Source organism: Phyllobates terribilis, unplaced genomic scaffold (assembly GCF_046119375.1).
Source record: "Phyllobates terribilis strain yellow unplaced genomic scaffold, ASM4611937v1 Scaffold_11__3_contigs__length_659146591, whole genome shotgun sequence".
Lineage (NCBI taxonomy): Eukaryota > Metazoa > Chordata > Amphibia > Anura > Dendrobatidae > Phyllobates > Phyllobates terribilis.
In genome coordinates this window covers 96,226,695-96,298,783 of record NW_027362771.1, presented here as the reverse complement: position 1 = coordinate 96,298,783, position 72,089 = coordinate 96,226,695, and the positions used below count along the sequence as shown (strand labels likewise).

Below are 72,089 nucleotides of genomic sequence, written 5' to 3'. Positions count from 1 at the left end.
GCACAGACCTATACTAGAATTTTTTTTTTCCCCTTTTCCTTTAAGCAACACAGGTGTGTATATCCCAAAAATGGGCTTTAAATTAGCAGATTAACACCACACAGGGTGATGAATCATAATAACACCAATGTTTCATGATAGGCATAACCAGGTCATTATAAAACTGTTATGAGTACATAGATAATATGTCTATCCAATATAATGACCATGGCTTACCAGAGAGCAGGATGAGGAAAAAGAACAGTGCAGCAGGCTGGCACACAGGAACCCCCTTGGACCCCAACGCACGTTTCACTTTTCAGTGTTACTGCTTCATCATGGGGGATATGGCACTAAGCCAGAACAGGACCTTAAATTCTCATGGTACCAAGTCACATGGTGTAAAAGTGACGAATGATACAGCCTTCCCAGCGCATGTGTACTGTAAATCTCGACCAACAAGGACCTGAAGTGTAGGTCACATGGAAACAACACACCATTCCCATATTGAAGACGCTCGTCGGCGCATGCGCGCCCGGGCACACGCAGCCCGGCGATCCATCAGAGGCGTCACCGTCAGCGCGCGCGCGCGGGAACCGGGACACGTCACCATGGCACCCGAGCACGCGCACATCAGCACAAGACGCCCCGTGTATCCCGGACATAGGGCGGCCGGCGCACGCACGCGCACTGCGTCACAGAACAATACAGCAACATAACCATGGATCCCAGAGCATAATTAATATAATACAACCTTTCAGTATATATATGAATAACCACATATGAGGGGGAAAAAAAAAATAATAATAATTTTTTCTAGTATAGGTCTGTGCAGGATTGAAATATATATACACTTATAACCATATGCATTGCTGTGCACACATTTTGGACTAATTTTTCTGTCTGTTCTGTCTGCATTTTATCTATTCATGTCTTTTAATATATATCCAATAAAAATTCATTTTATTTGCATCTATAATACTCCGTATTTCTCCTGATTTGTTAATGTCTTAACTTGGAGTTGGATGGGGTTGCAGGGCCGTGATTCCCCGGCTGTGCCCCCCGGTATTTATATAAATAATGCCTGATCTGGGATTTTTTGTGTTAATTTGTCTCTCTGTGTTATCCACAGTATCGCCCAGGGCCGTTATGGACTTTAGGACACGCGAGGAGGCGTGGGCCCTCCAATTACATGATGTTTTTAAAGATGGTGACGACATAGAGCTTGGCATTAATGGTATTCGTCTACAGGAAAAATTGACTAGATATAAGGAACTTACCATAAAACGGACACGCACATGGAGGAATCGGGCTTTTCTTGAAAAATACATCTCTAAGAGCCTTATACCTAGAGGTCTCAGAATACAGGTGTTCCCCTCATTTCCTATTGATAGCCCTGGGTTTAAGGAGAAATGGGAAGAACTATCAAATACTTGTTCCAACGGTTTTATGAGACTTTTGTCTGAATTAAACTCCTCGTCCCTTACTGAGATGGAGCTTGAAATGGAAGACCTACAAAACTCCATTAAAAGTGAACTTTCAGTGGAGGCTCTAAAGAAATTTAATGAGAGTCTGGATCAGGACTATCAGAAATGGGAAAAAGAGGTGAGGGAATTGAAAATGAAAAAATTCTAGAGGGACACTAATGATCTACAAATGGAGATAGTATACAAATGGCGAAATTTAAATAGTCGCTCTAGGGCCCCATCGAGGTCTGGTTCAAGTATTCGATCACGCTCTGCATCAATCAAATCGAGCTCGTCAGTGGAAGAATCCATTATGGGGGCTACGTCTAAAATTAGAAATGTGGAGACTGAGTTATCCATGGCAGCCACCAGGAATCGGGCGAAGCCAAATACACGCACTACGTCCAACACTAAAAATAATAAAAATGCATTACAGGTGATTAACCTTTCTAACCATCTATTGTCTGAAGCACAGATTGAAGTCCTTTCTAAAGGACTAACATTTGCACCTACTAATTCTTTCAACTTTTTTGCAGCATTGAAGGATCTACATATTTTTTCTCGTAAATTGATTTTGAGGAGGTTGTACTACAATAGACAAATGAACATATATGGTTTGGACACTCCAGCCAAAGTTGAAGCCCTTAGAACCCTTGAGGATCTCCTTAGGGAACAGATGCCTGACCAGGAAGGTATGTTTCCTACTAATATTTTGCCCCGATCAACCAGGTTCCACCCCCGTCCCTTTGTGCTCCTGTGGAGATTCTTACTAAATTGGTCTCTGAGGAATTCAGAAAGATATCCACAAGAAGACGGTATGACAATCTCACACACCGTCAGAGGGAGGCTCTAGCAGAACTGCAATCACTTGATGATGTGGTAATTAAGGCAGCAGACAAGGGAATGTGGTGATCTGGCCAAATATCCTATATGAAAAGGAAGCCTTCCGCCAATTACGGGATAAAACTACTTATATTAAATTGTCTTACAATCCCCTTCCATCCTTCTCCTGTATGCTGTTGGAAATTTTAACTAGAGCTTTGAACAATGGCATCATTACTAAAAAAGTTTTTGAAGGACTATTGATCCCTTATCCTAAGATCCCCACCTTTTACTTTTTGCCCAAGATCCACAAGGACCCCGTGGCCCCTCCGGGACGTCCGATCGTGTCAGGGATAGATGGTCTATGTAACCCTATCTGCAAGTTCATTGATTATTACTTAAAACCTTTGGTGGCAACTCTTCCTTCTTATGTAAAAGACACGACGGACATCCTGAATAGGGTAAATGGGGTCTTTGTGGATCCGGACTGGATCATTGTGACAGCAGATACGGAGTCACTTTATACCTGTATTAACCATAAAGATGGACTTGAGGCGGTCCATTTCTTCCTGGGGGGGACTGATCGTGATGGCTCTTTGTGTAACCTGGTGGTTGAGCTCCTTCAGTTCGTGCTCATGCATAATTTTTTTGTCTTTAAAGATTGTTTTTACCTTTAGCAGCGCGGCACTGCCATGGGCACGGCCTGTGCGCCCTCTTACGCCAACCTCTTCTTGGGATACTGGGAGAGGAATATTGTTGGCGATGAGGGCGTGCATGCCGCTGACCGTGTGCAGTGCTGGCTGAGGTAAATTGATGATGTTTTATTTTTTGGCGGGGCACGGCTGGGGAGCTCGATGCATTCATGGAGGAGTTGAATCAGAACACGATGAATATTAAACTCACATATAAGTACCATTCACGTTATATTGAGTTTTTGGACATCGGTCTGGAGGTTGATGTCGATGTGTCCCTCCAGACCAATGTCTTCAGAAAATCGACTTCTGTCAATTCTCTCCTCCATGCCTCTTCAGCCCACCATGCTTCCACCATTAGGGCTGTCCCGATTGGTCAATTCCTTCGGACGAAATGGATCTGCTCTATGGAAGAAAGATTTCAGATGCAGGCAGATGATCTCAGAAGTCGCTTTCCCCAGAGGGGCTATAGTAGGTGAAATATTAGAGCTGGATATAATAGGGCCAAAAAAGTCCCTCGTGGCCAGCTGCTTCAGTCCAGAAACAAGAAGAGTGGGTCTGACCAAACAGTCAGATTTATCTCTACATATAACCATGAATGGGAAACCATGAGGTTGGCTATGTTGAAACACTGGCAAATCCTCAGGACGGAACCATACTTTACAGAATGTCTAGGTGAGGGGCCATCAATGACCCCAAGACTCAGTAAAAATTTGAAGGATTTATTGACACGTAGTCATTATGCTCCCCCGGTTCCTGGATTATTTGGCTCCCGACGGCCTCTTCTGGGCTGTTTCCCTTGCGGCCATTGTGTCGCTTGTGCCAACATTATTCGCTCTACATCTTTTGCTTCCGTGGATGGCACACAAACTTTTAAAATTAAACAATATATAACGTGTAGTACGACACACGTTGTATATTATGCAACTTGCGATTGTCCAAAAGTATATGTAGGACTCACTTCAAGGGAACTACGAGTTAGGACAAGGGAACATGTTCGGGATATTGAGGCCGCCGGAACAATATCTGATTTTTCTACCTTAAAAACATTGCCACGTCATTTTAGGCAATTCCACAAATGCAACGCGAAATCATTACGTATAAGGGGCATTGATGTGGTCCATGCCGGCATTAGAGGTGGCAATTTAAAGGAAATGCTCGCACAAAAGGAAGCACGGTGGATCACCGTACCGGGATCTATCACCCCGCACGGCCTCAATGAGACCGTAAATTTTGCATATTTCCTGTAGACCATCCTTTAATTCTCAGCTCTTTTTATTTATCCCTTCCTTTTTCCCTTGTTTGTATTTCATGTCTATTGTATGTTAATTTTGTAGTTCTAATTTTATATTTTTTTCTTTTGTATATTAGTGACCAATTCTCATGGTCATTTGAATTGGATCAATACCTCACTCAATTTTTCCCGGGGCAATTGGACGCTATCATTGGTGTTTAGAACATATGGATCACCCCTCTTCTCATGCAAAACATCTACTCCAGGCAACATCATATAATAATAATATTACTGTTGATTTGTTATTTGTTATTTGCCTTTGTGCAGGGGGCACCATATGTGGTTATTCATATATATACAGAAAGGTTGTATTATATTAATTATGCTCCGGGATCCATGGTTATGTTGCTGTATTGTTCTGTGACGCAGTGCGCGTGCCTGCCACCGTATGTCGGGGATTCACGGGGCATCTTGTGCTGTTGTGCACGTGCGCAGGTGCCATGGTGACGTGTCTCGGCTCCCGCGCGCGCTGATGGTGATGCCTCTGATGGACCGCCGGACTGCGTGTGCCCGGGCGCGCACGTGCCGACGAATGTCATCAATATGGGAGTGGTGTGCTATTTCCGTGTGACCTACACATCAGGTCCTTGTTGGTCGCGATTGACAGTGCACATGCGCTGGGAAGGCTGTATCATTGGTCACTTTTACACCATGTGACCTGGTACCATGAGAATTTAAGGTCCTGTTCTGGCTTAGTGCCATATCCCCCATGATGAAGCAGTAACACTGAAAAGCGAAACGTGCGTTGAGGTCCAAGGGGGTTCCTGTGTGCCAGCCTGCTGTACTGTTCTTTTTCCTCATCCTGCTCTCTGGTAAGCCATGGTCATTATATTGGATAGACATATTATCTATGTACTCATAACAGTTTTATAATGACCTGGTTATGCCTATCTGACTCATGAAACATTGGAGTGTTATTATGATTCATCACCCTGTGTGGTGTTAATCTGCTAACTTAAAGCCCATTTTTGGGATATACACATCTGTGTTGCTTAATGGAAAAGGGGAAAAAAAAATTCTAGTATAGGTCTGTGCAGGATTGAAATATATATACATTTCTAACCATATGCATTGCTGTGCACACATTTTGGACTAATTTTTCTGTCTGTTCTGTCTGCATTTTATCTATTCATGTCTTTTAATATATATCCAATAAAAATTGTTTTTATTTGCATCTATAATACTCCGTATTTCTCCTGATTTGTTAATGTCTTAACTTGGAGTAGGATGGGGTTGCAGGGCCGTGATTCCCCGGCTGTGCCCCCCGGTATTTATATAAATAATGCCTGATCTGGGATTTTTTTTGTCAACTCCAAGGGTTGCAGGAATCAAGTCTGTACACATTGACTCCTCTTCATACTCCAGTTCCTCTGAATCATCCCTGCAGGAGCCGTCACGGTATACCTCCAAATCAACCCGTAAACGGTTACCTGTTACGACCGGTATGAGCACAGCCGTGGCCAAACGTCAACTGGCCGTATTAAAATTAATTTCTCGGGGGAATCGAAGCCACACAGCGCAGGAGCTCTGGAATGCCATCAAGCAGCAGAACGACGTGTGGTTTGTGCCAGCGAATCTCCAGCCTGGCAAGGTAGTGTGTGACAATGGCCGATATCTGGTGGCAGCTCTGGGCCTAGGCAACCTCACTCATATCCCATGTCTGGCACATGTGCTCAACTTGGTTGTGCAGAGTTTTTTGAGGGACGATCCGGATCTTGATGCACTGCTGCACAAGGTCTGCATAGAGTGTGCTCACTTGCAGCGTTCCAGCAACACAAGATCGCTCATTGCAGCTCTGCAGCGCCGATTATGTCTTCCGGAACATCGCATCATATGTGACCTACCCACCAGGTGGAATTCAACGTTACGTATGTTGGAGAGGTTGTGTGAGCAGCAGGCAGCAGTAATGGAGTACCAGCTGCAGCAGGCGCAAACAAGTCACAGTGCGCGCCGTTCACACTTCACTACCACTGAGTGGGCCTCTATGAAGGACATTTGCCACGTTTTGTGTACCTTCGATTATTCCACGCGTATGGCGAGTGCAGATGATGCACTAGTCAGCATGAATATCCCCCTTATCTGCCTGCTTGAAAAAACACTGCAATCACTAAGGGAGGAGGTTTTGGAAGAAGTGGAGGATGAGGAGTCACAAATGCCATCTGCTTCTGTACAGTCTGCACAACGTGGTTCCTCACAAAGGCCTAGGCAGGGGACACTTTGTGAGGAGGATGAGGAGGAGTCAATGGAGGAGGAAGACATCTGTCCAGAGGAGGGAGGTACACAATGCTGTAGTAGTCAGTATCTAGAGCGAGGGTGGGGTGATGCAGAGCAGGCAGAGATCACGCCTCTAGCAGGGGACAGCGTTTCTTGGCCAGTTGGCAGTCTGCAGCACATGGTTGATTTCATGCTGCTGTGCCTGAGAGACGACCGCCGCATCGTCCACATTCTCAACACGGCTGATTATTGGGTGTCCACCCTCCTAGATCCTCGAACCGGGACAACTTATAAAGCCTCATAACACCGTTGAACCGGGAGCGTAAAATGCGGGAGTACCAAGATGCACTGGTGAATTCCATCATGTTCCTCCCGAGAGAAGTGCTGCTAGTGCTTTACAAAGCATGTCAGTGCATCGAGGCAGTGGAGGAAGCTCTGCACAAAGAGGGAGCAGAAGCATGGCCTCAGCACAAGGCAAGACCAGTATGGCCCAAATGTGGCAAAGTTGTGTTTCCCCGCCACAAATGTCTACACCATCACAGACGGTTCCAGTCAGCAGGAGGCAACGTTTCCGTCAGATGGTGACACACTACATGTCTTGCCCTTTCAGTGTACTCCCAGATGGCTCTTCCCCTTTCAAGTTTTGGGTCTCTAAGCTGGATACATGGCCAGAGCTTAGCCAGTATGCATTGGAGGTGCTGGCTTGCCCTGCTGCTAGGTGGTGTACTAACAGACCGTCGCATCCGACTATCCTCCGATAACGTTGACGGGCTTACTTTTCTGAAATTGAACAAGGCCTGGATCTCGCATGAATTTGCCAGTCCTCTTCCAGATTAAATAATTGGTTGGCAACAGTATCCAGGTCTCCAGTTGTGTTCATGTTTCTACCACCTGAACTGTAATCCCTGGGCTCCAACACCGCCAGTTGCTGCTCAGAAGTGCCGTCTGCATAGTCAACACTTGCTCCAGTGTTATTGGGGTTCAGTAACGTCAGCTGATCCCCAGCTGTGTGCCCGACAATTTCTCCTGCTCTGTCCACATTCACACTACTACTGATTTTAAACTTGCTCCAATTAGGCCTCTGGCTTCTCTGTGTTTTCACTATTTACACTGGGCTCCAACAACGCCAGTTGCTGCTCAGAAGTGCCGTCTGCACAGTCAACACTTGCTCCAGTGTTATTGGGGTTCAGTAATGTCAGCTGATCCCCTGCTGTGTGCACGGCAATTTCTCCTGCTCTGTCCACATTCACACTACTACGGATTATAAAGTTACTCCAATTAGGCCTCTGGCTCCTCTCTGTTTTCACTATTTACCCTGGGCTCCAACACCGCCAGTTGCTGCTCAGATGTGCCGTCTGCACAGTCAACACTTGCTCCAGTGTTATTGGGGTTCAGTAACGTCAGCTGATCCCCTGCTGTGTGCCCGGCAATTTCTCCTGCTCTGTCCACATCCATTCTACTACAGATTTAAAACTTGCTCCAATTACACCTCTAGCTCCTCTCTGTTTTCAGTATTTACCCTGAGCTCCAACACCGCCAGTTGCTGCTCAGAAGTACTGTCTGCACAGTCAACACTTGCTGCCGTGTTATTGGGGTTCAGTAACGTCAGCTGATCCCCAGCTGTGTGTCCGGCAAATTCTCCTGCTCTGTCCACATCCACTCTACTACAGATTTAAAACTTGCTTCAATTACACCTCTGGCTCCTCTCTGTTTTCAGCATTATCCCTGAGCTCCAACACCGCCAGTTGCCACTCATAAGTGCCGTCTGCACAGTAAATGCTTGCTCCAGTGTTATTGGGGTTCAGTAACATCAGCTGATCCCCAGCTGTGTGTCCGGCAAATTGTCCTGCTCTGTCCACATCCACTCTACTACAGATTTAAAACTTGCTCCAATTACACCTCTGGTTCCTCTCTGTTTTCACTATTTACCCTGGGCTCCAACACCGCAGTTGCTGCTCAGAAGTGCCGTCTGCACAGTCAACACTTGCTCCAGTGTTATTGGGGTTCAGTAATGTCAGCTGTTCCCCTGCTGTGTGTCCGGCAATTTCTCCTGCTCTGTCCACATTCACACTACTACTGATTTTAAACTTGCTCCAATTAGGCCTCTGGCTCCTCTCTGTTTTCACTATTTACCCTGGGCTCCAACACCGCTAGTTGCTGCTCAGAATTGCTGTCTGCACAGTCAACACTTGCTGCCGTGTTATTGGGGTTCAGTAACGTCAGCTGATCCCCTGCTGTGTGTCCGGCAATATCTCCTGCTCTGTCCACATCCACTTTACTACAGATTTAAAACTTGCTCCAATTACACCTCTGGCTCCTCTCTGTTTTCAGTATTATCCCTGAGCTCCAACACCGCCAGTTGCCGCTCAGAAGTGCCGTCTGCACAGTCAACACTTGCTCCAGTGTTATTGGGGTTCAGTAACGTCAGCTGATCCCCAGCTGTGTGTCCGGCAAATTCTCCTGCTCTGTTCACATCCACTCTACTACAGATTTAAAACTTGCTCCAATTACACCTCTGGCTCCTCTTTGTTTTCAGTATTATCCCTGAGCTCCAACACTGCCAGTTGCCGCTCAGAAGTGCCGTCTGCACAGTCAACACTTGCTCCAGTGTTATTGGGGTTCAGTAACGTCAGCTGATCCCCTGCTGTGTGTCCGGCAAATTCTCCTGCTCTGTCCACATCTACTCTACTACAGATTTAAAACTTGCTCCAATTACACCTCTGGCTCCTCTCTGTTTTCAGTATCATCCCTGAGCTCCAACACCGCCAGTTTCCGCTCAGCAGTGCCGTCTGCACAATCAACTCTTGCTGCCATGTTATTGGGGTTCAGTAACGTCACCTGAGCCCCAGCTGTGTGTCCGGCAAATTCTCCTGCTCTGTCAATATTCTCACTACAACTACAGATTTAAAACTTGCTCCAATTACACCTCTGGCTCCACTCTTTTTTCAGTATTTACCCTGGGTTACAGCCCCGCCAGCTGTTTTCCGGCAGTGTCTTTGGCACGGGTACTCCCTCCTGCCCAGCCTGGTTCCAGCATGCCAGCTGTTTCCGGGTAGTTTCAACGTCACTTTGCCTCCAATACGTTGTCCTGTCGTGTTTCGATCGGGTTAGCCAAGTCTATGGTGCCTGCAGTTTAGGTGACTCCTATGTGGGCTGCGGGATCTGGCAATGAAGGCTGGTTCCATAGTGCCAATAGGACAAGCACCCCCTGTAGGACTATGGGTTTCGGTAACTCAGGCCGGCTCGCAGCCTTGCAACTTTTTTTTTCATGTGTACCTTCTGCTACCCATCAGGGTTCCAGTACCGTCAGCTGGTTCTCGACAGTTCCTCAGCCTTCTTATACCTTCTGCTACATTTCCAAGTTCAAGCTTTTTGAAATGGTTCTTGGTAATCACTCTGGATCTCCCTGACGACGACCCTGAAAACAATGACTCTGAAGACCACCCCGAAGAAGACAAGGACCCCGAAGATGACGACCCTGAAGATGAGAACCCTGAAGACCACCCCGAAGAAGACGAGGACCCCGAAGACGACGACCCCGAAGACGAGGACCCTGAAGACGAGGACCCTGAAGACCACCCTGAAGAAGATGAGGACCCCGAAGATGACGACCCTGAAGACGAGGACCCTGAAGACCACCCCGAAGAAGACGAGGACCCCGAAGAGGACGACCCTGAAGACGACGACCCTGAAGACCACTCCGAAGAAGACCAAGAAGATGACCCTGAAGAAGATGACCAAGAGGACAAAGAACAAGAAGACAACCACCAAGATACAGAAGAACAAGAGACAGAATACCAAGAAGCAGAAGAACAAGAAGCTAAGGAACAAAAAGAAGAAGAACATTAAGCATAAGACTAAAAATCAGAGCTAAAGATATTATCTAAATTATAAGCAGTAGAAGACTAAGCAGTGTATGGGGGTGAGTCCGTTCCTCCTCGTGGTGCTCCTGGAAAAGACCTGCTGCTGCAGGCCAAACTGAACGCGGACAAATCCTGTTGTAAACCTTTTGTGACAGGCAGAACGAAAGGTGTAATCTTCAAACTTTTATAGATAATAACTACAGGAATGCCTGTCACAAATAAGAATATGATGAAGAAGAATATGAAGAAGATGAAGAAGTAGAATATGAAGAAGAATAATAGTTGAATAAGAAGAATAATACGAAGAAGGTGAAGAAGAAGAAGATGAAGAAGGTGAAGAAGAAGTTGATGAAAAAGATGCTGATGCTGAGGATGATGAAGGAGAAAGTGTGGGAGAAGTAAAAAAGAAGGTGAAGAGCATGGAAGTAGTGAAACATAAATATCTGACAAAATATAAAAAAACTTAGCATAGTCAATATTTCCGTAACTCAGAACGTCTTAAAAAAAATATTAATTCCTGCTATTCCATTTGATTGGACTAAACCTCTATGCCTTTATTGTCTCCCCCACCTCCCCCAATACATTCTACATTATTCTTAGTTGTTTTCCTTCATGTAGAATTAACCTACAAGGAACGAAAGGGTTTAATTTCATTCCGATATTTGTGTCCCATTGACTTGCATTGGTTTCCGGTATCGGAACGGCGATATCCAATATTTTTTGGGTATTGGTCCAATCCAATCCGATCCGATATTTCCCGATATCGGAAGGTATCGCTCAACACTACTGCACACACAAAAAAAATAAACACAAATACTCACCTTCCTTCCTCACCTCTCCTCCAGCACTGCGTCCTGTCAGCTGTAGCTCACGTCGGCATCTGAGCAACACGCATTCTCAGATCCTGAGGTGAGCTGCTGCTGGCATATTCACTCCTCTCCACACCAGGATTATGGGCGTGGAGAAGCGTGAATATGCATTCTCTTTAATAGCAGGCACTGTCAGCAGGAGCTGAGACTCAGCGCTCCTCCGTGCCCACTACTAAAGAGAATGAATATTCATACTTCTCCACGCCCATGGGAGTGGAGAAAAGGGAATATTCATGTCCTTTTAGCAGCGGGCACACGTGATAGCTGCTTCAGCGGCTACTGTGTGTGCTCCGCCACAACCTCCCTTCCCCCCACCACTATCCACCAATACTCACCTATACAACTCGTCCCCACGCTGCTTGGGTCCCCCCGCTGCTTGGGGCCCCTCGGCTCACGGGCCTCCCGCGGTCACGAGCCCCATAGCAGTGGCGTGGTCTGCCGCCATTGGCAGTACGCCACTGCCTTGCAGCAATTTAGATCATATAAAGACATACAGTCATGGCCGAAAGTGTTGACACCCTTGGAAGTATTTCAGAAAATTAAGTATTTCTCCCAGAAAATTATTGCAATTACACATGTTTCATTATACACTTGTTTATTCCTTTTGTGTGCATTGGAATAACACAAAAAAACTGAGAAAAAAAGGCAAGTTGGACATCATTTCATACAAAACCCACAAATTGTTGGCCCCTTTCCTTAAGACTCTCACTTATGTATGGTTGTCCTGAGGAAGGAGTTGGTGTGACTCTGAAAAGCGTTACCAATTAACTATCAGACTATATCCAAGTGTGGATATCATTCTTCCATTCTTCAGATTACTTCCATTTTCTTGGCAATCAACAAAGAAGAACTTTACTACAGTATATCTTTCTCCTCATGCTCTGGACACATTATCTGCACATTCAAGTCACATTCAGATCTGTCCTTACTTTGGTCCCTTTTACACATACCATTTTATTGTACGTGTTCTATGCATGTTTTTTAATGGATAAAACACATACTAAGGGACTAATCGCAAGTTTTTTGTGGAACAATCATCTGCAAAAAAAAGGCCATGTCTGATTTTAATTCAATGAACAAACACAGCCATTTAAAGCAAGTGGGTCAGTGAAAAAAGAACATCACTCTCATAGCTTCCTTTTTGCATCTTAGTGCTGTATGTTTTTCACTGACTAATAGGATAAGCTTGAGATACTTCAATCAGTTTTTTTGTTTTTGCATGAGAAAAACAGCTGATTGTCTGATGAACTGACATAGTGCTCAAAAGATGAAAAAAAAATCTCATCCAGCAGACCAATGAAATCAGTCTGCTTTTTATATACGCAAAAAGGACACGTGAAACTGGTCTCATTTGTCCTCCCTGGGCATCAATGTTCAATCCATGTACTGTCCTGTTAACACTTCAAAATATAGGAGAAGCTTTGAAATTTATTTATCCATATTTGAAAAAAACGAAACACTGATTGTAAAAACACTGATAAAAATCGGCTCCAAAACACTGATGACCCTCATACCATTTTTTGATATGTGAATTAACATGGACGTCTGAAAGAGGCCTAAAGGTACTTTTTATCTGTGATTCCAATCAAAAATGGACGTCTTTGTGATCTTTTTGCCAACACACGTAGTGCAAAAAAATGGACATGTGAATAGCACCACAAACTTTAATGCATCGGAATGAGGACTAAGTAATAAGTAAGTCCCTGATTCAAAGCATTCACACTTCTATAAGTCTAAATGCACACACAGATTTATAGAGGACCTTTCACCAGCTAGAGCATGTTAAACTGGCCACATCAAGGAATGGTGGCCGCATAGCTGAGTAAAACGAAGTTCTTATTTTTTAATTTCTCCTCTCCGTTGAGGAGATATTGACTTGTAAAGTTTAGGTTATAATTTATCCTAAGTCCAAGGGGCATTACCACAGATTTTTTTTCTAGGGACATGTACTTCTTCCCCTGCATGAGGTTGATCATTCAGAAGCAAAAAAGAACATGCCCCATAATAGCTTAGAATAGGTTAATAGATTTCTCAAAGTGAGACATATAATGACAGACAATCTGACCTTCTCACTGCAGAGCTGTGTGAGATTACACAGTGCTGGGAGTAGAGCAGGGAGGAGTGAGATTACATACACCTTTCAGCTTTCATCTCATGGCTGTCAGTCAGCGGGGAGGAGGGACAGTAAAGCAGAGCTGAGCTTTGTCTCACTACAACAACCTCTGCAAAACTCCAGCTCTCCTCTCAAAGAGCTGTTTGCTCTGCCCCTTCCCCAACACTGAATGCCATGAGAGGAAAGCTGAAAAGTGTTAGTAATCTCTGGCCTACAGTTAGTAATCACAAATAACTCTGCGGTGAAACAAGTGAGAACAGGGCTGTCTGTCATTACATGTCCCATACTGAGAAACAAGAAGCTATTTTAAGGGCATGTTCTTTTTTGCTCAGTATGTTGCTGCCTGCTTACAATTGGTCAACCTCCTGCAGGGGAAAACACGCCTCCAGAAAAAAATTCTGTTAACAGCAGTTGGTATTTTCATAAATTATAATGTAAACTTTACAAGGTAATATGTCCGCAAAGAAGGGGAGACATTAAAAGATAGAAACTATGTTTTATTCAACCATGAAGCCACTATTCCATAATGTGGCCAGCTTAAGATACTAAAACTGATGAAAGGACCTCTTTAACAAGTTTTTGGTGTCTTTTTCATTGGCATTGTACATTAATTATCTTCTAAAATTCATCTACCAAATTATACTTTAAAGTGACAAATCAATGGATAGTCTACAAAGCCTTCTTTTCTTTTGGCTTTTTGTTGAATTTTTGTGGTCAGTTTTTCGTGGTAGACTTTTTTCAAAACATAGCATGGTATAGGTATGGAGATTTTTGTAGACAATAAAAGAAACAGCGCAAGTTACAAAATAAAAAATGGTATTAAAAACTTTTGAAATATATGCTATTTTTGCAAGTATTTTTTTTTTAATTTGAAAAGGAGTCTAGGAAAAAGCCTTAATGCAGCTTTTATTAGAAGGTATATACTTAGTGCTACAAACTGTTCATACTTTTCTCAATTATTAATCAATGTAGTTCTTTAAACTGGGAAAATTATTATCTTTTCATAACATTAGACATGAACGCTCTGTACTTCAATTTAAAACATAATATGGGAGTTGAAGCAGTATCACTCTATTAATCTGAGATTCCGAAGATGCCGCTGGCCCAGAGAGATTTCCTTCTATGATGCTTAAGGTTTATATTGGAGCATAATGTTTTTGAATTCCAGGGTGAGTTGTTCCTGCAGCAGTTTGGCACCGCGATGGGGACTCAGGTCGCGCCAAGTTTCGCAAATCTTTTTATGGGGCGATTCGAGTCCTCATTGCCCATCAGCCAAACACCACATAAGGAAAACATATTGCTATACAGGCGCTATATAGATGACTTAATCATCTTTTGGAAGGGCACAGAAAAACAAGCGATTTCTCTTATAGAGGAACTTAACAAAAATAGTTGGGGTATTTTATTCACATATAATATGGATAATATGGATAAAGAAAAAGTCCTTTATCTGGACCTAGAAATTAGCCACTCTAATAATAAAATTATAACTAAAACCTTTTTCAAAGAAACAGAATCTAATGGATTTTCGGACTTTCGGAGCGCACATTACCCAAAATGGAAGCAGAACATACCGTTCAGCCAATATCTGCGCATCCGAAAGAACAATATGAAAGATACAGATCATGTGGAACAATCCAAAATCCAGACTAAAAAATTCTTGAATAAAAAATACCCCAAAAAACTGATAGCAGAAGCCTATGAAACTAACCTGAAAAAAACTCAAAATAAATGTCTGTATGAAAAACGAACAGAAAAAAACAGTGCTCTGTTATAGACACTGAACAAACAAATATGTACAAAAACAGAACTAAAAAGGACAAAGAAAAGAATACAAGATGGCATTACAATTTTATTACTGCTTTTAACCAGGGAAGTGTGAAAATAAGACAGATTTTAAAAAAAGTATTGGCACATTCTGAGAAAGGATTCCTTTCCCAAAAAGTGGCTACCAGAGAATCCTGGTATCACATTCCGGAGGGGGGTTACAATTAGACATTAATTAACAATTACAATTAGACATTAAACATTATTGCGCCTAGTGTCTTAAGGAAACCCCTCTCTCCTTCAAGATCAAAAAAGACTCCTATACAAAACCCCTATGGAGTTTTTAGATGTGGATCAAAAAAATGTCATTGCTGTGATATCATTAGTCATGAACAAAAATGTATTATATCGAGCAGCACAGGAGAGACAATAAACATAAACCAGCACCTTACTTGTGAGAGTGACCACATTATCTACGTGATCAGTTGTGCCTGTGGTCTTCAATACGTGGGCCGCACTACACAGACAGTGCGGTCAAGTATGAATGGCCACAGACACAACACTAAAAAAGGTTTTTTAAAACACAGTTTGTCCAGACATCTTTTAGTTAAACATCACAAAAAAATTGACATAAGGGTATGTGCACACGATGCAGAAATGAAGCAGAAAATTTCTGCATCATTTCTGCATCTCCCTGGCAGAAAAAACGCATGCAGATTGTGCATGCGTTTTTCCTGCAGAATACATGCGGATCCACATGCAGATTCACATGCGTTTCCGCATGCAGATTGACAAGCGCTTTCCAGGCGATGTTAGCATCACCTGGAAAGTGCTTGATAACTAGGTCACACTGTATAAATCCATGCAAACAGCATGGATTTATACAGTGTGAACCGAGAGAGTGTATATACTTACCTCCGATGGCCCGCGCTGTCCTGCTCACTCCGTTCTCCCGGCTGCCGGCAACTTTGAATTGAAAGACCTGCCGACGTCAGCGTCACGTGACCCGTCACATGACTCTGACGTCACCGCAGGTCCTACAACTCACTGCAAGTGCCGGGAACCAAGCGGGAGCGCTGCGCGGGCCGACAGATGGTAAGAATACATTTATTTTTTATTTTATTCTTCTTTTTACAGCTTTTTTAATGGTACCTGGGTGTGGATGAGACTCTCCTCTCCTCCACACCCGGGTACCATCCGCACATTAGAACGCACCAATTACGCAAGTACAAATGCTGTCTTGCGGAATTGGCGCGTTCTAATGCAAGTCAATGGCGGCGAAATCGCCGCGTTTCCGCAAAATTAATTGACATGCTGCGGATTTTTGACCGCAGCGTTAACGCTGCGGAAAAATCCGCATCATGGGCACAGCACATGCGGATTTCCATTGGGGAACATTGCTGCCCTTCTACCATGCGTTTTTCATGCGTTTCCGCGGCGTTTACGCAACTGCAAAAACGCCGCGGAAACGCATGAAATACGCATCGTGTGAACACAGCCTAAAGGTAACTCCTGTTGAACAAATACCACAGAATGACATAAATAGGATCCAGAAATTAAACAAAAAAGAGTCTTACTAGATCTTTCGATTGAAAACCCTATATCCAGACGGTCTTAACGATATAGTTCAAAATGTGTGTTAAAAGTAAGATCTCATTTCTGTAAAATTAACGGTCATACTTCATGAATTTTATGAATTTTTACATACTAGATTAATAATCATTATGTATTTTTATGATCAATACCATGTAATTTTTATAACCATCACCAGGTATATTTTAATCACAACTATGTATTTTAAAATTACCATTATATTATATATTATATATATTGAAAGAGAAAGAGAAACAAAGAGAAAGAGAAACAAAGCTGGGGAAAGGGAAGGTAATGAAAAGTGAAAGGAATTTTTTATTTTACATATGTTCATTCTAATATTAAAAAATATACCATTCTAGTACTCAGAATGATGTTAGAGTGTAATGGTGAACAACTACCCACTCTCCTAACCTAATTAGGGTGTGATGTCAATCCTAATTAACCCCTTCCCGACCGCCTGGGCTCCGTGCAGCGCCAACGTTTATAAACGGTCGGTGGTCCTGCAGCGCTCAGGACCCCCAGGGTCCTGCAAGTGCTGCGGGTGCGGTGCAGATCAACAGCTCTGACAGGGGACATCATCGGGACCTGATTGGATCAGGTCCCAATGATGTTAACCCTTTGCTATAGCGATCGCAGAATTTAGAAGACAGTGAGAGGAAAGGGGGTTGTCCACTTACCTCTCCGACGGCCCCCTGATGTCTGAGAGGACCTGGCACTGTCATGGAAAGCCGGAGGTCACATGACCGCCTCCGGGTCTGCCATGTACGGTGTCCTGCTAGGCTCAGCCTGCAGCTGAGTCTAGCTGGAGATAATGACAGTTTTATACGGTCAGCAGAGCTCTCATGCAATGCAATACATGTCTATTGCATTGCACGAGAACAGTGATTAGAAAAATAAAAATTGATGTCCCATTCAGGGACTAAGTAAAAATGTAAAAAAAAAGTCTAAAAAATGTTTTCAAACTGTTAAAAAAAAATCAGAAAATAAATAAAAATAAATAAATAAAATATTAAACCAATAAATCCGTAAAATTATACAAAAACAAAAAAAGTGCACATATTTGGTATTGCCACGTCTGAAACAACCCGATCTATAAAACTGTCACACTAATTAACTCTTTCTGTGCACACCATAAAAAAAACGCAGCAAAAAACTATGCTTTTTCATCATATCACCAAATAAAAAGTGGAATAAAATGCGATCAAAAAGCCAAATGGAAATAAAACTGGTATCGCTGAAAATGTCATCTTGTTCCGCAAAAAAAAAGCTGCCATACAGCTCCATCAGCCGAAAAACAAAAAAGTTATAGGTCTCAGAATAAAGCGATGTACAAAAAATATTTTTTCTATAAAATTGTTTTATTGTGTAAAAGCACTAAAACATAAAAAAAATATACGGTAAGTGTAGTATCGCTGTAAACGTACTGACCCAAAGAATAATGCTGCCTTATCACTTTTACCACACGCAAAATAGCATAAAAAAAAACCTCAAAAAACAATTCCTGAATTGTTGGTTTTTGTTCATTTTACCTCCCAAAAAACGGAATACAAAAGCGATCAAAAAATGTCACGTACGCAAAAATGGTACCAATAAAAATGTCAACTCGTCCCACAAAAAACAAGCCCTCACATGACTCTGTCGGCCAAAATATGGAAAAATATGGAAAATTATAGCTCTCAAAATATGGCGTTGCAGAAAATAGATTTTGCAAAAAAAAGCATCGAGTGTGTGTGACATCTGTCAGTCATAAAAACCCGATATAAATCTGGTAGCGCTGTAATCGCACCGACCCGAACAATAAAGTAATCTAATCACTTATACCACACCTGCTACTGATTTGTTTATTATGTCTCCCAAAGATAGCAGTAAGGCTCTGCTCACATTTATCCTGTGTTCTGCGCTGAGCACTTACGCCAGAGTTTCCGTGTAAATCTCTGAAATACATGATTCAGACAGAACCCATGATGGAAGATTCTCTGTAATAAGGCAGATGGAGACACTATGGATGCTGTCTGGCCTGTGATCCACCGGTGTCAGTTTTTTTAGGCGTGCATATAAGTGCAGTTGGCCACGATTTTGTGCACTTCTAAAAAAAGGACACCGCAAAACAGAGGCCAGACAAAGTCCAGAGTAACTCTGCTGCCTCATTATAGTGAATGGATCCCTCAGGGGTTTCATCTGAATTACATCACTTGAAAATTTAGATGGAAACCTCGATGTAAGTGCTCAGCCTAGAATGCCGGATAAATGTTATGTAACATGTTCCCAATAAAAGGTTCAACTCAGTCCTCAAAAAAAGCTAGTCCCCACTCAGGTCCATTATCTGTTAAAAATATAAGGGACTTCCAAGTTACTGGTAGCAGAAAGGCTCTGGAAAAGTGAAATGGCCCTTGCCCTTCAAAAGAAATTCAGAAAATTTTGTGCTCCCAAATCCAAGTGCGTCCCTCCTGAGCCCCACAGTGCCTAAACTACATTTAGAGGCCACATGTTTGGCATTCCTGTAGTGATGAGAGCTTGCCTAATTTACAGGTGCATGTCTCCAGAAGCACGAGCTGGGCCCAATGTACTGGTCACTACAGCGTACTGGTCACTTCAACGGCAGTTTGAAATTTTCCCTCAGCAACATCCACTGCTGCTTGTTTCTCGAAAAGAAATCAAAATCTCAAAATCATCACTACACCTGTAGGTAAATTCCCAAAGGGGTATAATTTCCAAAATGGGGTCACTTGAGTGGGGATTCTGCTCTTCTAGCACTTAAGGGCTGTGTATATGGAGTCCGCAAACTATTCTACAATAATTTGTTCTCCAAGAGTCAAATAGCGCTCCGTCCCTCCCGGATCTCGCCATATGACTAAGTGGTACGGTAAAGCCACATATGGGGTATTACCACGTTTAGAAGAAATTGTGTGACACATTTCGACACCATTTTTACCCATTGCCCTGTGTGAAAATGTAAAATCTGAGAGTAAAACATTTTTTTGTGGTAAAAATATAATTATGTTTTCTTCACTGCCCAATGGTATAAATTTAAAAATTAAAAAATACTCACTACTTCCCTAGATGAATTCCTTGAGAAGTGTAGTTTACAAAATGGGGTCACTTGTGGGGGTTTCTGCTGTTTCGGCATGTCAGCGACTCAGGAGCTCCCCAAATGCGATATGGCGTCTGCTAATTATTCAAACAAATTTTACATTCATAAAGTCAAATGGCGCTCCTTCCCTTCCGAACCCTGCAGTGCACCCAAACAGTGGTTTTCCCCCACATATGGGGTATCGGCATACTCAGGAGAAATTGCACAACAAATTTCATGGTGCAATTTCCCGTTACCCTTATGATAATGCAAAATTAGAAGATGGAAAACATTTTTGTGGGAAAAATGAGAAAATTTTATTTTTATGGCTCAATATTATAAACTTCTGTGAAGCACCTGGGGGTGCAAGGTGCAAGGTGCTCATCACACATCTAGATAAGTTCCCTAAGGGGTCTAGTTTCCAAAATGGTGTCACTTGTGGGTGGTTTCCACTGTTTAGGCACTTCAGGTGCTCCCCAAATGCGACATGGTGTCTGCTAATTATTCAAACAAATTTTACATTCAAAAAGTCTAATGGCGCTCCTTCCCTTCCGAACCTTGCCGTACACCCAAACAGTGGTTTTCTCCCACATATGGGGTATCAGCGTACTCAGGAGAAATAGAACTACAAATTGTGTAGTCCATTTTTTCCTGTTACCCTTGTGAAAATAAAAAAATTGGTAAAGTAACATTTTTGTGAAAAAAAGTTAAATGTTCATTGGTTTCTTCCACATTCCAAAAATTCCCGTGAAGCACCTGACGGGTTAATAAACTTTGTGAATGTAGTTTTGAGCTCCTTGAGGGGTGCAGTTTTTAGAATGGTGCCACTTTTGGGTATTTTCTGTCATAAAGGCCCCTCAAAGTCACTTCAAATGTGATGTGGTCCCTAAATAAATGTTTTTGTAAATTTTGTTGGAAAAATGAGAAATCACTGGTCAACTTTTAACCCTTAGAACTTCCCAAAAAAAAATGTTGGTTCCAAAATTGTGCTGATATAAAGTAGACATGTGGGAAATGTTATTTATTATTTTGTGTGACATATCTCTCTGATTTAAGGGCATGTAAATTCAAAGGTTGAAAATTGCAAAATTTTCAAAATTTACGCCAAATTTCCGATTTTTTCACAAATAAACGCAAGTGATATCGAAGAAATTTTACCACTGTTATGAAGTACAAGATGTCACAAAAAGCAATCTCAGAATCAGGGGAATCAGTTGAAGCGTGCCAGAGTTTTTACCTCATAAAGTGACAGTGATCAGAATTGAAAAACTTGGTCTGGTCACGAAGGCGAAAACAGGCTCTGGCGTGAAAAGGTTAATCTAACTAAAGAAAGGGAAGGAGAAAGAAGGAAAAAAAAGGGGGGGGGAGGGAGGGGGGAATAAAAAGGAGAAAAAAACATGACATCTTAAGAGTAACCAGTCAATAAAGATTGTCTTCCTTTGAAGTCCTTACAAGTGCATATTATACCTGATGAAGGCTGTTGCTGGCAGAAAAGTGTTGTTTGTTCTTAGAAAAATGTTTGAATAAATCTGATATTGAGAAAAATAATTAATCTTTAACCATCCTTATCCTCCGGAAGCGCAGAAAAAGGGAAACCTTCTCTTCACTACAATTATTTTTTAAAGAAATTCTTTCAAGCTACCATATAATCTGATGATTTACATTTTTGAAACACTACAGAAATATTAAGGACATCTGATTCATAGCTTCAGTCTGATGACTGTATTTGCCATCCATAACTTATGGATCTCGAATACAATGTACATTAATACAATATCTAAAACTCAGCTTTCACTGTAAAAGGTTCATCAACGTTCATCTGCCTTATTCACGCAATGCAATTCTTTATTTTTATTCAGTATCCCCATAAAAATAACCTTTACAAAAATAAATAAGATAACAAGACTGCGTAGGTAGAAGATAAACTCTTGGAACAATGCCTTCTAATGCATTAATAAAATAATCTTTATCAAATATTTAATTAAGCAATATTTTACTATTAAGATTACAGATCCCATTGAATAAAAATCACAAAACGCTAAACTACATAACAAAAAGACTAGGATTAAAGGGATTTTTCAGGACATAAAAATAAAGTTGTAAAAAATATGGAAAAAAAAACACCAATCTTTTTGATCACTTACCATTCCTATTCCTATTTGTTTATCACTACAGGGTGGGCTATTTATAAGAATACACCTAAATTACATGGGAATGGTTGGTGATATCAACTTCCTGTTTGTGGCACATTAGTATATGGGAGGGGGAAAACTTTTCCAGATGGGTGATGACCATGGTGGCCATTTTGAAGTCAGCCATTTTGGATCCAACTTTATTTTATTAAATGGGAAGAGGGTCATGTGACACGTCAAACTTATTGTGAATTTCATAAGAAAAACATGGTGTGCTTAGTTTTAACGTAACTTTATTCTTTTATGAGGTTTTTAGAAGTTTATGACCACTTATAAAATGTGCTCAAAGTGCTGCCCATTGTGTTGGATTGTCAATGTAACCCTCTTCTCCCACTCTTGGCACACTGATAGCAACACTGCAGAAGAAATGCTAGCACAGGCTTCCAGTATCTATAGTTTTAGATGCTGCACATCTCGCATCTTTACAGCATAGACAATTGCCTTCAGATGACCCCAAAGATAAGAGTCTAAGGGGGTCAGATCAGGAGACCTTGAAGGCCATTCAACTGGCCCACGACGACCAATCCACTTTCCAGGAAACTGTTCATGTAGGAATGCTCGGACCTGACACCCATAATGTGGTGGTGCACCATCTTGTTGGAAAAACTCAGGGAACATGCCATCTTCAGTGCATAAAGAGGGCAACACATTATCATATAGCAATTTCAGATATCCAGTAGCATTGAGGTTTCCATTGATGAAGAATGCCCCCCCCATCTTTGTACCCCATATACCACACCTTACCATAAAGATACGAGATATGCAACATTTGAAACAACGGAAACTGGAAGCCTGTGCTAGCATTTCTTCTGCGATGTTGCTATCAATGTGTCAAGAGTGGGAGAAAAGGATTGCATTGACAATCCAACACAATGGGCAGCACTTTGAACACATTTTATAAGTGGTCATAAACTTGTAAAAAACTCATGAAAGAATAAAGGTATGTTAAAACAAAGCACACCGTTGTTTTTCTTATGAAATTCTCAATAAGTTTGATGTGTCACATGACCCTCTTCCCATTGAAAAAAATAAAGTTGGATCCAAAATGGCTGACTTCAAAATGGCCGCCATGGTCACCACCCATCTGGAAAAGTTTTCCCCTTCCCATATACTAATGGGCCACAAACAGGAAGTTGATATCACCAACCATTCCCATTTAATTTAGGTGTATCCATATAAATGGCCCACCCTGTATTGTAATATGACCACGACTCCCAATTGCTGCTGCATGATGTGGTGTTTCTATAGCTATTCTGATCTAGAAATAGTCTTTGGATGTGAGTTAAAAATAGCCTAACTGATCAAAATCTTAAAAATGTCCATTTTTCGACAATAAATCACATCAATTCATTCACATCTGAAGTCAAATTTGCAGATCAAAGAAACTGGAGCTAAGAGATATGAGGAGTTGCTTTACATGATATGTGAAAAGGAGAGTTATTTTAGCTGTCTCTTACTTTGAAACTATACCTTAATAGGGTAACATCAATAAAGACCCAAAATCTTAAAAATGCATGTATCCTAGAATTTTGTTAGCATTATAGAGTTTTGTTGCTATACACTATATTCTGCATTGTATTATCCACAAGTCAAAATGTTAATGGGAAAATAGAGGGCATATTCAAAATTCTTATTACTGCAGTCTCAAAAATAGCACTGCTCTATTTTAACACAACTAAAACATGGTAGTATATTTTTCATACATACAGCATAATATTGCAAGACAAATAAGCACTACACAGCTCCAATTTTCCAAACCAAATCATCCCTCAAAGCTTAAAATATTTTTCCCAATCTTCATTTACAGAATCTTTGTGGATTTTTCCATTAAAAATTTGCATGCACTTAGGTATCATCGCCTGCCATGTTACAGATACAGTGGAGCTGCAGACCTGTCAAGGTCACTGTTTTTGCAAGATTGCTACTTCACATTAGACTTGCAGCCCTGGCCACTTTCCCCTCTGCTAACTACAGAGTTTCAAAGTTCTTCTTTACTTAACATCAGTACAAAACTGTATGCTGAGGACTTCATGACATTGATTTCCATGGCTGAGCAGATGTATGCAAGCCTCACCTTACCAAGCACAAGGCCAAGCATTGGAAGGAGTGGTATAAAGTATGTCACCACTGGACTTTGGAGCCATTGATAAGTAATGTTTTGTAGAGTGATGGATCACAGTTTTCTCTCTAGCTGTCTGATAGATGAGTCTGTTACTAATCTGACTGCATAGTGGCAACTGTAAAATGTGGTGTAAAGGGATAATACATACAATGGGGTTGTTTTTCAGGGTTTGGCATAGACCCTTTAGTTCCAGTAAAAATAGATCTTAATGCTTAAGCATACTACGTCATTTTGGACAATTGTATTCTTCCAACTTTGTGAGAAAAATTTGGGAAGACTCTTTCTTGTTTCAGCAATACTGTACTCCAGTGCATAATGCATAGCTCCCAACCGTCCCATTTTCCACTGGACTTTCCTGCTTTGAGGGCTCAGTCCCGTGTCCGGTCATGGCTCAGCTATTCTCCCGGCTGTGGAGGGTGGTGGGGCGAGTTGAGGCGGTGGAGCAGAGGGCACAGGTAGTAACCGGCAGCTGCAGCTACCACGTGTGCCCACTGATAAAGAGAATGAATATTCACTCCTCTCCATGCCCATGGGAATGGAGAGGAGTGAATATTCATTTTCCTTAATAGTGCACACTGTCAATCGCAGCGGCTAGCTTCCTGCTGCGGCTCTGCAATTCTGTGTACCCGCTATAAGAGAGAATGAATATCCACTCTTCTCCACTCCCATGGGCGTGGAGAGGAGTGAATATTCATTCCCTCTAGTAGTGGGCACAGAGGATCACTGAGCTGCAGCCGTGCTAACAGGGCATGCTATTAAGGAGAATGACTATTCACTCCTCTACACTCCCATAGTCCCGGCGTGGAGAGGAGTGAATATCCCCGCAGTTCACCTCAGCACCTGAGGGCGCATGGCAGTAATGTCATGCACTGCTCAGATGCTGAGATCAGCCACGGACAGACAGGATGCAGCGCTGGAGCAGTGGTGAGGAAGGAAGGTGAGTAGAAGTGTTTATTTTTTTCATGTGTGCAGTGATGGGAGCCATGCATACCAGGATTGGGTCTGAGGGGCCCATGCATACCAAGCTTGGAGATTAGGGGGCCATGCATACCAGAATTAGGTCTGAGGGGGCTATGCATACCAGGATTGGGTCTGAGGGGGCCATGCATACCAGGATTGGGTCTGAGGGGGCCATGCACACCAGGATTGGGTCTGAGAGGGCCATGCATACCAGGATTGGGTGTGAGGGGGCCATGCATACCAGGATTAGGTCTGAGGGGACCATGAATACCAGGATTGGGGATCAGGGGGCCATGAATACCAGAAAGGGGATAAGGGCAGTCAGCTGAATGCCCCTCATTACCAGTACCCCTCTGACAACTCCTCTTGCCAGGGGAGAAATAAATGTTAAATGGGCATGGAGTGGGGTGTAGCCAGGGTCGTGGCCAAAATTTGCCACATGATCTGTCCCTCTTTCTCTTCTTCAAAAGTTGTGAGGTATGCATAATGCAAGGTTCATAAAGACATGGTTGCGGGAGTCCACTGGAAAAGAACTTTAATACCTTGCTTTTAGACTAGATTTCAACCCCATTGTACACCTTTGGGATGAATAAGACAGAGATTATGAGCCAGGCCTTTTAATCGAACATCAGTGTCAGAAATTATGAACTCTCTTCTAGATTACATGGGCAATAATGTCCACATACGGTACTCTCTCCAAAATCTTATAGGAAACCTTCCCAGATGAGTGGAAGTTTTTTTTTGTGGACAGGGGGGGCTAATTTCATATTAACTCTGATCGACTTAGTATGACCACTTCGCCACTGGCAGTGGTGTGAAACAGGACCCCCACTCCAGTGATAAATGTAAGTTCCACTGGTAAGACAAACGATACATTTATGCCATACAATGCTGTGTCCATTCAGTAACAGAGAAAAGGCAAGGAAGGCTTTGTTCAGACATAGCACATCAGTCTCAATGCCATCTCAACAGCTATTTTGGACATGAAGAAAAAGAGCATCAAGCTAGCACAGAATGCTTGGAGAATTCTGTTCAGAAGTCTGAAAAATTATAAAATGGATTATGAAGGCAAGATAACTTTGGGACATCTGTTACTCAACACAAAATTATTAGGGAAATTTATTTGTGAAGTTGTGTAAGGTTTTACTTAAATTATGTATAATGTAAATGTAGCACCCTGGGGGTTCAGTTGCTACAGAGGTATTGCATCCCATCCAGGTATGCGATATCTCACTCTCAGGTAAGGATGGAGTGTGGATCAGGACCCCGACACCTGCATGCATTACACCACATTTCCGGGGGCAGGGCGACCGATATGCTCCAAGTAGAGCGCGACAGTCCCTTTCCCTGGCTGGAGTGGGGGGAGGGAACACCTAGGAAAGGGGGAAACCCTGCAGTGCAGTGGCAGGGAGGAAGCAGTTCCTGGGTGCACCTAGAGGGAGGTACAAAAGGTGGGCACCATCTTAGTTCAGAGAGAAGTCGGGTCAGTTGAGTCAGAGAGAAGATGTGACAGAGCAGGACTCTGTGAAGCTCTGCTCCAGACGCGGGTCTAGCCTGTGAGGCCCAGTCAGCACTGAAAGGAGAGAGAAAGAGCTGGGGAGAAGGAATGAAGAAGAGCGGAGGAGGTTCCAGGAACACAGAGGAAAGAAGGGACACCAGGGGTGTGGACCGGCTGGTAGCCACCATACGCCCGCATCTACCTGAGTAGAGGGGTCAGGCCAAGGGGGAGACCGGTCCCCGAAACTAGTGGAGGCGGGGAACTACCCTCAACTAGAAACCGGAGGCTGTGACATTTTATATGGTGCAGCCCCTCACTACACCCGCTAGGAAGGCACCACATAGGGTCAGGGAAACTGGCGCCGAGGTTTACCCAGAGAAGGCCCGAGGCAGCCGGACAGAAGCGTGGTCACTGGTGGGGTATGACAGGCCAGAGGAAGGACACGAAAAGGGGGTAGTGCGAAGCGCTCCAAAATTATCTGAGAGTTGGCCGAGCCCCCTCACCTGGTGAACATGGTGCGACGCGGGAAGTTACAGCCGGCCGGAGTAACGTGGAGTAACGAACTGTGAGTAAAGATCCTGGACTGCATTACAGAGACTCTGAGTCATTATTCCCTCGCACCATCACCCCCATCATTCACCTACACTGCCCTGGGGCTACACTCTTCCCGTGGGGGGTTATACCATTCCTGTGCTGCTCACCAACACCAGCCCTAGCGGTCTTCCCTGCAGCGGCGGTTCATCCTGACCGCAATCCACGGGTGGGGTAGTCGGACATTTGAAAATAATGAAAACCATATCAATCGACTGCCACTGGTTTGACCACCCTGAGCCACGGGACCGGGTCATCGCCATGGTGAATACAACCCCCAGCATCCCACAAAAGGCCCGGTTCCGGGTTCCCCACATGGCTCAGGGGGCGCGTCATAAAGCCATACACTTTAGATAGCTTTCTGCCTAGCAATGTTTCAGCAGTTCGTATATCCGGCAGCTATCTTCTCTGACTCTTCCATACACAGAAGTGTTTAGCTGGCAAAGTGCTTTTGTGTTCTCTATGAGAAAGCTGTTGCCAGGCATCTCTAATGGCGGTTATCTCTTACGGAAAAAAAAAGGATTCCGAAATTAGACATGCGGGATTCATAAGACCCCCTATCATCTATCAGGGGACAGTCATAAACATTAGATTGTGGGCCAAACCAGTTGATAGTAGCAGTTAGGGACAACATTATTCTAATGTGTACAGGGGCCTTAGCATAATATTCTTATTTCTGCTTTAAATTATATGAAAGGACACAATTTATAACCTTTACACAACAAAAAATAAGTTTCTTATCAACAGCCTATGGGAAAAGAAAAATTACATGAAATATTTATTGTCACATTTTAAAACCCACACACGTTTCACTGATAAGAAAATGATAGAGATTTTGGCACCATCGACGTGTCCTTTTCACCTTGCGCCAGTATAAAGACAGGGCGCTGTCAAACTATGATTCGCACAGTTCTTGTTTGGTGCTGGTTTTCACGGCTTACTACCAAGAACAATACCACCATGAAGATCACTATTGCCTTTCTCCTGTTGTCTTTAAGCTGCTGCTTTACTCTACCAGTTGAGAAAAAAGGTTAGTAAAATAAATGCAGATAAGCATAAAATAATAAGAGATGTTTCATATTTTTGCTATGTCTTTTTGTAGATGAACCAGCTGCACCTGTGCCAAAACCTGTAGCAAAGCCTGAACCAAAAGTTCCACAAACTGAACCAAAACCTGTTCCAAAAGTACCCCAGTCTATTCCTAATCAACCCCAGCCTGTTCCTAATCAACCCCAGCCTGTTCCCAAGCAACCACAGCCTGCTCCAAAACCAGTCCCTAAACTGGACTGTCTCATACAGCTGTTGAAGGTATGCATTACATAATTATAAAAGCTTATCGAAATAATAAAAAAGACCATAATAACACAAACTACTGAAAAGGGACCTTTAATTCTGCTAATTATACCATCTGGGCTTTGGGATGATGGTCAATACTCCTGAAGCTCTTCCGGATTATTATGTTATTAATCGTGCAAGGAGAATTTTTATGCAAGGGAATCTGTCATTTTTCCTTAGACTGCAGTAATCAATGAACAGTTTAAAAGGAAACTGTCAACATTGTTTTACATATAGAAGTAGGGTACAGATGCTTGTCCAGTAATAAAAAATATACCTTTTGTATATAGATCCAATATGCCCATCATGGGAAATCCTTTGTAGAAGACATTTGCGAATCAGGCTGGAAGTGCACTGGTGGAGTGCTTCATCCCTTACCCACTCCCAGTGTACGTCCTGCATTATTTTCATATGGCTTCCACAAACTACAGACTAAAACCAGAGTATAGCTGGGGTCAGAACCAGGAGGACACAATCAGTGCAGGAGCAGGGTTAAATCAGTCCAGGATTAGCCACAGGTAGCTATCCAAAGGTCAGACATGGACAGCTAAAACACTCTGGGTCAGGAATCAGAAAACAGGTATTAACATGCAAGAGATAGTTGCATCTATAACTGGTAAAGACTGAGCGTCAAAAATTGTAGTAGACATATGCAAATGAGGCTGGAAGTGCACGGGGGCGTCTCACTGCATTTGCTATGCTTCTTCCAAGTGAATGACACTACTACCCACCCCAGTGTACTTCTGGCATGATTCGCATATTCCTTCCACAAACTACAGTCTAAAACCAAAATATAGCTTGGGGCAGAACCAGTAGGAGGGAATAAGTGCAGGAGCAGGGTTCAATTAGTCGGGGATCAGCCACAAGTAGCAATATAAAAGACAGAAAAGGGCAGCGAAAACACTCTGGGTCAGGTATCAGAATCAGGAATCAGGTAGGACCATGCTAGAGTCAGTATAAACCTATAACTGGCAGAGACTGAGTGTCAGGCTGTTGTGCTGACTGCTGACCCACCCCTCTTGATTAATAAAAAAAAAAAAAGTTGGAGTCTCAAATAGCATACATAGATCGTGCTTTATATGGGGAACATCTATGCCATTTGAATTGCTAATTGTAGAATTGCACAAGTGCGGAATGATCTTGTTTTATTTCTGCAAAATGTTATTGGATCATTTGAATTCATCCACCAAATCTAAATCTGAATTGTTGGGCAATATTAAAAAGGCTAATAGATAGCCATTATATATGGACTGTACTCTTAGTGTGTACCGTTCAATCCAGGTATGCTCCTAGCTTAATATAAATGTAATTTTATGGAATTTACAAAGTCATAGATGCTGCATTCAAAGCTCTGTGTGGAGATTGTCAATCATAGACATCCACACAGGTAAACTTTTGAAATTTCAATTAATACAGGTATTATTCTTAAGCAAAATGTACTTTGAAATACTTCATCACATATTAACCTTTCTTTTATAAAAAAAAACAATTACAGAAAGATGCTCCAGCACTTCTGAAGAATTTAGGAAACCTCCTATGTAACTACAAAGTAGCACAGGTAAGGATTTCCATTGGTTACAGTGTTTATGGATATAATTCTCATTTGGTTTGGGCAGGTCCTATCTATACATATACCAGTTGTTTCAATTTTTTTTTAAATAAATCAATAGTAGAAGTGAAGAAACTTTTTAACACTGTGGAGACTATAAGCCACTTTTGTTCTCTTGGACTGATATTTTACTCTCAACTCATCTGTAAAATCTGAATTCAGTTCACTGAGAAATGAGTTGACAGTTGCTGCCTGTAAGGGTCTATGGAGAGAAGAGGGGGAGGAGAATGGATCAGTTACAGGGAAACAAAGACAGAAGCACAAACAGGAAAGGTCACCAAAAAGAACAGTTAAACTTCAAATATTCAGACTAATCAAAAAGTAATTCTAACAAATGATGTATGTTATTAAAGTGTATAAAAGAAAATCAGATCAATCTATGATGCAATTATAGTTGCATTTTTATTAAATTCCACAAAAAACAATGAATCGGTTACTGTACCAGAGGTAAAATGATTGTGGCAAGTATCTATTCTCCTGCACCTTTGTTCATGCTGTTACAAAATGAGTAAAAAAGTAGTAATAGATGGCAGGGGCTTATAGCAACACATTTCATATTACTGTTGCGATATCCCTCCCTTAGGACATCCACTCCACCCCCCCACCCCACATTCCAGTGTGTAGCTCATTACTATGATCACTATTGGAATTACTGTATAGACATAATAAACCAAACCAATTCCAAAAAGTTGTGACACTATAGAATGTAAAGAAAAATAGTAGGCAATAGTTTGGAAATCTCTTAACACCATATTTTATTCAGAGAATAAAAAAACATAGGACACATATCTTAAGTTTAATAAAAATTCTGTTATATTTGAAAAAATAAACTCATGTAGAAATTGATGACAGCAACAAATCTTGAAAAAGTTGGGACAGGGACATGTCTATCATATTATATAATACCCCCTCTTGTTTTTACAACAGTCTGGGAAGTGAAGAGCCCAACTACTGGAATTTTGGGAGAGGAATATTGTTCCATTCTTGTCTGATATAGGATTCTAGCTGCTCAGCAGTCCTTGCTCCTCTTAACAAATTTGGAGCATCGTACACCTGCTTTGCGCTTTCACAACAAATTGTACTCCAGGCAAGGCTGATGTACTTTTCTTGTGTAATTTATGCTACTTTTGTGGTGTAAATTTTTATGAATTTGCAAGGTGGACTTTGCCATGCTCCACCCTATCTGGCTGGCAAGGACTTGTGCAAAAACTCCAAAAGTTGCATTTTTTTGCCCAACATCAACTTTTATAAAGATTTTGTGACATTTAAAGGTGTTTTATGACATAATTATGGTAAAACACCTTAATTAATTGGGTCCTCTATATCTAAGCCAAACATATAATTGGTTACAATGCTACTTACTAATGTATAACACTAGCTCTCCCTCAATGTGATAACTTATGCAGGACAAGCTGTATAAATGGTATATACACCCCTAATTACTTTTTAATATTACTTTTTTTGTGCATTGACTCATAAGAAATGTTTTAATGCTTTATTTTTTTTTTTTAGAGAGATCAAAATGTCAATTACTTTCTTTCCTTCCTGCAACAAGTAGACAATATACTGGTAAGAATTTTGTTATCTGCAAAATCAATAATAGGTGGACTAGAGGCAGACTTCATTCTGTATGCACGCCCTTGTGCCCGAGGGAACCCAAAACTTCCTCTGCAACATAAGAGTACCAAACAAGCATTTGTTACCTAACTAGAGGTGGATATAGACAGAAGAGGGTTCCTGTACAAGAACATTGTATGAGACCATGGCAGTCCAACAGTTCATCATAATGTGCAATCCACATGCTTTGGAGGTAGAAGTTGGCCCCCTTACCTCTTGGGCCCCTGTGCGACTGAATAGGTTGCAAAACTGGTGTGCCCATCCCTGACCTAAACACTGGTGGTAGAAAAATAAACCTTTAATTCCATCCTGGTTATACTTATATATCAACTGTTGCAAAAGCTAGATGAAGACCAAATAACTGTACAGTAATCTACAGTACCCACAATTATCATTCCTATAGTAGAAATATTTTCCGATTCTTACCATTGAGTTTACCACTGTAGGCAACATTATTATATCAGAATTTCATAATCACATGTATTATATTAAAAGAAAAGAATATTATAGTTGACTTAGTAATTGCAATATGAGAAATGCAACATAAATATACATTTTAATATTTTATATAGAAGAATAAAGAAGTAGTGGAACATAGGCCCTTTATTGTATTGTGACTCAGTCCTGTTCATTTGACTGGACTGGGGTGCGCACTGTCACTGTGTCGTGACTGCAGTGACAGTTCACTTTGCTGATCTATGGGGCCACAGGGGTTTGAACTCTACAATCAAAGCAAAGCAAAATGTTACTGCAGACCTGACACTGTAATGCTATGTGTTCAGCACTGTGTTTATTCCTACCACTCATATTGATGGGCTATCATGAGATTATACCATCAATATAAAATCCAAGAAAATCACATTAACATTGAATAACATTAACAAGTAAATTTTACATAATACACATGTTATCTTTATATAATTTAACACATATTGTTGTATTTTACAGTTTAGTAAAAAAAAATAAAAAAGACTAGAAGACAACACTTGAAGATTAATGTTATACAGAAGCCAATGTACCATACTGAAATGATATTTAATGACATTTATAAGAGGATTCTAATATTTTCCCATTGATATCACTTAGCAAGAAGTTGGCTGCACTATAAGCAACCTTCTGGGCACTTCAGTGGTAAGAGGACCTCATTTTTCTATCAGTTGTTAATATTTGCTCAGATAATAAGGTTGGAGAGATTGCCAAAATATGTCACTGATTGCTCACAACATATTACATTGCAATAATCCAAATAGTAAGGGTAAATAAAAGGTGTAGAAATAGAAAAACTTGATGAAAGAAGTGCTTACATGGTATTAACCCGAGAGCCCTGCCATGATGATAGAATAACACTAAGTCAAGTATTTGTGCTGGGAAATTGTAAACATATCTGATTGAATAACATCTAGACAGCTGTATTTTTACTGTAATAGTATTCTAAAAACAGCACAAAAAGATAAAATAATAACAAAAACACAAAATACCTACACAATTATGTGATTCCAACCAGCTGGTCTATGAAGTCTTGCACTTCATGAAAAAATATTACTGTTAAGATGAAATCTTTGAAACAGGGACGTATCTTATTGGGGTGTAACGATATAAGCTAAACCTAGGCTTTGGTGCCCGAGAGGGCATAACGCAGCAGATCCATTCCTTATGTTAATTTCTTTGTTTATTTGTGCCAGTTAATATAATAACTAGTTTGGTCTGCCATGAGAATATGCTGATTTGATGTAGCTCATTCTACACATTTTTCTTCTGCCTGTTACATCTGACCATACTAATTTTACACCCACTGAATGGCACAAAGTTATTCCAAGTTTGGGGCCATAGCAAAAAAAAGGATTCCAACTAGGGGTGGATATCATAATATTTGGATTAATTTAAGAAAGAAAAAAAAGAGAGAGAAAATTTAAATTCACAAAAACATTGAGGCCAGGATTAATAGTAGCATTGGTGTTTGAAAATATGAAGTTTTTATATTTTTGAATGTGGCATAAATTTACCCCTGTTGCATTTTTCCAAAAATAGCATCCCGTATATGTAAAATTTTTGTTGGGTTTTCCACCTACACACCTATTTTTTTTAGTTGGGGAAAATGCCTTATACTTTGAAACCTTCTTCATGAATAGGTTCACTAAGAAGACCTGTTTAATTCTGCCACTTGTGTATATTTGAATCAGATACATTTTATGTCTACATTAGGTAATGAGTCTGACTGCTTTTCCTACCAGAAAATCACCAGATTTGAAAAAAAAGATGATATTTAATAATCTCATGCAAACACAATTTTGACTACTTTTTACAGACAATCGATGCTCAAAATGCTGCACAACTAGCTAATGAAGTTTCCCTTGTCCTGTTCCAATTCCTGGTAAGAATTATCTTTGAGTCTTTTACATGTATATTTTTCTCTAAATGTTTATTTGCTTTACTTAACCCACTTTCTTTGACGAATACTTAAAATTCAGTATAGTAATTCTCTTGTTTTGCTATTTTTGTTGTAGAATGCACATAAAATAAAACTTATGCAATGCTTTTTGCTTCCCTATAGCAAGACATCATTGAAAAAGTCATGAAGATCTTGGTAAGATGCAGTCTTTATAACTGTTAAACATTTTTTTTATTCTTGTATAACTGGCATAAAAGATAAATGATAATTATATAAATTCATATTGTAACCACAAAAAAATCTTCCTTTTAAAGTCTCAATGTTGGCAAAAGTCTCAGTGCAGATCTCTAAAATATATCGGACGTTGACCTTAAAAAAGTTTACCAGGCTGTATACAATTATTATTTTGCAAAAAGTTATATTGAAAAGCCTAGTTACCTATGTTGATCCATACTGTAGATGCAAGGGTCTACAAACATTAAATTCCTTGGTGGCATACACTTTTCAATGCATTAGATATGGTGCTATTATCAAGTAGCAAAGTTTTTGTGTGAACAAGATAACCCATGGGTGTCATTGACAGCCACCACCTCACCGACGACCTGGATTGACAACTGCTTGTTTCTTTCGCATTCCTTACATGTATTACAGCTGTCAAACAGTCGCAAATCATGCACACGGGAGTGATTCAAACATATCACCGAGTAAGTTGAAGATACTTGGTATTCGCCCGAGTATACTATCTGAAAGGGTTAACTGAACATACTCGCTCATCACTACAGTATATAAAAAAGTGATAAGACAACTGCAAATTCAAGTTTTGTAAGGAAACTAAAAAGTAATTTAAAAATAAATAAAAATTAAAAAAAATTATAAAAAGTGAAAAGACAAATATGAAGAAAATGAAAATATTAATATTTGAATCTCTTATCTTTCTTCATTAATAATAAAAAACTAAGAAAAGCATTTTAGTATCGCTACTTTCATAAAAGTTTGATATAACAAAATACTAAATGAATTATTACAAATAGTAAAACACTGTAATAAAAGAAAAATCTAAACATCAGAATTGCATTTTTTGGGGGTCACCACACGTCCCTAAAAAAATGCAATAAAAAATTCTGCTCAAAATGACATCAATAAAAATGTCAGCTTACCATTAGTGTTGAGCGAATTTGTTCGACATTTCAAATTCATGTTCGGGGTTCCAGCTGGTTCATGCCAAAAATCGGCTCCGTCCATGAACATCCCTGACTTGCCACGCTGTCACGCACATAACGTCAACTCTGCGTGACAGCGTGACAAATCAGGGATGTTCATGGGCGGAGAGGATTTTTTGGCGCGAACAAGCCGGAACCCCGAACACGAACACGAATTTGAGATGCCGAACAAATTCGCTCAACACTGCTTACCACACAAAAATCAAGACCTTGCACAGCTCAATCGATGAAAAATAAAAAACTCAAGACTCAATTTTTTTTAAACAAAATTTCACATTTTTCTTTTTCTCATATTAATAAAAATTATATATATATATAATATATGTGTAGTATCACGGTAATCATACTGACCTGGAGAATCGTGTTGTCATGCTATTTTAACCACACAGTGAACATTATAAAAAGAAAACACAATAAAACAAAGGCTAAATTGAGATTTTTTGCCATTTCACTGTATCTAAAATATGTTCCCCATTTTCCAGTACATTGTGTGGTAAAGTAAATGGTGCTATTCAAAACTACAACTTGCCCTGCAAAAATCAAGCCCTCGTTTGGCTATGTATGTGGGAAAAAAGTTATGGCTCTTGGAAGAAAGGGAGGAAAAAATAGAATGCCTTGGTCAGGAAGTGGTTATAGAATTTTTTATTGTGCAAAGCGAGAACCAAAAGAATAAATAATTATCAGTGTTAGGATTGTTACATTACATTGCTGGAAAAATAAAATAGATGGCTCTTGGACAAAGCAAAAAAAAACAAACCCTGCATTTTCCAATAATTGCTATGGGTTAAGGACACTCTTATAGATCCTAAACATACCTACATCTACATTTATACAGTGATTAGTTTATTTCTATATACTGCACCTAGTATTTTTCTATAATATTTTATGATCAAGAATGCTTAGCAAAAAGCATTTGGTAAATCAGTATTTAACACTGGAGTTATTTTATATACTATTGTTTTTTAGGAAGACATTCCCCTTATTGGTGACCTAATCGTAAGTCAAAAGTCTTAATTTTTCAGAAAAATTTCACAAATTATTAAATGCAATCTGAGAACATACTCTGCATTTTTAATATCATTTTAGAATGATGTTCCTCTTACACAAGATGTCCAAGATCTTGCCTGCAGTGTGCTGGTAAGAATATTCACAAATGCTATAATTTCATAATTAGGTTTAATTATTTAAAATTATTATAATGGCATATAAATACTTTAAAATTATATATTTTAATCTGTGAAATCTTCTTATCAATATAGAACCATTACCTTACAAAGATTGCCAGCATTCTGGTAAGTTTTTCAAGTTGTATTAATCTTTTCAAAGAAATGGATGTCCACTACACTGTATTTTAACTTGCCAAACTAGTTTATGTAACCACAGCCATTCATCGGTCTCTAGATGTACACAAGAGCTTCATATACTATTCTAACCAGGGAAGTGTTCTGCAGGTTGTGCTATAAAGCTGCGTACAGTATGCTGTTTCGGGCAAGGATTAATTCTGCAGATTGTTCTGTAAACAGTCTGACAGTAAAAGGATTGGGCTGGTATTGTAGTAATCAAACAGGTATGTGGCACACTCAGTGAAATAGGGTTAGCTTGAGAAGGATGATAGTTCCTCTGGAGCCAACCACTGAGCTCTTGTAGACCAATAGTAAACAGAGTGAAGGAACTGCACACCTAAAAGCACTTGGAGATGCTTCAAATAGGACTTATTGTCCGTATTTCATATCCATTGGTTACACCGTGGTAAGTACAGTATTACGTTAACATATCGGAAGACGACCCTTCATCAGGTGTATAATCTATGTTCACTGCATATAGGTCAAACTGTGGTCAAACAGGTCAGACTGTGGGGTGGGATTCCCCTAAAAAGGGACAACCAGGATCCAGCTGTTTTAAGGCCTGCAGTGGATGACATACACTGTAGGCCTTGATACAGCTATATTGCTGTATCCTGTTTAGGGTAATCTCACCCCGCAGTCTGAATCTTTTTGACCTATATGCATTAAACATAGCCTATACGTCTGATGAAGGGTCCTCTTCCGAAACGTTAATGTAATACTGTACTTACCACGGTGTAACCAATGGATATAAAATCTTGGCAATAAATCCTATTTGAAGGTTCTCCAAGTGCAGTTAGGTGTGCAGTTCCTTCCCTCTATCTACCATTGGGCTGGTACTGTGTTTCACCATACCAAGTTGATAAGGAGCTAAAAGGATCAGGTTTCTGTAACAGAAAGTGTTACATACAGCAGTATCTGGAGTTTTTTGTTTGCTACTGGGGCTTGAGTATGGAAAGTTTCCATCCTGAATTTTGTCATTGCTGTAGAAACATGTAATGTCATGATGATGCCATACACACCGGTGACATCATTTTCTTTTTGTTACATATGGAGTTTTGGAAAACTGAATTGCCTATCAGTAAAAAAAAAACTATTTGGGTGCATACATCAACTATTTTACATGTTTTTGCTGTATAGTTGTGTTAGAGCTGCATACATGATCATTATACACTATAGCTCTGTAGTATACAGCCACAGAGAATCTTTTTGACATCATACAGGCTCCTTTATGTGCATTTATATGAAGATATTAATTCATTAAAAGACTAAACATTAATTCAATATTTAGACCCTGGTAAATTTTGAAAAAAATGTAAAACGCTGCTATATTTTAAGTAAGCTCCATCGGTAAACAAATCGTGGACCATGTTTTTCACGCGAGTCTTGATGAGCAGACAAATTAATCCGGCACATCTAAAAAGTGGCACATGCCTCAGTGTGCACCTCACCGCAAATTTTACACCAGTCAGGGACTGGAGTGAGATTTCTGGTAGAAGGAACGCCACCACTTGTCATGAATTTTATGAGTAGGGGTTAGCATGCCCTGTCCTGCCACAGCTCCACTTACTTTGACAGAGCTGAGTGAAAATGGAGTGAGACCACCAAAAGTCACAAAATTTTAGCGCAGACTTGAAATGCCACAGCATTGTGTGATTTTTTACAGCTTTTTAAACCAGAATTTTGGCTTGAAAGCTTTAATGAATTGGGTCCATCATGTATATGAAATAAAAATTTATTTTTGATCTTTCTATTCTAAAGACCATTGTTGGTGATGTTACCGGAGGACTCACAAAGATCATCGCTGGGCTGTAGAGAGGCACAAAGCGTTTTGAAACTAACCATGAATAGTAAGTATGATACCTTACAAAAACGTAATATCCACTGTATAAGCAAATTTTCATTTACAATGAGCTCATTAAAGTTTATTTAGGTGCAAATTTAAGACTACCTTGCAAATAAAAAAAAATCATAATCTATTAGCCTATCCAAAGCCTATTCAACAACAGAGACATTGATGTTAAGGTCCAAATGGCATCAATTGTAAGCAAAAAATGAAATCTTTGCCATGGATACAATTGACAAATTGTAAAAAAAAGCGAAAACAGTGGGGTAGCTACATAAAAATATGGACAAAAAAAAAATCACATTAGTGAAGTCCTTGCAGCACAGTTAAATTGAGCAGAACATTAAAAAGAAAAATTAATGCTAACACACCAGACGAGATGCACCAAAATATACATAATCATTTTACACAACTTTTTATATTCACCTAAGAGCTCGCACAGACTACCACGTAGCCAGTGTATAACTCGGAAGAGTGCCATCCTATGGTTCATCAGATAGCACTTGCTCGAATGTTATACTATGGAACAGTACCGACTAGAAATTATTTTCTCACGCCAAGTTGCCATGAGAAAAAAATTGTTGCATGCTGCGATTGGCAGCATACAGTACAGACCAAATGTTTGAACGCACCTTCTCATTTAAATATTTTTCTGTATTTTCATGACTATGAAAATTGTACATTCACACTGAAGGCATCAAAACTATGAATTAACACATGTGGAATTATATACTTAACAAAAAAGTGTGAAACAACTGAAAATATGTCTTATATTCTAGGCTCTTCAAAGTAGCCACCTTTTGCTTTGATGACTGCTTTGCACACTCTTGGCATTCTCTTGATGAACTTCAAGAGGTAGTCACTGGAAAAGGTTTTCACTTCACAGGTGTGCCCTGTCAGGTTTAATAAGTGGGATTTCTTGCCTTATAAATGGGGTTGGGACCATCAGTTGTGTTGTGCAGAAGTCACGAGGATACACAGCTGATAGTCCTACTGAATAGACTGTTAGAATTTGTTTTATGGCAAGAAAAAGCAACTAAATAAAGAAAAACGAGTGGCCATCATGACTTTAAGAAATGAAGGTCAGTCAGTGCGAAAAATTGGGCAAACTTTGAAAGTGTCCCCAAGTGCAGTTGCAAAAACCATCAAGCGCTACAAAGAAACTGGCTCACGTGAGGACCGCCCCAGGAAAGGAAGACCAAGAGTCACCTCTGCTTCTGAGGATAAGTTTATCCGAGTCACCAGCCTCAGAAATCGCAGGTTAACAGCTGCTCAGATTAGAGACCAGGTCAATGCCACACAGAGTTCTAGCAGCAGACACATCTCTTCAACAACTGTTAAGAGGAGACTTTGTGCAGCAGGCTTTCATGGTAAAATAGCTGCTAGAAAACCACTGCTAAGGACAGGCAACAAGCAGAAGAGACTTGTTTGGGCTAAAGAACACAAGGAATGGACATTAGACCAGTGGAAATCTGTGCTTTGGTCTGATGAGTCCAAATTTGAAATCTTTGGTTCCAACTACCGAGTCTTTGTGCGACGCAGAAAAGGTGAACGGGTGGACTCTACATGCTTGTTTCCCACCGTGAAGCATGGAGGAGGAGGTGTGATGGTGTGGGGGTGCTTTGCTGGTGACACTGTTGGGGATTTATTCAAAATTGAAGGAATATTGAACCAGCATGGCTACCACAGCGGCATGCTATTCCATCCGGTTTGCGTTTAGTTGGACCATCATTTATTTTTCAACAGGACAATTACCCCAAACACACCTCCAGGCTGTGTAAGGGCTATTTAACCAAGAAGGAGAGTGATGGGGTGCTATGCCCGATGACCTGGCCTTCACAGTCACCAGACCTGAACCCAATCGAGATGGTTTGGGGAGAGCTGGACCGCAGAGTGGAGGCAAAAGGGTCAACAAGTGCTAAGCATCTCTGGGAACTCCTTCAAGATTGTTGGAAGACCATTTCCGGTGACTACCTCTTGAAGCTCATCAAGAGAATGCCAAGAGTGTGCAAAGCAGTCATCAAAGCAAAAGGTGGCTACTTTGAAGAACCTAGAATATAAGACATATTTTCAGTTGTTTCACACTTTTTTGTTAAGTATATAATTCCACATGTGTTAATTCATAGTTTTGATGCCTTCAGTGTGAATGTACAATTTTCATAGTCATGAAAATACAGAAAAATCTTTAAATGAGAAGGTGTGTCCAAACTTTTGGTCTGTACTGTATATCAGACAGTGCGCACCCATACAAGTCAATGGGTATGTGCAAAGCATCGGACTGCACTGGGATATCATCTGAGTGCCATCTGATATACGCGGACTCACAGAATGGAGAAGATAGAGAAATTAAGTTCTCCATTTTCTCCGCACCTATGATCTGATACTTGTATGCGAAAGAAATGAATCACAGTAAAATGACACTCAACTCACGCTCGCAGAAGAGTTTAAGCCGAGCGTCATTTGCATATAGCATCCGATTCTCTCGCATGAGAGAATCATCGGATGCTATTCGCCAGTGTGAACAAGCCCTAAGACCATACATAGAAAAGAAAATCAATTAAAAAAATTCTGTGACTAATTAATAAAATACATAGTGCTGGATGAATAATAATGGCAGGACTGTAAACTAGAGACATTTTGAATTCACCAGCCTATTTTTTTTCCAATGCATCCCAGGTCAAAAAATGCAAGGAAACAGGAGTGTGAATGATAGCTTAGAAATCTCATTCATTTTGCTGTTACTGTATTATGCTGCATATTTTTCTGCACACAAAAAAACATGGAAATACATATAAAAAAATTTGGGGTGAAAAAAGTCTTAGACACACATCCTTTTTCAGGCACTTTCCAAAAGTTTCTACGAAGTTGCAAAAAGTGTCTAAAACCCTCAATAAACATGGCACATGGTTTGCCTACCAGAACTCTAGCTCAATTGTATTTTTGTTAATAAATCTCCCCCGATGTCTGTTGAGTCTTGCTTCCTTAATTTTGTTAATAATTGATATATTCACTAATGAATGCAAATTGTCTGAAACGTATACAATGTAAATTGCAACATTTCACATATTAAGATATTTATATGATTGTGTAAAAACATATTTGACTTCACATTGATAGGGATAACTTATGACATTGATAACATCTGCTAGCCTAAACAATTTGGCACATTTGTGATTAATAAACTACTTGTATTAATTCTAACAATTCTTTTTCAGGCAGCATCGTGGTGGCCGATGATACATTTTTCCAATCTCCATCCCATTCTATTTTCACAACTAACTGTCTCCTGTTTATGCATATCATATAATTTGTATATACATGTATGGCAGACCTATGTTCATCAATGTCTAAATAAATAAGCCTCTATGCAAACCTGTGTCCTTAATGTCTGAAACAAAACTTACTGTGTATTTCAGTTAATATTGATGAAATGTAAGTGTATGTTATTTACAAAGTTGCATTTCTATTATATCTTTTTTTTATAATGTTAGAATAGTAAGTTCCTGATGGATTTGAGGTTTACAAAAATGGTCAATACTCAACTAATCTCGAACTAATCATCATATGTTTTATGGTGAACTATTTAAATAGACAGTGAACCCTTAAATTAAGAAAATCATTTCAAAGAGCTTCATTAGCACTTTAGATTAATATATTTGTTAGCTAACCGAATTGAACCTACACATAAAAAAAAATGTGTCCTTCCTCGGGCTGGTGGCCACTGAAACAATTTCTTCTGACTCCCCTCTTACATGCACATAAGAGAATCAATCAGGTGTTTTTATTAAAAAGAGATGATTAGGCACTGATAATTAGGCAGTTGTAATCCAGTTGGGTGATCCATACCTCTCCTGATATCTTTGCTTGAGATAATAATGAACTAACTGTATTACATTTAGTTTCGGTTTTGTTTTTAAGGAGTTGGTCAGGTTTTCATGAAAGTTTGCAGTCATTCTATGTGACTGCAGACTTGTGAATCCTCACATCATGGGTAGTGCATGCTGTCAGGATTCTCTGGAGGAGTTGGTGATATGCATACTTCCAGCTACATTCTGAACACGGGCATGGCATCGTTCAGTACAAGTGAATTGAGCGAGGCTGTGGACATATAGTTGAAACATGTAGTTGGAACGTGGCATATGCATATCACATACTTATGGTCACATGACCTCTTGGTCTCGCCAACAGCACCGGAAAATCCTCACAGTGTACACTGTGCACAATGTGAGGATTTGCAAGTCTACAGTTACAACAGAATTTCATGATAAATCTGGACAACACATTGAAGACCCATGTTTTTTACACAAAGGTGATCCTAATTTAGAGATGTGTTTTTACTTGGACATTACTTCGAATTACAATTTGCTACTTGGATAGCCACAACATAAAGTCATTAACATACAGTATTTGAATATTTTAAGCTGCTACCCAGAGCTTTTGCTCACCACTTATTGGACCAAAATATATTTTCACCTCATTGGCTAGGGTTATGATCTAAAGTTCCTCTTCACTTTCCCAGTCAAGTATACTCAGATCCAGCACTAGAAATTAAAGGAAACTGTAACATTACGACTAATGTGAGTGGCTCCGTGTAGATGGAGTGCAATGCACAAGAAAGTGGAGACTAATGGTGGGTTTACATTAAACAATTGACATCATTAAATATTTACCAATTGGCCATCATTTAATAGCCTGTTTAGACAGACAAACCAAAGTAAGCTATGCTCAATGAAAGATATGTGTTAGATTATTCAGTACGCATAGGCTGCCATTGTTCTCGGGAGCATCATCCTTGTTAACACTGGATAATGTGCTGCTGAGAGCGATGATATTTTGTCCAGCACAAAAAAATAATTTTACCTGATGACCCGTGATTTTCAGCCTCTTTACGCTGCAAGATTGTCGTGAAATGAGCATTCGTATGAATGATCGATCACAATAATCTTTCAGTGCAAATGCATCTTTGCCCTTCAATGACTATGGGAATAGATAGGGAGGAGTGCAACCTGGAACAGATGTCAGCAATGGATGATGGAAACTGTACTCTGCCATCCAAATGGCTGCTGCTGAAGCCGAAGCCACTCTTGCAATGCTAAGGAGCACACAAGGAGCCAAAGTATGACAAATAAAAATAACTATACTTCTTAAGGATATAGTTTAAGTGTTGTATTGTAATTCTGTGTGCAGTAACCCTGCAGACCTCTGTTAAACTTCTCATCTTTATGGCAGAATATGCCGTCAAGAGCAATTTAGAACAGTTCCCAAGCTAAACTAAATTATGAAAGATAGAGTCTAAGTTCAACTTCATAGAAAACTAGAATTTCTATTACCCTTTTGATCACTCTTGCTATTTCAATCCAAATAACATTATGACATAATGCAGTTGATATATCAAAAGCAAAAAATAATTGCAAAAGATGGTGCAATTCAAAATAATAACTAGGGATTAGCAAAACCCTAGAAGTTCGGGTTCGTCGAGTGTGGATGACCTTAAGTCCAAAGTTCGATTCGGGTACCAGAACTTGATCACGAATCCGGACCCCATATAAGTGAATGGGGACCTGAACTTTGGTGCTGTAAAATGGCTGTAAAATGGTCATAGTAAGGTCAAGGGGGCTGCAAAAGGAAGCAAAATTTTGGTAAGAGCAGGACAATTGTCATGCAAACAAACATGGATAGGAAAATGACTAGCAATAATTTTTTATTTTATACTGTCAGGCAAGGTCACATGGTGTGCAGGCCAATCACAACCATGTCATTATTTGGCATGGCTGTGATTGGGCTGTAAGTGCCCACAGCCTTAAAGCTTGTTGATTTGCCTCCATTTTCTCCATTCTGTCATCCGAGTACAATCTGATGTTTTTATGGACTCATTGAATATCGGATGCAAATTGAGCATGCTGTGATTTCTTTCCTCTGTTAGAGGAAAACAATTGAACATGTACAAGGCCCCATGGAATAATATTGGTCCATGAGTGATCCAATGTCTTGTTGGATTGCATTCAGAATGAAAATACGGTCATCTGCACAAGCCCTTTGTTAGGCCGGTACGCAGGAGAAGGGCTTTCTCCAGTAATTGTCAGCATTTAGGTTTCGTTCTAGGGATTCTAAGTGTGGGTTCTGCGTTTTGGCTCATGTGCCGCTAAGCCACGCCTCCTTGTGGTCACGTGTCGAGAAGCCATGCCCCTTGCGGGCATGTACCACTAAGCCAAGCCCCCTGCTGTCTGGTACAGTGTGGTTGGTTGTCCTGGGGGGGCTGGGGCTGTCTCTAGTGTATTTAAGGGCTCCATGGGCTCCACCCCGGTGCCTAGTCTATCTCTTTCTAACCTGGGGTGAGGTCTCTGGCAGTGAATGCAGTGTGTGAGAGTCATTGTCAAGGGTCCCTGCTGAAAGCTCCCTAGTCATCCTAGCTATCAATTAGGGCTAGGGGAATGCTGTGAGCAGCATGCTCTACCGTGTCGGTTCACCGGCTGGTGTCCACGCCATGGAGGCGTCCTTGCTACCGATCCAGCATTTCAGGGTTCGCCATTGTATGTGTGGTCACACTGCCACTTTTACACCCACGTGTTGGGTGCTGCAGAGATCCTCCTCCTTTTTAGGAACTTAGGTTCCAGCCTTTTCCTGGCCTTCAGCTATCTGCAGCTCTATACGCCGCCATCTAGTGCTCAGGCGTTTCATGCTGCCAAATCCTTCCTGCTCTGCACAGCGGTGTCTTGCATTGCAGAAGGTTGTTAGTTTTGTTTCTGGAGTGTTGCTAACTCCCAGCATTGTACCTTGATAAGTTACTACTAGTGTGTGCACTTAACACACTAGTTTATTTCTTTCTCTGTGCTTAGCTGGACATTCCTTTGGACTCAGCTGCTGCAGCTCCTTTGCAGTATGGTGGACCCCGACGAGTCCTTTAAGTTTTATTTTATTTTATTAAAGGACATGCCAGCATAATATTAGACTAGGCCAGAGTCTGGCTAAGTATGTCGGCTACTGCACAGAGTCAGAACGGCTCATCCTCGATGCAACGCTATATCCAGCAGCTGGAGTCTCGGTTGTAACGAGTAGAACAATGTGCCCCGACTCTGGACATTCCAACTCTGACCTCTCAGGCTGTGGGCCAGACGGTAGCCGCCCTAATACCCTCCCCTGTCCAAACTCCTCTTCTAGCACTTCCAAGTAAGTTTTCTGTGAGTGCTCGGACCTGTCGGGGGTTTCTCATATCAATGTGCGGTGCACTTCGAGTTACAACCGCAGGTGTACCCCACTGATAGGTCTAGAGTGGGATTTATATTTTCCTTGCTCTCCGAGTGGGTGCTGGAGTGGGCTACTCCACTCTGGAAACGGTCGTATCCAGCTGTACAGACTGTAGTCGGTTTCACAACAGCCCTCAAACAGGTCTTTTGGGGTCCTGAGGTCACCAATGACACTGCCATGCGTCTTCTCGCTCTTAGTCAGGCTACGTCATCTGTAAGCGACTATGCGGTGCGTTTCCGCACCCTAGCAGCTGAGTTGGATTGGTCAGACAAAGCTCTAATTCCCATTTTCTGGAGAGGTCTGGCCTCCCATGTAAAAGATGCGTTGGCTACCCGAGAGGTGCCAGTAGCAATTGAGGCATTGATTAATCTTGCTACCAGAATTGACCTTCGGTTTGACGAGAGACGACTGGAGGTGACTGCTGAGAAGCTACGGGAGCATTCTGCTCCTACCTTCTCAGAGCCTCTGAGTGAGGGTTCGGACAATTTTGACCCCTCTGTGCCCATGGAGGTGTCATACACAGAGGGTCTTTGTCCTCCCAAACAGTCTATAAAATCCGGTCTATCGTCCCACACCCCTCGGGGGCCAGGGCGATGTGCCAGTTGCTCTCCGCATGTTAAACAGGGAGTTCTAGTGTCTGTTGGAAGCGAGCCACTAGAAAATGAATTTCTTTCCTCCAAAATTCTGTTGCCTTCCTCAGTCATTCTTGATGAGAAGACTGTGGAGATAGGAGCTTGTGTGGACTCGGGAGCAGAGGCAAACTTTATGTGCACGTCTTTCGCTCAGAGCCACTCAGTTACATTAAATTTACTTCCTAATCCAGTTAAAATCCGAGTAGTTAACGGGTTTGTTCTGCCTAAGGAGCTTACCCATCGTACTGAGGCTATACAGCTCCAGATAGGAGCTAGCCATTACAAATCTATTTCTTTCCTGGTGATGGAGGAGAGGGTGGATTCGGTACTTTTGGGCCTGCCCTGGCTCCGGAGGCATTCCCCCCATCTGGACTGGTCGACTGGTCAGGTTATCCAGTTGAGCTCTTCCTGCCAGGGGCATTGTATTCGCCCAGCGCTTCCAGTTTCTCATTCTGATTTACCTCCGGAGCGGTCAGCGTTACCCGTTCAATACGCGGAGGATGCAGATGTTTTCTCCAAAAAAGCTGCAGAGACTCTACCTCCTCACCGGGCGTATGATTGCGCCATTAGTTTATTGCCGGGTTCGGAACCCCCAAGAGGCAGGGTATATCCTTTGCCGGTCACTGAGACAAAAGCAATGTCAGAATACATTGTAGATAATCTGGCAAGGGGGTTTATCTGTAAATCTAATCCACGGGCAAATGCTCTGTCTCGCTCTCTTGACCCCCTGGGTGAAGAGCCGGAACCGCGGCTTATTGTCCCATCCGAGAGTTTACTCTCTGTGAACCCTGTCACCTTGCAGGGACTTCCGCCTGGGAGGACCTTTGTGCCAGAGTCCCATAGGCAAGAGGTTCTCCATTGGGGTCACTCCTTAAAGATTGTAGGGCACTTTGGGGACAAACGGACCAAAGAGCTAATTTCTCGGTCCTATTGGTAGCCCAAGATGTTTACTGATATCTCCAATTTTGTCGCCGCCTGCGTCTCTTGTGAATGAATTAAGCTGTCTAGGGAACGGTCGGCGGGGCTTCTTATGCCTCTTCCCGCTGTGGAGGATTGGGCAACGAATGCCAGGGATATCGGGGATCAGACTCAGGAGTCTTTGCATGCTTCTAAGGAGCGCATGAGGGTCACGGCCAATAGGCATCGACATCCTGCTCCAAGTTATGCTCCTGGGGACTTGGTGTGGCTTATTTGGGGCCATTTAGAATCTTGGCCAAAGTGAATGATGCAGCCTATCGGCTGAAATTGCCCGCCGCTTGGCGAATTTCTAACACCTTCCATGATTCTTTAATCAAGCCGGTTACTCTTAATGAATTCTCTGGTTCCTTTCCGGCTGAATCGGAATCTGCACAGGAGCCGGTAGCCAATATCAATGCTCCGGATCTTATTGCTGCTTTTGAGGGTATCCATAATTCAGGGGGGGGGGAGCCCTAGAGAGGGGGGTAATGTTAGGCCGGTACGCAGGAAAAGGGCTTTCTCACGGCGTATGGCCAGGCCCTTTCCTGCTGGTCAGTAATTGTCAGCATTTAGGTTTCGTTCTAGGGATTCTAAGTGTGGTTTCTGCGTTTTTGCTCATGTGCCACTAAGTCACGCCTCCTTGCGGTCACGTGTCGATAAGTCACGCCACCTTGCAGGCATGTGCCGCTAAGCCACACCCCCTGCTGTCTGGTACAGCGTGGTTGGTTGTCTTTGAGGTGGGGCTGTCTATAGTGTATTTAAGGGCTCCGTGGGCTCCGTCCCGGTGACTAGTCTATCTCTCTTTAACCGGGGGTCAAAACACGTTGGCGAATTGAGTCCTCATCTCTAAGAGCGTTGAATGTCAATAATTGCATTGCAGTCTAGCTATGTATAACATCACATAAACATATTGTAAGGCAGCGCTATTCATCATGCTGAGGGGCACTCGCTTCACCGGGTCAATTAAAGCACACATGCAACGTCTTTCCGGTATTTCACAATCCACCAGTTAATTACTTATCATAAACCGCTCATAACATAGTCCATCTCAGTGGCTCGCCGACATATTACACATGTAATGTCCAAGAGCCTTTCCAGTGACAGATATGTCCACTTGGCTTAGAGGTATAGCCTTCAGCAAGGTAACAATTTCAATGTCCACATCAAGCAGCGTTTTTACCTTTGCCGGGTTTTAGCTGCGTCTCTCAGCTCGGTTCTGCCACCGCTGTGGCTTTACGGCTTCCCAGACATGGTCGCCAGGCCTCGTACCTTCCAAGGCTACTGGTATGTTTACACACATAACATCCAGCCTCTGCCTTCCAGGACTCTTGCCTTCCAAGCCTCTTGCCTTCCAAGGCTACTGGGATCCCCCACACACCCAGGGATCCAGCCTCTGCCTTTCAAGATTCACCAGGCTTCACCAGGCCTCACTCTCTCTCTAGCCTCTCCAGGCTAACGGTGTCCCACACACCGGGAACAGGCCTCACGCCTTTTTCACACTGTTACAAAAAGCACCAGGATTGATATATCCTTCAGCACACACAGGACCTGTGATGATGCCACAGTCATGTGATCAGTCCTTCTGTGTGCACAGGACCTGTGATGATGTCACAGTCATGTGATCAGTCACCTGAGGGAGAGGTACATGGTCAGCCAGAACACACCCTGGACCATTACAGTAATGCCGCAAGCCGCTGCATTACAATATATACAGTGGTGGCCAAAAGTATTGGCACCCCTGCAATTCTGTCAGATAATACTCAGTTTCTTCCTGAAAATGATTGCAATCACAAATTCTTTGGTATTATTATCTTCATTTAATTTGCTTGCAAGGAAAAAACACAAAAGAGAATGAAGCAAAAATCAAATCATTGATCATTTCACACAAAACTCCAAAAATGGGCCAGATAAAAGTATTGGAACCCTCAGCCTAATACTTGGTTGCACAACCTTTAGCCTAAATAACTGCGAACAACCGCTTCCGGTAACCATAAATGAGTTTCTTGCAATGCTCTGCTGGAATTGTAGACCATTCTTCTTTGACAAACTGCTCCAGGTCCCTGATATTTGAAGGGTGCCTTCTCCAAACTGCCATTTTGAGATCTCTCCACAGGTGTTCTATGGGATTCAGGTCTGGACTCATTGCTGGCCACCTTAGAAGTCTCCAGTGCTTTCTCTCAAATAGAGATGAGCGGTGTTCGACTAGAACTGTTCGCCAATCTCAAATTCGAGCTGTTTTGGGCGGTGTTCGAGTTGTTCGACGAACCCGAACGATTTGCAAAAAATTCGGCTGTTCGAGGTTATGTTCGATAACTGTTCGTGCACCAAAAGCGTGTCCTGCATGTCTGGCGCTATTTAGAGCACCAATCATGCAGGGATTGTCTGCCACTCACTGTAATGCCACAGCCATGGTGGTTGTGGCATTACAGTGATTGCCCAAATCGATGGGAACAGTGCCAACAGTGAAACATGAAAAGCCGGCAATTCAGCAGCGGCATACACCTGTACCCGACAATTTAGAACCGAAAGAATAGAGCTTCACACATAGATTAGATAGATATAAACATGTCAGCCACATATATACGAAGTACAGTGAAAGTGCTGCTTACTGTACTTGTCATTTAGCGTAAAGGATTTATCAAAAAAAATAATAGTGTTTTCATGCACCGTCTCTTTAAAAAAGCCGGCCGGCAATTCAGCAGCGGTACACAACAATTTAGAATAGAAAGAATAGAGAATCACACATAGATTAGATAGATATAAACATGTCAGTCACATATATATGAAGTACAGTGACAGTGCTGCTTACTGTACTTGTCATTTAGCGTAAAGGATTTATCAAAAAAAATAATAGTGTTTTCATGCACCGTCTCTTTAAAAAAGCCGGCCGGCAATTCAGCATCTGTACCCGACAATTTATAACAGACAGAATAGAGCTTCACACATAGATTAGATAGCTAGAAACATGTCAGTCACATATATATGAAGTACAGTGATAGTGTTGGTTACTGTACTTGTCATTTAGTATTAAAATAAAGGATTTATTATTAAAAAAATTGGCGTGGGGTTCCCCTTAATTTTAGGCTCTAGCGGAGGTTAAGCAGACGGCTGGGGCAGATGTTTGAAGCCTGGGAAGGGGGTAATACCCACGGAGCTTCCCAGGCTACTAATATCAGCCCCCAGCTGAATACATAGCCTTTACTAGCTATTAAAATGGGGACCCCCCAAAAAAAATGACGTGGGGTCCCCCCTAATTTAATAGCTAGCAAAGGCTAGGCAGACAGCTGGGGGCTGATATTAATAGCCCAGGAAGGGAGCCATGAATATTGGCCCCCTCCCAGGCTAGAAACACCAGCCGTCAGCCGCCCCAGAAATGGCGCATTCATAGGATGCGCCAATTCTGGCACTTAGCCTCGCTCTTCCACGCTGCCCTGGTGCGGTGGCAGGGGGTAATAGGGTTGGGGTTGATGTCAGCTTATAATGCCAGCTGACATCAAGCCCAGGTTAGTAATGGAGAGGCGTCTATAAGACACCCCCATTACTAACCCCATAGTCAAAGTTAAAAAAAACACAAACACCCAGAATAAAGTCCTTTAATTGAAATAAAGACACAATCCTTTATTGTTCTAAATTAAACCATACTTACCGTCACGCCCATTCCAGCTGAAGCCAACGATCTCCTGCAATAAAAGAAAAATAATAAACCAACCTCATCCTTACCTTTCCATGGTTCCCACGACAGCTTCAGCTCTGCTACATCGAGATGACAGGCTGGACCGCAGCAGAACGCTGCCATCCAGCCTCTCATCCCGCAGACACTGAGAAGCGCAGGCTTGCTTGCGCTGCTCAGCGTCTCTCTGTGACGACATCCAGATGAGCCGAGTTCATGTCCAATGAACTCGGCTCACCTCATGCACGTCACTGACAGCGTGGGAAAATTCTCACGCTGAAGCGGTGAGTGCAGGAGAATTCTCCCACGCTGTCAGTGACGTGCATAAGGTGAGCTCATGTCCAATGAACTCAGCTCACCTCCTGCACGTCACTGACAGCGTGGGAGAATTCTCCTGCACTCAGCGCTTCAGCGTGAGAATTCTCCCACGCTGAAGCGCTGAGTGCAGGAGAATTTTCCCACGCTGTCAGTGACGTGCATAAGGTGAGCTCATGTCCAATGAACTCAGCTCACCTCCTGCACGTCATTGACAGCGTGGGAGAATTCTCCTGCACTCAGCGCTTCAGTGTGAGAATTCTCCCACGCTGAAGCGCTGAGTGCAGGAGAATTTTCCCACGCTGTCAGTGACGTGCATGAGGTGAGCCGAGTTCATTGGACATTAACTCGGCTCATCTGGATGCCCTCACAGAGAGACACTGTGGAGCGCAAGCAAGCCTGCGCTTCTCAGTGTCTGCGGGATGACAGGCTGGATGGCAGCGTTCTGCTGCGGTTCAGCCTGTCATCTCGATGTAGCAGAGCTGAAGCTGTCGTGGGAACCATGGAAAGGTAAGGATGATGTTGCTTTATTATTTTTCTTTTATTTCAGGAGATCGTTGGCTTCAGCTGGAATGGGCGTGATGGTAAGTATGGTTTAATTTAGAACAATAAAGAATTGTGTGTTTATTTCAATTAAAGGACTTTTTTCTGGGTGTTGTGTTTTTTTTAAATACTTTACTAGAAATTCATGGTGGTCATGTCTAATATTGGCGTGACCCCATGAATTTCGGGCTTAGGGCCAGCTGATAATGCCAAGCTGGCCCTAACCCCTTTATTACCCAGTGAGCCACCGCATCAGGGCCATGGATGAGTTGGGTACAGCGCCAGAAGATGGCGCTTCTATGAATGCGCCATTTTCCGGGGTGGCTGCGGACTGCAATTTGCAGCGGGGGTGGCCCAGAAAGCTTGGGCCTCCCTGCGCTGCGGATTCCAGCCCCCAGCTGCCTAGTTGTACCTGGCTGGACACAAAAACAGGGCGAAGCCCCACGTCAATTTTCTTTAAATTATTTCATGAAATAATTAAGAAAAAAAGGGCTTCCCTATATTGTTGTGTCCGGCCAGGTACAAATAGGCAGCTGGTGGTTGGGGGCAGCCCGTTCCTGCCTGCTGTACCTGGCTGGACACAAATATAGTGCGAAGCCCCACGTCAATTTTTTTTAAATTATTTCATGAATTTCCTGAAATAATTTAAAAAAATTGAAGTGGGGCTTCGCACTATATTTGTGTCCAGCCAGGTACAGCAGGCAGGAACGGGCTGCCCCCATCCACCAGCTGCCTATTTGTACCTGGCCGGACACAACAATATAGGGAAGCCCTTTTTTTCTTAATTATTTCATGAATTTCATGAAATAATTAAAAAAAATTGAAGTGGGGCTTCGCACTATATTTGTGTCCAGCCAGGTACAGCAGGCAGGAACGGGCTGCCCCCAACCACCAGCTGCCTATTTGTACCTGGCCGGACACAACAATATAGGGAAGGCCTTTTTTTCTTAATTATTTCATGAATTTCATGAAATAATTAAAAAAAAAGTACGTGGGGCTTCGCCCTATTTTTGTGTCCAGCCAGGTACAACTAGGCAGCTGGGGGCTGGAATCTGCAGCGCAGGGAGGCCCAAGCTTTCTGGGCCCCCCCCCGCTACAAATTGCAGTCCGCAGCCACCCCGGAAAATGGCGCGTTCATAGAAGCGCCATCTTCTGGCGCTGTACCCAACTCATCCAGGGCCCTGGTGCGGTGGCTCACTGGGTAATAAAGGGGTTAGGGCCAGCTTGGTATTATCAGCTGGCCCCAAGCCCAAAATTCATGGGGTCACGCCAGTATTAGACATGACCGCCATGAATTTCTAGTAAATTATTTAAAAAAAACACAACACCCAGAATAAAGTCCTTTAATTGAAATAAAGACATAATTCTTTATTGTTCTAAATTAAACCATACTTACCATCACACCCATTCCAGCTGAAGCCAACGATCTCCTGCAATAAAAGAAAAATAATAAACCAACCTCATCCTTACCTTTCCATGGTTCCCACGACAGCTTCAGCTCTGCTACATCGAGATGACTGGCTGGACCGCAGCAGAACGCTGCCATCCAGTCTGTCATCCCGCAGACACTGAGAAGCGCAGGCATGCTTGCGCTCCTCACTGTCTCGCTGTGACGGCATCCAGATGAGCCGAGGTCATGTCCAATGAACTCGGCTCACCTCATGCACGTCACTGACAGCGTGGGAAAATTCTCACGCTGAAGTGCTGAGTGCAGGAGAATTCTCCCACGCTGTCAGTGATGTGCATGAGGTGAGCTCATGTCCAATGAACTCAGCTCACCTCCTGCACGTCACTGACAGCGTGGGAAAATTCTCCTGCAATCAGCGCTTCAGCGTGAGAATTTTCCCACGCTGTCAGTGACGTGCATGAGGTGAGCCGAGTTCATTGGACATGAACTCGGCTCCTCTGGATGTCGTCACAGAGAGACGCTGAGCAGCGCAAGCAAGCCTGCGCTTCTCAGTGTCTGCGGGATGACAGGCTGGATGGCAGCGTTCTGCTGCGGTCCAGCCTGTCATCTCGATGTAGCAGAGCTGAAGCTGTCGTGGGAACCATGGAAAGGTAAGGATGAGGTTTCTTTATTATTTTTCTTTTATTGCAGGAGATCGTTGGCTTCAGCTGGAATGGGCGTGATGGTAAGTATGGTTTAATTTAGAACAATAAAGGATTGTGTCTTTATTTCAATTAAAGGACTTTATTCTGGGTGTTTGTGTTTTTTTTAACTTTGACTATGGGGTTAGTAATGGGGGTGTCTTATAGACGCCTCTCCATTACTAACCTGGGCTTGATGTCAGCTGGCATTATAAGCTGACATCAACCCCAACCCTATTACCCCCTGCCACCGCACCAGGGCAGCGTGGAAGAGCGAGGCTAAGTGCCAGAATTGGCGCATCCTATGAATGCGCCATTTCTGGGGCGGCTGACGGCTGGTGTTTCTAGCCTGGGAGGGGGCCAATATTCATGGCTCCCTTCCTGGGCTATTAATATCAGCCCCCAGCTGTCTGCCTAGCCTTTGCTAGCTATTAAATTAGGGGGGACCCCACGTCATTTTTTTTGGGGGGTCCCCCATTTTAATAGCTAGTAAAGGCTATGTATTCAGCTGGGGGCTGATATTAGTAGCCTGGGAAGCTCCGTGGGTATTACCCCCTTCCCAGGCTTCAAACATCTGCCCCAGCCGTCTGCTTAACCTCCGCTAGAGCCTAAAATTAAGGGGAACCCCACGCCAATTTTTTTAATAATAAATCCTTTATTTTAATACTAAATGACAAGTACAGTAACCAACACTATCACTGTACTTCATATATATGTGACTGACATGTTTCTATCTATCTAATCTATGTGTGATGCTCTATCTTTCTGTTCTAAATTGTCGGGTACCGCTGCTGAATTGCCGGCCGGCTTTTTTAAAGAGACAGTGCATGAAAACACTATTATTTTTTTAAATAAATCCTTTACACTAAATGACAAGTACAGTAATCAACACTGTCACTGTACTTCATATATATGTGACTGACATGTTTCTATCTATCTAATCTATGTGTGAAGCTCTATTCTTTCTGTTCTAAATTGTCGGGTACAGATGCTGAATTGCCGGCCGGCTTTTTTAAAGAGACGGTGCATGAAAACACTAATATTTTTTTTAATAAATCCTTTACACTAAATGACAAGTGCAGTAACCAACACTGTCACTGTGCTTCTTATATGTGTGACTGACATGTTTCTATCTATCTAATCTATGTGTGAGGCTCTATTCCTTCTTGTCTAAATTGTCGGGTACCGGTGTATGCCGCTGCTGAATTTGCCGGCCGGCTTTTTTAAAGAGAGTGTCTTCTGAGCAGTTTGTCAGCTTTTGGACACCTTTGCAGGTGTTTTCTATGTGTTTCTATGTGTTTTTGTTTGCCTGCCATTGGTTTTAACGGTGTTCGACGGTGTTCTAAGGTGTTCGACGAACAGTTCCTCGAACATCCCGGTGTTCGACGAACCGAACCGAACCCGAACACTACGGGGGTGGCTCAACACTACTCTCAAACCATTTTATAGTGCTTTTGGAAGTGTGTTTTGGGTCATTGTACTGCTGGAAGACCCATGACCTCTGAGGGTGACCCAGCTTTCTCACACTGGGCCCTACATTATGCTGCAAAATTTGTTGGTAGTCTTCAGACTTCTTAATGCCATGCACACGGTCAAGCAGTCCAGTGCCAGAGGCAGCAAAGCAACCCCAAAACATCAGGGAACCTCCGCCATGTTTGACTGTAGGGACCGTGTTCTTTTCTTTGAATGCCTCTTTTTTTTTCCTGTACATTCTATGTTGATGCTTTTTCCCAAAAAGCTCTACTTTTGTCTCATCTGACCAGAGAACATTCTTCCAAAATGTTTTAGGCTTTCTCAGGTAAGTTTTGGCAAACTCCAGCCTGGCTTTTTTATGTCTCGGGGTAAGAAGTCGGGTCTTCCTGGGTATCCTACCATACAGTCCCTTTTCATTCAGAAGCCAACGGATAGTACGGGTTGACACTGTCGTACCCTCCGACTGCAGGGCAGCTTGAACTTGTTTGGATGTTAGTCGAGGTTCTTTATCCACCATCCGCACAATCTTGCGTTGAAATCTCTCATCAATTTTTCTTTTCGTCCACATCTAGGGAGGTTAGCCACAGTGCCATGTGCTTTAAACTACTTGATGACACTGCGCACGGAAGACACAGGAACATTCAGGTCTTTGGAGATGGACTTGTAGCCTTGAGATTGCTCATGCTTCCTCACAATTTGATTTCTCAAGTCCTCAGACAGTTCTTTGGTCTTCTTTCTTTTCTCCATGCTCAATGTGGTACACACAAGGACACAGGACAGAGGTTGAGTCAACTTTAATCCATGTTAACTGGCTGCAAGTGTGATTTAGTTATTGCCAACACCTGTTAGGTGCCATAGGTAAGTTACAGGTGCTGTTAATTACACGAATAAGAGAAGCATCACATGATTTTTCAAACAGTGCCAATACTTTTGTCCACCCCCTTTTTTAGGTTTGGTGTGGAATTGTATCCAATTTGGCTTTAGGACAGTTCTTTTTGTGTTTTTTCATTGAAGACAAATAAAATGAAGATAATAATACCAAAGAATTTGTGATTGCAATCATTTTCAGGAAGAAACTGAGTATTATCTGACAGAATTTCAGGGGTGCCAATACTTTTGGCCACAACTGTACATGAAACAATTGTTAAAACCACCTAGCAAATACCAGGGAAAAGCTTTACATTGTTGTCACTGTTACCTTGCTGACCACAACTGTATTCAGATATGCACAACCTATTTGCATTAACAATAGCTTTAATCTAACAGAGTCTCATCTTTCTCATGCTAAAGTCTGACGGGGAGTGGAGATTTTGCAACGACTACCACAGGCTGAATGAAGTATCTAAGTGTGAGGCATATACAATGCTCCATGTCGATGAACCCATTGAGAGGCTTGGACCTGCAAGGTGCAGTACCACCCTTGACCTGATGAAGAGCTACTGGCAGATCCCCATGTCCCAGAGGGCCAAGGAAAAGATGGCTTTCTCGACACCTGATGAGTGTTTTCAATACACTAGAATGCCTTTCGGACTGCAGGGGGCCCCAGCCACCTTCCAGAGGGCCATGGATCAGATCCTAGCTCCACATATGTATGCCACTGCCTACCTTGATGACATTGTGGTCTTTAGCCCTGGACTGGGGTTGTCATCAACCAAAGGTACAGGCAATTTTTCATGCTCTGAGAAAGGTGGGGTTTACTATAAATCCAAAAAAAGTGACATTGGGAAGGAAGAGGCCAAGTACTTAGGATATATCATTGACAGAGGCAAAATCAAGCACCAAGTAAACAAGGTCGAGGCAATCCAGAAGTGGCTGCAACCGCTCTCCAAGAAGCAGGTGAGGGCGTTTCTTGGAATTGTGGGATATTACCGGCGGTTTATCCCAAATTTCACAGTGATGGCTGCACTACTGATGGATCTTCCTAAAGGCACCAAGTCAATGATGGCCAAATGGACAGCTGAAACGGAGACGGCATTCCAAGAGCTGAACTGGCACTATGTAAGCAGTCGGACCTGGTCGCACCGGACATTAGTAAAAAATTAGTGGTCCAGACTAGTGTTGAGCCACCCCCGTAGTGTTCGGGATCGGTTCGGTTCGTCGAACACCGGGATGTTCGAGGAACTGTTCGTCGAACTGTTCGTCGAACACCTTAGAACACCGTCGAACACCGTTAAAACCAATGGAAGGCAAACAAAAACACATAGGAACACATAGAAAACACCTTCAAAGGTGTCAAAAAGCTCACAAACTGCTCAGAAGACGCTTTCTTTAAAAAAGCCGGCCGGCAATTCAGCAGCGGCATACACCGGTACCCGACAATTTAGACATGAAGGAATAGAGCATCACACATAGATTAGATAGATAGAAACATGTCAGTCACATATATATGAAGTACAGTGACAGTGTTGCTTACTGTACTTGTCATTTAGTGTAAAGGATTTATTAAAAAATATAATAGTGTTTTCGTGCACCGTCTCTTTAAAAAAGCCGGCCGGCAATTCAGCAGCGGTACCCGACAATTTATAACAGACAGAATAGAGCTTCACACATAGATTAGATAAATAGAAACATGTCAGTCACATATATATGAAGTACTGTGACAGTGTTACTTACTGTACTTGTCATTTACTGCAAAGGATTTATTAAAAAAAATAATAGTGTTTTCATGCACCGTCTCTTTAAAAAAGCCGGCTGGCAATTCAGCATCTGTACCCGACAATTTAGAATAGAAGGAATAGAGAATCACACATAGATTAGATAGATAGAAACATGTCAGCCACATATATATGAAGTACAGTGACAGTGTTGCTTACTGTAATTGTCATTTAGTGTAAAGGATTTATCAAAAAAAATAATAGTGTTTTCATGCACCGTCTCTTTAAAAAAGCCGGCCGGCAATTCAGCATCGGTACCCGACAATTTATAACAGACAGAATAGAGCTTCACACATAGATTAGATAGATAGAAACATGTCAGTCACATATATAATAAGTACAGTGATAGTGTTGGTTACTGTACTTGTCATTTAGTATTAAAATAAAGGATTTATTATTAAAAAAAATTGGCGTGGGGTTCCCTGTAATTTTAGTCTCTAGCGGAGGTTAAGCAGACAGCTGGGGCAGATGTTTGAAGCCTGGGAAGGGGGTAATACCCACGGAGCTTTCCAGGCTACTAATATCAGCCCCCAGCTGAATACCTAGCCTTTAAAAGCTATTAAAATGGAGGACCCCCCCCAAAAAAATGACGTTGGGTCCCCCCTAATTTAATAGCTAGCAAAGGCTAGGCAGACAGCTGGGGGCTGATATTAATAGCCCAGGAAGGGAGCCATGAATATTGGCCCCCTCCCAGGTTAGAAACACCAGCCGTCAGCCGCCCCAGAAATGGCGCATCCATAGGATGCGCCAATTCTGGCACTTAGCCTCGCTCTTCCACGCTGCCCTGGTGCGGTGGCAGGGGGTAATAGGGTTGGGGTTGATGTCAGCTTATAATGCCAGCTGACATCAAGCCCAGGTTAGTAATGGAGAGGCGTCTATAAGACACCCCCATTACTAACCCCATAGTCAAAGTTAAAAAAAAAACACAAACACCCAGAATAAAGTCCTTTAATTGAAATAAAGACACAATTCTTTATTGTTCTAAATTAAACCATACTTACCATCACGCCCATTCCAGCTGAAGCCAACGATCTCCTGCAATAAAAGAAAAATAATAAAGCAACATCATCCTTACCTTTCCATGGTTCCCAGGACAGCTTCAGCTCTGCTACATCGAGATGACAGGCTGGACCTGCAGAACGCTGCCATCCAGCCTGTCATCCCGCAGACACTGAGAAGCGCAGGCATGCTTGCGCTACTCAGTGTCTGACTGTGACGGCATCCAGATGAGCCGACAATGAACTCGGCTCACCTCATGTACGTCACTGACAGCGTGGGAAAATTCTCCTGCACTCAGCGCTTCAGCGTGAGAATTTTCCCACGCTGTCAGTGACGTGCATGAGGTGCGCAGAGTTCATTGGACATGACCTCGGCTCATCTGGATGCCGTCACAGCCAGACACTGAGTACCGCAAGCATGCCTGCGCTTCTCAGTGTCTGTGGGATGACAGGCTGGATGGCAGCGTTCTGCTGCGGTCCAGCCTGTCATCTCGATGTAGCAGAGCTGAAGCTGTCGTGGGAGCCATGGAAAGGTAAGGATGATGTTGCTTTATTATTTTACTTTTATTGCAGGAGATCATTGGCTTCAGCTGGAATGGGCGTGATGGTAAGTATGGTTTAATTTAGAACAATAAAGAATTGTGTGTTTATTTCAATTAAAGGACTTTTTTCTGGGTGTTGTGTTTTTTTTAAATACTTTACTAGAAATTCATGGTGGTCATGTCTAATATTGGCGTGACCCCATGAATTTCGGGCTTAGGGCCAGCTGATAATGCCAAGCTGGCCTTAACCCCTTTATTACCCAGTGAGCCACCGCACCAGGGCCTTGGATGAGTTGGGTACAGCGCCAGTAGATGGCGTTTCTATGAACGCGCCATTTTCCGGGGCGGCTGCGGACTGCAATTTGCAGCGGGTGGGGCCCAGAAAGCTCGGGCCTCCCTGCGCTGCAGATTCCAGCCCCCAGCTGCCTAGTTGTACCTGGCTGGACACAAAAATAGGGCGAAGCTCCACGTATTTTTTTTTTAAATTCATGAAATTCATGGAATAATTAAGAAAAAAAGGGCTTCCCTATATTGTTGTGTCCGGCTAGGTACAAATAGGCAGCTGGTGGTTGGGAGCAGCCCGTTCCTGCCTGCTGTACCTGACTGGACACAAATATAGGGTGAAGCCCCACATCAATTTTTTTTTCGTTATTTCATGAATTTCCTGAAATAATTTAAAAAAAATTGACGTGGGGCTTCGCCCTATATTTGTGTCCAGTCAGGTACAGCAGGCAGGAATGGGCTGCCCGCAACCACCAGCTGCCTATTTGTACCTGGCCAGACACAACAATATAGGGAAGCCCTTTTTTAAAAAAATTATTTCATGAAATAATTAAAAAAAAATTGACGTGGGGCTTCGCACTATATTTGTGTCCAGCCAGGTACAGCAGGCAGGGACGGGCTGCCCCCAACCACCAGCTGCCTATTTGTCCCTGGTTGGACACAACAATATAGGGAGGCCCTTTTTTTCTTAATTATTCCATGAATTTCATGAAATAATTTAAAAAAAAAATGTGTGGGGCTTCGCCCTATTTTTGTGCCCAGCCAGGTACAACTAGGCAGCTGGGAGCTGGAATCCGCAGCGCAGGGAGGCCAAAGCTTTCTGGGCCCTACCCGCTGCAAATTGCAGTCCGCAGCCGCCCCAGAAAATGGCGCGTTCATAGAAGCGCCATCTTCTGGCGCTGTACCCAACTCATCCAGGGCCCTGGTGCGGTGGCTCACTGGGTAATAAAGGGGTTAAGGCCAGCTTGGCATTATCAGCTGGCCCTAAGCCCGAAATTCATGGGGTCACGCCAATATTAGACATGACCACCATGAATTTCTAGTAAAGTATTTAAAAAAACACAACACCCAGAATAAAGTCCTTTAATTGAAATAAACACACAATTCATTATTGTTCTAAATTAAACCATACTTACCGTCACGCCCATTCCAGCTGAAGCCAATGTCTTCTGCAATAAAAGTAAAATAATTAAGCAACCTCATCCTTACCTTTCCATGGTTCCCACGACAGCTTCAGCTCTGCTACATCGAGATGACAGGCTGGACCGCAGCAGAAAGCTGCCATCCAGCCTGTCATCCCGCGGACACTGCGAAGCGCAGGCATGCTTGCGCTCCTCAGTGTCTCGCTGTGACGGCATAAAGATGAGACAAGTTCATGTTCAATGAACTCGGCGCACCTCATGCACGTCACTGACAGCGTGGGAGAATTCTCCTGCACTCAGCACTTCAGCGTGAAAATTCTCCCACGCTGTCAGTGACGTACATGAGGTCAGCTGAGTTCATTGGACATGAATGAGCTCACCTCATGCACGTCACTGACAGCGTGGGAAAATTCTCACGCTGAAGCGCTGAGTGCAGGAGAATTTTCCCATGCTGTCAGTGACGTGCATGAGGTGAGCTCATTCATGTCCAATGATCTCAGCTCACCTCATGCACGTCACTGACAGCGTGGGAAAATTCTCCTGCACTGAGCGCTACAGCGTGAGAATTCTCCCACGCTGTCAGTGACGTGCATGAGGTGAGCTCATTCATGTCCAATGAACTCAGCTGACCTCATGTACGTCACTGACAGCGTGGGAAAATTCTCCTGCACTCAGCGCTACAGCGTGAGAATTCTCCCACGCTGTCAGTGACGTGCATGAGGTGAGCTCATTCATGTCCAATGAACTCAGCTGACCTCATGCACGTCACTGACAGCGTGGGAGAATTCTCACGCTGAAGTGCTGAGTGCAGGAGAATTCTCCCACGCTGTCAGTGACGTGCATGAGGTGCGCCGAGTTCATTGGACATGACCTCGGCTCATCTGGATGCCGTCACAGCCAGACACTGCAGAGCGCAAGCATGCCTGCGCTTCTCAGTGTCTGCGGGATGACAGGCTGGATGGCAGCGTTCTGCTGCGGTCCAGCCTGTTATCTCGATGTAGCAGAGCTGAAGCTGTCGTGGGAACCATGGAAAGGTAAGGATGAGGTTGCTTTATTATTTTTCTTTTATTGCAGGAGATCGTTGGCTTCAGCTGGAATGGGCGTAACGGTAAGTATGGTTTAATTTAGAACAATAAAGGAATGTGTCTTTATTTCAATTAAAGGACTTTATTCTGGGTGTTTGTGTTTTCTTTTAACTTTGACTATGGGGTTAGTAATGGGGGTGTCTTTTAGACGCCTCTCCATTACTAACCTGGGCTTGATGTCAGCTGGCATTATAAGCTGACATCAACCCCAACCCTATTACCCCACTGCCACCGCTACAGGGCAGTGGGAAGAGCGAGGCTAAGTGCCAGAATTGGCGCATCCTAAGGATGCGCCATTTCTGGGGCGGCTGACGGCTGGTGTTTCTAGCCTGGGAGGGGGCCAATATTCATGGAACCCTTCCTGGGCTATTAATATCAGCCCCCAGCTGTCTGCCTAGCCTTTGCTAGCTATTAAAATAGGGGGGACCCCACGTCATTTTTTTGGGGGGTCCCCCATTTTAATAGCTAGTAAAGGCTAGGTATTCCGCTGGGGGCTGATATTAGTAGCCTGGGAAGCTCCGTGGGTATTACCCCCTTCCCAGGCTTCAAACATCTGCCCCAGCCGTCTGGTTAACCTCCGCTAGAGCCTAAAATTATAGGGATCCCCACGCCAATTTTTTTTTTAATAAATCCTTTATTTTAACACTAAATGACAAGTACAGTAATCAACACTGTCACTGTACTTCATATATATGTGACTGACATGTTTCTATCTATCTAATCTATGTGTGATTCTCTATTCCTTCTATTCTAAATTGTCGGGTACATATGCTGAATTGCCGGCCGGCTTTTTTAAAGAGACGGTGCATAAAAACACTATTATTTTTTTAAATAAATCCTTTACACTAAATGACAAGTACAGTAAGCAACACTGTCACTGTACTTCATATATATGTGACTGACATGTTTCTATCTATCTAATCTATGTGTGATTCTCTATTCCTTCTATTCTAAATTGTCGGGTACAGATGCTGAATTGCCTGCCGGCTTTTTTAAAGAGACGGTGCATGAAAACACTATTATTTTTTTTTTAATAAATCCTTTACACTAAATGACAAGTACAGTAAGCAACACTGTCACTGTACTTCATATATATGTGACTGACCTGTTTCTATCTATCTAATCTATGTGTGATTCTCTATTCCTTCTATTCTAAATTGTCGGGTACAGATGCTGAATTGCCGGCCGGCTTTTTTAAAGAGACAGTGCATGAAAACACTATTATTTTTTTTAATAAATCCTTTATACTAAATGACAAGTACAGTAAGCAACACTGTCACTGTACTTCATATATATGTGACTGACATGTTTCTATCTATCTAATCTATGTGTGATTCTCTATTCCTTCTATTCTAAATTGTCGGGTACATATGCTGAATTGCCTGCCGGCTTTTTTAAAGAGACGGTGCATGAAAACACTATTATTTTTTTTTAATAAATCCTTTACACTAAATGACAAGTACAGTAAGCAACACTGTCACTGTACTTCATATATATGTGACTGACCTGTTTCTATCTATCTAATCTATGTGTGATTCTCTATTCCTTCTATTCTAAATTGTCGGGTACAGATGCTGAATTGCCGGCCGGCTTTTTTAAAGAGACAGTGCATGAAAACACTATTATTTTTTTTAATAAATCCTTTATACTAAATGACAAGTACAGTAAGCAACACTGTCACTGTACTTCATATATATGTGACTGACATGTTTCTATCTACCTAATCTATGTGTGATTCTCTATTCCTTCTATTCTAAATTGTTGGGTACAGATGCTGAATTGCCGGCTGACTTTTTTAAAGAGACGGTGCATGAAAACACTATTATTTTTTTTAATAAATCCTTTACACTAAATGACAAGTACAGTAATCAACACTGTCACTGTACTTCATATATATGTGACTGACATGTTTCTATCTATCTAATCTATGTGTGAAGCTCTATTCTGTCTGTTATAAACTGTCGGGTACCGCTGCTGAATTGCCGGCCGGCTTTTTTAAAGAGACGGTGCATGAAAACACTATTATTTTTTTTGATAAATCCTTTACACTAAATGACAAGTACAGTAAGCAACACTGTCACTGTGCTTCTTATATGTGTGACTGACATGTTTCTATCTATCTAATCTATGTGTGAAGCTCTATTCTTTCGGTTCTAAATTGTCGGGTACCGGTGTACGCCGCTGATGAATTGCCGGCTTTTCATGTTTCACTGTTGGCACTGTTCCCATCGATTTGGGCAATCACTGTAATGCCACAACCACCATGGCTGTGGCATTACAGTGAGTGGCAGACAATCCCTGCATGATTGGTGCTCTAAATAGCGCCAGACATGCAGGACACGCTTTTGGTGCACGAACAGTTATCGAACATAACCTTGAACAGCCGAATTTTTTGCAAATCGTTCGGGTTCGTCGAAGAACTCGAACACCGCCCAAAACAGCTCGAATTTGAGATTGGCGAACAATTCTAGTCGAACACCGCTCATCTCTAGTCCAGACTAGTGATGAGCGAAAGTGCTCACCACTGCTTGGTACTCACCCGAGCATCACTGTGCTCGACGAGCTCGGCACTCGACGAGTGTTTCCAGGTTGCTAGGATGGGAACTCGGGTCCCCTCCCTGCATGTTTGGCGCTCTTTAGAGAGCCAATGAACATGCAAGGATTGTCTGCCATGCACTGTAATGCTGTAGCCATGTTTGTTGTAGGCATTACAGTGATTGGCTGGCTGCACAGCATCATCAAGTGTATATAAAACCGGGCGCTGCCATGCTCGTCACAGTTTACTCTGGAACCAGGCACATTAGGGAGAGCTGCTATTGCGTCAGGGAGAGATTTGCTTTTTCATAGTTAGTATAGGTATTCCACAACATATATATATATCTAACTGAACTAACAGTCCTTCTGAGGACTAATCCAGCTGTATAAATTCAGTGGTAATAGCAGGAGTTAGGCAAGTAGGCAGTGTATGTGGCAGACTGCAGTGCATGATAGAGCTCACGAGGGTCAATTGAACGTCCTGTTAGTATAGGTATTCCGCAACATATACACTGCTCAAAAAAATAAAGGGAACACTCAAATAACACATCCTAGATCTGAATGAATGAAATATTCTCATTGAATACTTTGTTCTGTACAAATTTGAATGTGCTGACAACAAAATCACACAAAAATCATCAATGGAAATCAAATTTATTAACCAATGGAGGCCTGGATTTGGAGTCACACCAAAATGAAAGTGGAAAAACACACTACAGGCTAATCCAACTTTGATGTAATGTCCTTAAAACAAGTCAAAATGAGTCTCAGTATTGTGTGTGGCCTCCACGTGCCTGTATGACCTCCCTACAATGCCTGGGCATGCTCCTAATGAGGTTGCGGATGGTCTCCTGTGGGATCTCCTCCCAGACCTGAAATAAAGCATCCGCCAACTCCTGGACAGTCTGTGGTGCAACGTGACGTTGGTGGATGGAGTGAGACATGATGTCCCAGATGTGCTCAATAGGATTTAGGTCTGGGGATGGGTGGGGCAAATCCATAGCTTCAATGCCTTCATTTTGCAGGAACTGCTGACACACTCCAGCCACATGAGGTCTGGCATTGTCCTGCATTAGGAGGAACCCAGGGCCAACTGCACCAGCATATGGTCTCACAAGGGGTCTGAGGATCTCATCTTGGTACCTAATAGCAGTCAGGCTACTTCTGGCGAGCACATGGAGGGCTGTGTGGCCCTCCAAAGAAATGCCACCCCACACCATTACTGACCAACTGCCAAACCGGTCATGCTGAAGGATGTTGCAGGCAGCAAATCACTCTCCACGGTGTCTCCAGACTCTGTCACGTCTGTTACATGTGCTTAGTGTGAACCTGCTTTCATCTGTGAAGAGAAAAGGGTGCCAATGGCGACTTTGCCAATACTGGTGTTCTGTGGCAAATGCCAAGCGTCCTGCACAATGTTGAGCTGTGAGCACAACCCCCATCTGTGGACGTTGGGCCCTCATACCACCCTCATGGAGTCAGTTTCTCACATGCACATTTGTGGCCTGCTGGAGGTTATTTTGCAGGGCTCTGGAAGTGCTCCTCCTGTTCCTCCTTGCACAAAGGCGGAGGTAGCGGTCCTGTTGCTGGGTTGTTGCCCTCTTATGGCCCCCTCCACGTCTAATGGTGTACTGGCCTGTTTCCTGGTAGTGCCTCCAGCCTCTGGACACTACGCTGACAGACACAGCAAACCTTCTTGCTACAGCTCGCATTGATGTGCCATGCTGGATGAGCTGCACTACCTGAGCAACTTCTGTGGGTTGTAGAGTCCGTCTCATGCTACCACAAGTGTGAAAGCACAACCAACATTCAAAAGTGACCAAAACATCAGCCAGAAAGCATTGGTACTGAGATGTGGTCTGTGGTCTTCACCTGCAGAGCCACTCCTTTATTTAGTGTGTCTTGATAATTGGCAATAATTTCCATCTATTGTCTATTCCATTTGCACAACAGCATGTGAAATTGATTGTCAATCAGTGTTGATTCCTAAGTGGATAGTTTGATTTCACAGAAGTTTGATTTACTTGGAGTTATATTCTGTTGTTTAAGTGCTCCCTTTATTTTTTTGAGCAGTGTATATATATTCATCTGAACTAACAGTCCTTCTGAGGACTAATCCAGGTGCATATATCCAGTGGTGATAGCAGGAATTAGGCAGACAGGCAGTGTATGTGGCAGACTGCAGTGCATATAGTGCAAGAGGGTCTATTGAACATTCCTGCTGCTGCTGTTTTTCCAGATATTTGTACACATAGCCCCAGATATCAAGGGCCAGCGAATTTTTTTTTATCATAATCCTGGTTATTTGCTTAAAAATCAATCCAGAGTACACCATTTTTCTGCTCCATTTGCTTGTTCTCACTGCAGAATAAAGCCATATCTGTTCCATATTTCAGCGATAAAAATCCAGAAATTTAAACTGAATGTGGAAAATATTGGCCTCCTTTTCCATTCTGTTGTAGTGCAAGCAATTTACACTAGGTGTCTGTCAAGAATAATATTAGTAAATTACAATGCCTGCTATTTAAAACCGTGGTTCTCTGTCTGACATAAAAACTATAAGAGTGTTCCAAAATCAGACATTTCTTTCATTTACATTCCCTTGCAGTGAGTCGGTCAAGCTATTCACACTAGGTGTCTGTAAAGGATAGTATAAGTAAATTACAGGTCTGATATTTAAAACCGTGGTTCCCTGTCAGACATAACACCTATCAGAGTGTTTTTAAATCAGACATTTCTTTCATTTTCATTTTGTTGCAGTGTGTCGGTCAAGCTATTCACACTAGGTGTCTGTGAAAAATAGTATTAGTAAATTACAGGCCTGCTATTTAAAACCGTGGTTCTCTGTCAGACATAACACCTATAAGAGTGTTCCAAAATTAGACATTTCTTCCATTTTCATTCCATTGCAGTGTGTCGGTCAAGCTATTCACACTAGGTGTCTGTGAAGGATAGTATTATCAAATTATAGGCCTGCTATTTACTGTAAAATTGTGGTTCTCTGTCAGTTGTATCACATATAACTGCGTTCCAAAATCAGCCATTTCTCGTGATCGTGGAAAATATTGTCCTCCATTTAAAATGGGCAAGGTGCATGGCAAGGACCGGGGAAGTGGACGTGATGGTGATGGTGCATGCAGAGGCTGAGGATGTGGCCGTAGGCAAGCTGAAATTGTGCCACAACAAACACCCACATCTTGTTGCTGACCTTCCTGTACCAATTACTAGGGGACCGCAGAATACCACTATTGAACACAGAGCAGTGTCAAAAGGTTATTGGTTGGATAGCAGATAATGCTTCCAGTCACTTAGCCACCACCACCCTGTCTTCCACACAGTCAAGTCTCAGTAGCCATGAGTCTGGACCACATATTCCTCACCCTGATCCTCCTTCCTCCCACCATGCCGTGTGCCTGGAGACAATTGATCCCACATTTGGACACTCAGAAGAGCTGTTCACTTTTCTATTTGCCGATTCGGGCCTCTCGCCCAGCCAGCTTCAAGCGAGTCAAGAGGAGAACGATGCTCAAATATTGGAGCAGACACAATCACACAAAGGCGATGGTGGGACAGTGCAATTACTGTCGCAAGAGGTGGATGATGATGATGATGAGACACAATTGCCAGAAAGTCAGGAGTAGTGTTGAGCCACCCCCGTAGTGTTCGAGTTCGGTTCGGTTCGTCGAACACCCGTGTGTTCGCCGAACTGTTCGTCGAACTGTTCGTCGAACACCTTCGAACACCGTTAAAACCAATGGCAGGCAAACAAAAACACATAGAAACACATAGAAAACACCTTCAAAGGTGTCCAAAAGCTGACAAACTGCTCAGAAGACACAACTAACACATGGAAAAGTGACAAGTACATATAGTCATGCGAAAAGAAAAGAGGTGGAGGAGTAAAAGGAGGGGGAGACACAGATATAGGCATGTCATGCCCTTCTAAAATCCAAAAAGTGAGAAGCCGAGACGGCCAGTCCGCTCCTGCCCGTGCCACCTCCGTGTCGCCGGGTTTGTGCCAGAGCCGCGGTGAACCCTGACGGCCAGCCCCCCTCTCCCAATACTGGTGCCTGTCCGCTGGTGGGTCGAGAGAGCCCCCCTGTGGTGGAGGCAGCTCTAAGCTTTTTAATTTAAATTGTCCCTCTAATTTGAATGAATACACTTTAAATCCATTTACAAGGATCTATTGGAGGGCAAGTCTCATGCCAGCAGCCGCGTAATTCCAGCTCCAGTAGCGTCCACTAAAGCTGCTGCAGTTAAAAAGCTTTTATAAGGATCGAGCTCGGCTGTTCACCGCAAGGCATCCTAGTGCCAGTCCCAGCCCCTATGCCTTGGGGTGCCTCCTGATGCTCTTCACTAAGTATCCCGTGGTCCCGAAGCATTTCCTTTGAAAAAATTAAGTGTCCAAACTACAGGTGGTGTAGCTTGCTTAACAGCCGGGATAATCCGCTGACTAGCAGACACTGCTACTAGGCACAAAGTATTTCCTGGGCTAGATGCAGTTAAAAATTTGTAAGTAGATACTCTCGTTGGATGCTGAGAAAGCATTCCATAGAGTCTCCTGGCACGCCATATATGATTCTCTTAAAAAGCTTGGGGTAGGGGTCTAGGGGACCCTTTTATAGCCAAAATCACGGCCCTGTATCACAATACGTCACCTAGGCTGAAGATAAATGGAACTGTAGCACCGAGGGCTCGGTTGCTACAGACGTATTGCACCTGACCCAGAGGTGTGATATCTCACTCTCAGATAAGGATGGAGTGTGGATCAGGACCCGACACCTGCATGCATTACACCACATTGCCGTGGGGCAGGGCGACCAATATGCCCCTGAGATGGGCACGACAGTCCCTGTCCCTGGCTGGAGTGGGGGGAGGGAACACTGAGGAAGGGGAACCCTGCAGTGCAGGAGCAGGGAGGAAGCAGTTCCTGGGTGCATTGAGAAGGGAGTATAAAAGGTGGGCACCATCTTAGTTCAGTGCAGAGAAGTCTGAGCAGAAGTGGCAGGGAGCAGGGGCTCTGCATGAGCTCTGCTCCGGAGGCGGGCCTAGTAACAGAGGCCCAGGCCTGCAAGAGGGAGAAGGAAGGAAGAGGAGCGGAGAAGGCTCCAGGAACGAGGAATGAAGGGATCCCAGGGGTGCGGACGGGCGAGTCGCCACCGCACGCCCGAATCCACCTGCGTGGAGGGGTCAGGCCAAAGGGGGAGACCGGTCCCCGAACTAGTGGAGGCAGGAAACGACCCTCAGCTAGAAACCGGAGGCTCTGACATTTTATGTGGCGCAGCCCCTTGCTCCACCCGCTAGGAAGGCACCACATAGGGTCAGGGAAACTGGCGCCAAGTTTACCAAGAGGAGGCCTGAGGCAGCCGGACAGAAGTGTTGGTAAGAAAGGCCAGACAAAGGACACACAAAGGGGGTCCTGTGAAGCGCTCCAAAGTTATCTGGGAGTTGTCTGAGCCCCTCACCTGGTGAGCACAGTACGACGTGGGCAGCCGTTACCTGCAGACGTGGTCTGGATAATAAGAACTGTGAGTAAAGGCCCTGAACTGCATCACTGACTCCGTGTCGTTACTGCTGCTGCCCTGCACCATCACCCCCATCCTCCGCATACACTGCCCTGAGGCTATACTCCTCCCGTGGGGAGTTATGCTACGCTCTGCTGCACCCACAACACCAGCCTTAGCGGTCTGCCCTGTAGCGGCGGTTCACTCTGACCGCAATCCACGGGTGGCGTAGTCGGACATTTAAACATCAAAACCACATAAATAGTTCCGCCACTGGTTTGACCGCCCTGAGCCACGGAACCGGATCGCCGCCACGAAGACTACAACCACCAGCATCCACCAAAAAGGGTCCGGCTCCGGGTGTCCCAAGGCCCAGGGGGTACGTCAGAACATTTTCATCACCTTTCACAATCACCAATGGGACAAGGCAGGGATGTCCTCTGTCCCCTCTCTTATACATCCTAGTGACGGAGCACCTGCTCTCATCAATTCGCCATAACCCCAATATTAGGTGGATTGAGGTGGGAGGCACCGAGTACAAGTGCTCTCTATTTGCTGATGATGTCCTAGTATATATCACTCAATCACATATATCCATCCCTGCTGTTATGGCTGAAATAGATCACTTTGTTACATGGTAAAATTTTAAAATCAATGCAGCGAAGTCTGAGGCCCTCGATGTCTCCCTCCCTAAATCCATATAGGATTCCATCCAGTCCAACTTTCCCTTTGCCTGGCCCTCACAGGGTATCAAATACTTAGGAATTCCTATTCATAGAGACCTCTCCCATCTATGTTATCTTAATTTTGGGCCCTTTATTGAACAATTCCATACAGACCACGGTTGGCAAGTTGGAACTGTGAGATTCACTACGTGCACCACTGGTATTTTGTGGAAAAGCACATGTAAGATTCTGCAACAGTCTCTGCTGATACTCCTGCATGCGTGCATCCCTTTCTATGGCAGGAATAATTTCTGCAAATTTACTTTTGTACCGGGGATCTAACAGTGTGGCAACCCAGTAGTCAGGATTATTTCTAATTCTCACAATTCGAGGGTCATGTTGCAGGTAGTGCAGCAAGAAGGCACTCATGTGTGTTGCACATCCAGGAGCACCAAGTCCCTGTTGTGTTGGTGGCGAGGTAACAATCATGCTTCCTTCCTCTGTCCTCTCCCCCCAACCTCGCACAACAGAAATGTGATCAAGGTCTCCCTCATCTGATGAGTCTTCCATCAGTTCGTCCTCCACTTCTTCCTGGGCTCCTGCACCTTCCTCACTAGTTTGGCTGATACCATGCGCCCTGGTAAAATCATCTCCCCCACCCTCACATGCCTGCCGCCCTGGTGCTGCCGACCGTCTGGACCTTGCAGATGTTAGCCCTTCCGCATACAACTCCTCCTCCTCTACTTCCTCCACCTCCTCTTGTGCCACCACCTGACTCCGAATTCTGTTTAACATGTGCTCCAGCATGTAACTCACCGGAATAGTCATGCTGATAATGGCATCGTCAGCACTAAACATCTTCGTCGCCATTTCAAAACTGTGCAGAAGGGTGCATAGGTCCCTGATCTGAGACCACTCCTCCAGCGTGATTTGCCCCACCTCTGAATCTCGTTGGCCCAGGCTATACGTCAGAACGTATTGCACCAGGGCTTGTCGGTGCTGCCACAGTCGCTGCAACATGTGCAGAGTTGAATTCCACCGGGTAGGCACATTGCATTTTAGCCGGTGAAGTGGCAGGCCCAACGACTTCTGTAGAGATGTAAGTCGCTGAGCTGCGGGATGCGAACGGCGGAAGTGAGCACACAGCGACCGTGCCCTCTGCAGAAGGCCATCTAGTCTGGGATAGTGGGCTAAAAATTGCTGGACAACCAGGTTCAACACGTGAGCCATACAAGGCACGTGTGTGACATTGCCCCGGCGAAGGGCCGCACCCAGGTTTGCAGCATTGTCGC

At 42.9% G+C, this 72,089-nt stretch overlaps 1 protein-coding gene across 1 annotated transcript; it reads left to right on the top strand.

Annotated features, from left to right (window-relative positions):
* The first annotated feature begins 27,978 nt into the window (after positions 1-27,978).
* On the top strand, positions 27,979-41,839 carry LOC141165626 (uncharacterized). The gene is made up of 12 exons (XM_073651357.1): positions 27,979-28,138; positions 28,211-28,416; positions 29,939-30,001; positions 31,565-31,621; positions 32,756-32,800; positions 33,975-34,040; positions 34,221-34,253; positions 36,245-36,274; positions 36,365-36,415; positions 36,538-36,570; positions 38,383-38,471; positions 41,683-41,839. The coding sequence occupies exons 1-11, from the start codon at positions 28,006-28,008 to the stop codon at positions 38,434-38,436; spliced, it is 771 nt and encodes a 256-aa protein (XP_073507458.1). The 5' UTR covers positions 27,979-28,005; the 3' UTR covers positions 38,437-38,471; positions 41,683-41,839.
* Positions 41,840-72,089: the final 30,250 nt, after the last annotated feature.

Coding starts and splice junctions, on each gene's coding strand:
- LOC141165626 (XM_073651357.1), top strand. CDS start 28,006: ATGATTCGCACAGTTCTTGTTTGGTGCTGGTTTTCACGGCTTACTACC. Junction 28,139..28,210: donor TCTACCAGTTGAGAAAAAAG/GTTAGTAAAATA, acceptor GTCTTTTTGTAG/ATGAACCAGCTGCACCTGTG. Junction 32,801..33,974: donor ACCTTCTGGGCACTTCAGTG/GTAAGAGGACCT, acceptor TACTTTTTACAG/ACAATCGATGCTCAAAATGC.